Source organism: Phacochoerus africanus, chromosome 7 (genome assembly GCF_016906955.1).
Source record: "Phacochoerus africanus isolate WHEZ1 chromosome 7, ROS_Pafr_v1, whole genome shotgun sequence".
NCBI lineage: Eukaryota > Metazoa > Chordata > Mammalia > Artiodactyla > Suidae > Phacochoerus > Phacochoerus africanus.
In genome coordinates this window covers 84,099,162-84,157,112 of record NC_062550.1, presented here as the reverse complement: position 1 = coordinate 84,157,112, position 57,951 = coordinate 84,099,162, and the positions used below count along the sequence as shown (strand labels likewise).

At 42.0% G+C, this 57,951-nt stretch overlaps 1 protein-coding gene across 6 annotated transcripts; it reads right to left on the bottom strand.

Moving 5' to 3' along the window:
* Positions 1 to 13,396: 13,396 nt before the first annotated feature.
* Positions 13,397 to 33,305, bottom strand: NFYB (nuclear transcription factor Y subunit beta). Of its 6 annotated transcripts, none has more exons than XM_047788131.1 (8): positions 33,155 to 33,305; positions 30,535 to 30,620; positions 23,602 to 23,695; positions 21,615 to 21,745; positions 18,465 to 18,662; positions 17,202 to 17,283; positions 15,827 to 15,906; positions 13,397 to 15,231 (listed from the first exon to the last, which is right to left on the bottom strand). In XM_047788131.1, exons 2-8 carry the CDS (start codon positions 30,538 to 30,540, stop codon positions 15,199 to 15,201), a joined length of 624 nt encoding a protein of 207 aa, XP_047644087.1. In that variant the 5' UTR covers positions 30,541 to 30,620; positions 33,155 to 33,305; the 3' UTR covers positions 13,397 to 15,198. The 6 variants fall into 6 exon arrangements, with proteins under 6 accessions (XP_047644087.1, XP_047644091.1, XP_047644088.1 ...); XM_047788135.1 differs by lacking the exon at positions 33,155 to 33,305 and adding an exon at positions 32,041 to 32,577; XM_047788132.1 differs by lacking the exon at positions 33,155 to 33,305 and adding an exon at positions 32,315 to 32,547.
* Positions 33,306 to 57,951: the final 24,646 nt, after the last annotated feature.

Sequence of the window (57,951 nt, the reverse complement as noted above, 5' to 3'; positions counted from 1 at the left end):
AGTACGATATGCTGAAAAGAACTGATAGTGAACATCCTAGTCTCAGCCCAGATTTAAAGGGAATGCTTTCAGTATTTCACCTGAAGTTCTTCCCCCACAAGTGGCCTTTGTCAGGTTAAAGAGACTGTCTTCTATTTCTGGTTTGCTAATAGTTTTATATGAATGGTTGTTGAATTTTACTGAATGGTTTGTTTGTTTTTTTCCAGTCTATTTATTTGTTTGTTTGTTTGTTTTTTGCCTTTTCTAGGGCCACGCCTATGGCATATGGAGGTTCCCAGGCTGGAGTCGAATCGGAGCTGTAGCTGCCAGCCTACGCCAGAGCCACAGCAACTCGGGATCTGAGCTGCGTCTGCGACCCACACCACAGCTCACGGCAACGCCGGATCCTTGACCCACTGAGCAAGGGCAGGGACCGAACGCGCAACCTCATGGTTCCTAGTCAGATTTGTTAACCACTGCGCCACGATGGGAACTCCTTTCTAGGCTATTTAAATGGTTGAATTATTTTCTTTTAATGTTAATGTATTAAATTATGATAGTCGACTTTTTAATATTGAACCAATCTTTAATTCCTAAGATAAACCCAGTTTTGGTCATGGTGTGTGTGTGAGTGTGTGTGCACGTGTATGCTTTAATACACTGCTGGACTCAATTTGCAAATATTTTCTTTAGGATTTTTTGCTTTTACATTAATGAGTGAAATCAGCTTATAATTCTTTTATGTCCTGTCATTTTCTAGTTTTGGTTTCAAGGTTATGCTAGTCTTCTTAAATGAGTTTTCAATTCTGTGGAAGAGTTTGATTGGAACTAGGTTTTTTTTACTTTTTTTATTATTCAAATGAATTTATTACATCTGTAGTTGTATAATGATCATAACAATCTGATTTCACAGGATTTCCATCCCACAGCCCAAGCACATCCCCCCACTCCCCCAAACTGTCCTCTGGAGACCATAAGTTTTTCATGTCTGTGAGTCAGCATCTGTTCTGCAAAGAAGTTCAGTCTCTCCTTTTTGCAGATTCCACATGTCAGTGAAAGCATTTGATGTTGGTGTCTCATTGTATGGCTGACTTCACTTAGCATGATAGTTTTCTAGGTCCATCCATGTTGCTAAGAATGCTGGTATTTCTTTCTTTTTAATGGCTGAGTAATATTCCATTGTGTATATGTACCACATCTTCTGGATCCACTCCTCTGTCGATGGACATTTAGGTTGTTTCCATGTCTTGGCTATTGTAAACAGTGCTGCAATGAACATTGGAGTACATGTGTCTTTGCGAGTCATGGTTTTTCTCTGGATAGATGCCCAGGAGTGGGATTGCTGGATCAAATGGTAGTTTTATGTTTAGTTTTCTGAGGAATCTCCATACTGCTTTCCACAGTGGTTGCACCAATTTACAGTCCCACCAACAGTGTACTAGGGTTCCTTTTTTTCCCACACCCCTCTCCAGCGCTTATTGTTTGTAAACTTTGGATGATGGCCATTCTGGCTGGTGTAAGGTGGTACCTCAGAGTGGTTTTGATTTGCATCTCTCTAATGATGAGTGACGTTGAACATCTTTTCATGTGTTTCTCGGCCATCTGTATGTCTTCTTTGGAGAACTGTCTGTTTAGATCTTCTGCCCATTTTTTGATGGGGTTGTTTGTTTTTTTGGTATGGAGCTGCAGAAGATGTTTACAAATTTTGGAGATCAATCCCTTGTCAGTTGATTCACTTGCAAAGATTTTCTCCCATTCTGTGGGTTGTCTTTTCATTTTGTTTCGAGTTTCCTTTGCTGTGCAGAAACTTTTCAGTTTGATTAGATCCCATTTGTTTATTTTCTTTTTATTGTCAATACTCTAAGAGGTGGATCTGAGAAGATGTTGCTGTCGTTTATGTCAGAGAGTGTTTGGCCTATGTTTTCCTCTAGGAGTTTGATAGTGTCTGGTCTTATAGCTAGGTCTTTCATCCATTTGGAGTTGATTTTTGTGTATGGTGTTAGGGAGTGTTGTAATTTCATTCTTTTCCATGTGGCTGTCCAGTTTTCCCAGCACCACTTATTGAACAAGCTGTCCTTTCTCCATTGTATATCCTTGCCTCCTTTGTCATAGATTAGTTGGCTTTAGGTTTAATTCTGGGCTTTCTATCCTGTTCCACTGATCTCTATTTCTGTCTTTGTGCCAGTACCATATGGTTTTGATGATTGTTGCTTTGTAGTATAGTCTGAAGTCCGGGAGCCTGATTCCTCCAGCTCCATGTTTCTTTTTCAGGATGTCTTTGGCTATTCTGGGTCTGTTGTGCTTCCAAACAAACTTTAAAATATTTTGTTCAAGTTCTGTGAAAAATGTCCTTGGTAATTTGATAGGGATTGCATTGAATCTGTAGATTGCCTTAGGTAGTATAGTCATTTTGATAATATTAACTCTTCCAATCCACAAGCATGGTATATCTTCCCATCTATTTGTGTCATCTTTGATTTCTTTCATCAGTGGCTTATAGTTTTCAGAGTATAGGTCTTTTGTCTCTTTAGGTAGGTTTATTCCTAAGTATTTTATTCTTTTTGGTGCAATGGTGAATGGAATTGTTTCCCTAATTCTCTTTCTGGTCTTTCATTATTAGTATATAGAAATGCCATTGATTTCTGTGTATTAATTTTGTATCCTATTTGAATTTTGCCAAGTTCGTGGATGAGCTCTAACAGTTTTCTGGTAGAGTCTTTAGGATTCTTTAGGTATAGTATCATGTCATCTGCAAATAGTGATAGTTTTACGTCTTCCTTTCCAATTTGGATTCCTTTTATTTCTTTTACTTCTCTGATTGCCATGGCTAGGACTTCCAGAACTATGTTGAAGAGTAGCGGCCAGAGGGGACATCCTTGTCTTGTTCCTAATCTCAGCGGGAATTCTTTCAGTTTTTCACCATTGAGAAGGATGTTCTCTGTGGGTTTGTCATACATGGCCTTTATCATGTTGAGGTAGGTTCCCATTATGCTCACTTTCTGAAGGGTTTTTATCAGAAATGGGTGTTGGATTTTGTCAAAGGCTTTTTTTCTGAGTCTATTGAGAGGATCATATGGTTTTTATTCTTCAGTTTGTTAATGTGGTGTATCACACTGATGGATTTGCAGATATTGGAGAACGCTTGCATCCCTGGGATAAATCCCACTTGATCATGATGTACAATCCTTTCAATGTATTGTTGGATGCGGTTTGGTAGAATTTTTTTGAGGATTTGTGCATCAATGTTCATCAGTGAAATTGGCCTGTAGTTTTCTTTTTTGTGGTATCTTTGTCTGGCTTTGATATCAGGGTGATGGTGCCTCATAAAATGAGTTTGGGAGTATTCCTTCCTCTGCAATTTTTTGAAATAGTTTCAGAAGGATAGGTGTTAACTCTTCTCTAAATGTTTGATAGAATTCGCCTGTGAAGCCATCTGGTCTTGGACTTTTGTTTGTTGTAATTTTTTAAATCACAGTTTCAATTTCAGTTCTTGTGATTGGTCCATTCATCTTTTCTGTTTCATCTTGGTTTAGTCTTGGAAGATTGTACTTTTCTAAGAATTTGTCCATTTCTTCTAGGTTTTCTGTTTTATTGGCATATAGTTGCATAGAGTTGTCTCTTAAGATCCTTTGTATTTCTGTGATGTCCGTTGTTACTTCTCCTTTTTCATTTCTAATTTTATTGATTTGAGTCCTCTCTTATTTTTTCTTGATAAGTCTGGCTAGGGGTTTATCAATTTTGTTGATCTTTTCAAAGAACCAGCTTTTCGTTTCATTGATCTTTTCTATGGTTTTCTTTGTTTCTATTTCATTGATTTCTGCTCTGATCTTTATGATTTCTTTCTTTCTACTAACTTTAGGTCAAGTCTTTTCTCTCTCTAGTCGATCTAGATGTAAAGTTAGCTTGTTTATTTGAGGTTTTTCTTGTTTCCTGAGGTGGCCTTGTATTGCTATAAACTTTCCTCTTAGAACTGCTTTTGCTGCATCCCATAGGTTTTGGAGTGTCATATCTTCGTTGTCATTTGCTGCTAGGTATTTTTTAATTTCCTCTTTGATTTCTTCAGTGATCCATTGGTTGTTTAGTAGCATGTTGTTTAGTCTCCACATGTTTGTGTTTTTTGCAGTTTTTTCCTTGTTGTTGATTTCCAGTTGTATAGTGTTGAGGTCGGAAAAGATGCTTGATATGATTTCAATTTTCTTAAAAGTTACCGAGGTTGGATTTGTAGCCCAAGATGTGATCAATCGTAGAGACTGTTCCATGTGCACTTGAGAAGAATGTGTATTCTATTGCTTTTGGGTGGAATGTCCTATAAATATCTACTAAGTCCATCTGGTTTAATCCATCATTCAGGGCTTGTGTTTCCTTATTGATTTTCTGTCTGGTTGATCTGTCATTGCTGTAAGTGGGGTGTTAAAGTCCCCCACTATTATTGTGTTATTGTTGATTTGTCCTTTTAAGGTTGTTAGCAGTTGCCTTATATATTGTGGTGAACCTGTGTTTGGTGCGTAGATATTTAAAATTGTTGTATCTTCTTGGATTGATCCTTTGATCATTATGTAATGTCCTGCCTTGTCTCTTAAAATATTCTTCATTTTAAAGTCTATTTTGTCTAATAGGAGTATTGCTACTCCAGCTTTCTTTTCATCCCCGTTTGCATGAAATATTTTCTCCCATCCTCTCATTTTCAATTTGTATGTGTCCCTAGAAGTGAAGTGGGTCTCTTGAAGACAGCATATATATGGGTCTTGTTTTTGTATCCATTCAGCCAGTCTGTGTCTTTGGTTGGGGCATTTAGTCCATGAACATTTAAGGTAATTATTGATATGTATGTTCTTATTGCCATTTTATTAATTGCTTTGGATTTGCTTTTGCTGCTCTTTTTTCTTTCCTCCTTCTCTTGTTCTTTTCTGCCTATAGAAGTTCCTTTAGTATCTGTTGTAAGGCTGGTTTAGCATTGCTGAATTCTCTCTGCTCTTGCTTATCTGTGAAGGTTTTGATTTCTCCAAATCTGAATGAGAGCCTTGCTGGGTAATGTAATCTTGGTTGGAGGTTTTTCCCTTTCATCACGTTAAGTATATCATGCCACTCCCTTCTGGCCTGCAGAGTTTCTGTTGAAAAATCTGCTGATAACCTTATTGGGGTTCCCTTGTATGTTATTTGTTTCCTTTTCCTAGCTGCTTTCAAGATTTTCTCTTTAATTTTGGTCAGTTTGATTAATATGTGTCTCGGGGTGTTCCTCCGTAGGTTTATTTTGTATGGTACTCGTTGTGCTTCCTGGATTTGAGTGAGTGATTTCTTCCCCATGTTAGGGAAGTTTTTGGCTATTATCTCTTCAAATATTTTTTCTGTCTTCTCTCTCTCTTGTCCTTCTGGCACCCCTATAATACGGATGTTGGTGCATTTAACGTTGTCCCAGAGTTCTCTGAGACTCTCTTCATTTCTTTTCAGTCTTTTTTCTCTTTTCTGTTCCACATCCGTAATTTCCACTAATCTGTCCTCCACCTCGCTTATTCGTTCTTCTGCCTCCTGTATTCTGCTGTTAGCTGCCTCTAGTGAAATTTTTATTTCAGTTATTGTATTTTTCATCTCTTCTTATTTAAGTTTTATATCTTTTTTTTTTTGTCTGTTGTTGTTGTTGTTGTTGTTCTTGTTGCTATTTCTTGGGCCTCTCCCGCGGCATATGGAGGTTCCCAGGCTAGGGGTTGAATCGGAGCTGTAGCCACCGGCCTACACCAGAGCCACAGCAACGCGGGATCCGAGCCGTGTCTGCAACCTACACCACAGCTCACGGCAATGCCGGATCGTTAACCCACTGAGCAAGGGCAGGGACCAAACCCGCAACCTCATGGTTCCTAGTCGGATTCGTTAACCACTGCGCCACGACGGGAACTCCAAGTTATATATCTTGTATCTCTTTGCTCAGTGTTTCCTGTAAGTTATCCATCTTTGCCTCCAGTTTATTTCCAATGTCTTGCATCATCTTCAGCATCAACAGTCTAAAGTCTTTTTTCTGGAGGCTGAGAATCTCCTCTTCACTTAGCTGATTTTCTGGGGTTTTTCCTTTCTCCCTCGTCTGAGTTATAGTTCTCTGTCTTTTCACTTTTATAGGTTTTTGGTGTGGTGACCTTTTTACAGAAAATAGAGTTGTAGCCTCTCTTACTTCTGATGTCTGCCCCCCTGTGGCTGAAGTCGGTATGGGGGGCTTGCTGTAGGCTTCCAGATGGGAGGGGCTGATGCCTGCCCACTGGTAGGTGGAGCTGATTCTAATCCCTCTGGTGGGCGGGGCTTAGTCTCTGGATGGGATTAGAGGCATCTGTGTGCCTGAGGGGTCTTTAGGTAGACTGTTTACTGAGGGGTGGGAAGGGCTGTGATCCCACTTGGGTTGTTGTTTGCCCTGGGGCTTCTCAGCAGCTGACTGAAGGGTGGGGCCAGATTTTCCCAAAATGGCCCCCTCCAAAGAAAGGCACGGTTGCTGAATGTTCTGAGAGCTTTGCTTTCAATGTCCTTCCCTCACAAGCCATGTTCACCCCTGTTTTCCCAGGATGTCCTCCAAGTACTGCAGTGAGGTTCGACTTAGATTCACATGAAGACTTTGCTTTGCCCTGGGACCCAGTGCACAAGAAAGTCTGTGTGCGCCTTTTAAGAATGGGGTCTCTGTTTCCCCCAGTCCCGTGGAGCTCCTGTGCACAAGCCCCACTTGGTTTCAATGCCAGATGCTCCAGGGGCTGTTTCTCCCCGTGCCAGATCCCCACACGTGAGAGTTTGATGTGTGGCTCAGAACTCTCACGCCTGTAGGTGAGTCTCTGTGAACCAGTTAGTTTCCAGTCTGTGGAGCTTCCCACCCAGGAGGTATGGGGTTGTTTATATCGCGAAATCGCCCCTCCTACCTCTTGATGTGGCCTCCTCTTTTTCTTCTGGAGTAAGGTATCTTTTTTAAGGTTTCCAGTCCATTTGGATGACGAGTGCTCAGTCTTTAGTTGTGAATTTTGTTGTTTTTAGGAGAGAAGTTGAGCTCCAGTCCTTCTATTCTGCCATCTTAATCCCGTCCTTATTGGAACTAGTTTTTTTTTTTTGTCTTTTTGCCATTTCTTGGGCCGCTCCTGCGGCATATGGAGGTTCCCAGGCTAGGGGTCGAATCGGAGCTGTAGCTGCCAGCCTACGCCAGAGCCACAGCAACGCAGGATCCGAGCCGCGTCTGTGACCTACACCACAGCTCACGGCAACACCGGATCGATAACCCACTGAGCAGGGGCAGGGACTGAACCTGCAACCTCATGGTTCCTAGTCAGATTCGTTAACCACTGCGCCACGACAGGAACTCCGGAACTAGTTTTTAAAGCTATTTGGTCATTAAGAGATTTTAAACGATTGATTCATTTCCTTAAGAGTTATATCATTAGGATTTTTATTCTTCTTGAAGCACTTTTGTTAAATATAATAAATTCTTCTAGGGATTTATCCATCTATTTTAGTTAAAACTTTTTGATACTGTTATCCATATTATCTTTATATCATTTTAGTTTCCACAGCACCTGTAATTATGACTCTTTTCCATTCCTGTTAGTTCATTTGTGCCTTCTCTTTTTTTCATCATTAATCCTTCCAGAGTTTTGCCTGTTTAATCCATTAGTCATTTTTAAAAGTATATTTCCAAATACTGGGTTATAGTTGTCTTAATCTTTATTTCTAATGTCATTTTGCCAGAGAATATGAGCTGTAAGATTTTAATTATCTGATATTAAAATATGATTTACCTTATGATCTGTTTTTATACATGCTTCATGTGTACTTGATGAAAGTGTATATTCCCCAGCTGTTTTTTTGGAGGAGAGTGGGTGCTGCATCCGAGGCATATGGAAGTTCCCAGGCTAAAGGCTGACTCTGAGCTACAGCTGCCGGCCTGCGCCACAGCCACAGCCACACCAGATCAGAGCTGCGTCTGTGACCTACACCATAGCTCACAGCAATGCCAGATCCTTAACCCACTGAGCGGGGCCAGAGATCAAACCTGCATCCTCATGGATACTAGTGGGGTTTGTTACCATTGAGCCACAATGGGAACTCCCGCAGTTGTCGAGTAGGGTGTCCATTAGATCAAATTTGTTAGTGTACTGTGCTGACATTCTCCTTACTGATTTACCTGATAACTTGATTTCTTATTTACTCCAGTCTCAAGACCTCAGACTTGGTTTTTATTTTGACTTTATTGTTAGATGTATACCAATTTAGACTTTTTCTATTTCACCAGTGAATCTTTTATAATTATATATTGACTCTATAAAACGCTGTTACTTTCATCTCTTTGTTGTTGTTTTTACCTCCCATGTTCTTCTGAATATCTTAGATCTTTCTTTGGCCTCACATTTTGAGACACACTTAAAAGATAAGCTGACAGGAAAATATGGATGATTTAGTACCTTTACATATATTGTGATTACAAATAAAATTTGGATTTCTAGGTCCTCATGTCATCCCTTTTTAAATTTTTGTCCACTCTCCTCTTGCCTTTTTTTTTTCCCATTGTATTCTTTTTTTTTTTTTTTGTCTTTTTAGGACCACATCCTCGGCATATGGAGGTTCCCAGGTTAGGGGTCAAATCAGAGCTGTAGCCATTGGCCTACACCACAGCCACAGCAACGCCAGATCCAAGCCGTGTCTGTGACCTACACCACAGCTCATGGCAACATTGGATCCTTAACACACTGAGTGAGGCCAGGGATCGAACCTACGTCCTCATGGATGCTAGTCAGATTCGTTTCTGCTGAGCCACGACGGGAACTCTTCCATTTTATTCTTTTTAAACCTCCTGTGTTTTTTGGGTTTTCTTCCCCAATTATATTATTTTCTTGTGAGTTCCATTTGGTTTACAAATATACTTGTTTGCTCTGTGTAATCTTTTGCTCCTTTTTCATATTTTCCATACTGTCCCTTTATACATCATTAACTTTTGTTGAGTTGATACTGCTGTGGGTGAGTCTGTTGTATGAATTGTATTGTTTTCCATTTATAGTGCCATTTCCCTTTGTTTTGTGATATCTGAAACTTACTTTCCTTGGAAAAATAGGCCTTACTTGAAGTACGGACTGAAATTGAGATCCCTAAGAAAATTTGTTTGCTCTACCAAACACCCAGGGGCTGGCTACCTGAGAGCACTTTGTATTTCAGCTCGAAGGTTCTGTGAGTTCAGGTTACAGACCATGCAGGCTAGCCAGTGATGATTAATTTGAGGGTGGTGGTGATTTAGCCCCCTCCACCTAGCACCCAAACTGAGACAGCCAAGTGTCCTTGCTGCTCTCTTCTCTGTGGTGGCCCAGCTAGACTCCAGGCTTCATGAACCTCAGGTTTTACGCCTAGCACCCTCCTACTGATACCTCTTCGTCTCAAGTTTAACAGAACTCTCAGGGCAAAAGCAGCCTTTAGTGCTGGCTTACTTCACAGGTTTCCTGTTTCAACTTCATTTTTGGAGTTTTGCAGATGCCATATTTTCATGTCAACTCAGTGATACATTTAAAAAGACATTTTATATTAATATTATTTTCCATAGTATCTTACATTTTGTTCAGTAATTAGTTTATTTTAAAATAGCAAATGTATTTATTTTATTTATTGTCTTTTTAGGGCTGCACACACAGCATATGGATGTTCCCAGGCTAGGGGGTCAAATTGGAGTCATAGCTGCTGGCTGCGCCGGCCACACGGGATCCAGGCTGTGTCTGCGACCCTACAACACTGCTCATGGCAATGCTGGATCCTTAACGCACTGAGCAAGGTCAGGGATCGAACCTGCATCTTCATGGATACTAGTCAGATTCATTTCCATTGAGCCACATGGGAACTCCTTTATTTAATTTTTTTAATTAAAACAAATTTTTTATGATTTTTTTCCATTATAGTTGATCTACAGTGTACTGTCATTTTCTACTGTAGAGCAAAAGTAACTAGTTCTTTAAACCAGGAGTAATTGGGGGTTATCTAGACTGCCTTACTCTTAGGTGTGAAATCTAAATTAAAATTTGCTTTACTTTGCTCTTGATGTGAGCAGGAAACATAAGTTTGTAGTCTGTGCAGAATTACAGGATGCTTCATTCTCTCCTTTGTACTGTCCTGTAGGATGCTACTTTTATGGCATAGGGACTGCTACTTGCAAAGCTGGGAATGTATAGAAAACCATTATTTATTTATTTATTTATTTTTTGTCTTTTTGCTATTTCTTTGGGCCGCTCCCACGGCATATGGAGGTTCCCAGGCTAGGGGTCTAATCGGAGCTGTAGCCACTGGCCTATGCCAGGGGCACAGCAATGCAGGAATCCAAGAGCTGTAGCTGCCAGCCTACGCCAGCGGCACAGCAACATGGGATCCGAGCTGCGTCTGCAACCTACACCACAGGTCACAGCAACGCCGGATCGTTAACCCACTGAGCAGGGGCAGGGACCGAACCTGCAACCTCATGGTTCCTAGTCAGATTCGTTAACCACTGCGCCACGACGGGAACTCCTAGAAAACCATTTTTTACAAGTAACACTCTTCCTCCACAATTAGGGATGGGCTCTGCCATTTCCTTAAATGGCTGTTGGCCCAAAATATTACTTGTGTTCTTTGATTAATGATTGCTTTAGTTTGAAAGAAAGATTTGATTTCTTTAAACCTAATATTGGTCATTACATATGCATGAATGAGCCTTCTTGGCATTCCTGTCCTGGCTGAAGGGCACTGTTATGACTTGTCTTTGCCTAGCAACTTGTTTTCAACCAATTATCCAGTGTTTAAAGTTCAAAAATATCAGAGTTCCCGTCATGGCTTAGAGGAAACAAATCTGACTGGCATCCATGAGGACGTAGGTCCAACCCCTGACCTCACTCGGTGGGTTAAGGATCCAGTGTCGCCATGAGCTGTGGTGTAGGTCGCAGATGCGGCTCATATCTGATGTTGCTGTGGCTGTGGTGTAGGCCAGCGGCTACAGCTCCGATCTGACCCCTAGCCTGGGAACCTCCATATGCCATGCGTGCAGCCCTAAAAGGACAAAAAATTTTAGTTCAGAAATGCCTTTCATTCAGATGTACTCTGGAATTGAGCCCTGGAAAAGAGGTGAAAAAGTAAGACACGAAACTGTTAGTGTTTGCACTTAGAGGACACGCAAGGAAAACCTAAATTGTACTTTTTAAAAAGAGGCAAAAGTTTATGCTTGTAGTGTTATAATTTTTAAATCTTAAGTATTTTTATGGAAGATGCAGGAATTATTTATCAGTTTGCAATTTCTGCCCCTAAAACCAATACATGGCCACTAGGTTTCTAGAGACAGAGCCAGCACATTATTTTACTTTACTTGGCATGCTCGCTGGCATTAACCTTGGCAAAGGAATTCTTTTAATACACTGCCTCGCACAGACGTCTATTTAATATGCAGTGCCAAAGAAACTGTCTCTGGAGCGAGATCAGGGAAAGCTGTAACTGTATTATTAGGCGTCTTGAAAGGTAATGCCCAGAAGCCAGAGACAGGAATCCATGTCAGCCCATGATTTGAAAGGATTCTGTCTTACGGTTTTAAAATCCTTAAAATAGGTATAAACATAGTCTTGAAAAAAATATCCAAGGAGCTAGAGTAGCCAGCATAAAGGCTGTTACAAACCTACTCCATTTGGGCTGGTGCTGTTTTCTCTCTTTGGTGATTAGTACAAAGTTTTTACAAAAGTTTTAAAGGCTTTTCTGATGAAGTTTAAGCTGAGACCTGAAGAATGAGTGGGACCTAGCCAGGCAGAGGAAGAGAAGAAATGTTCTTGGCAGTGAGAAGCACATGTTTCAAGCCATGGAAGGGGCAGGAAGAGGCAAAGAACATGACACGAGGAGCCAAGAGACTGGGGTGGCTGGAGCAGAGTAAGCAGGAGGAAGCTACACTTGGTGAAATTAAGCAAAGTAACATTTCCAGCTCTAAAAGAAACCATAAATTAAAACTGAGTATTTTGTAGACAGAGTACAGCTCCTTGAAAAAGAGTTAGTAGGGTTGCACTCTTTACTCATGAACACACTATATGACTTAATGTAAGTTTAGTGTCAATATATGAAAATTATTACATAAGCTAATATATAAATTGTCTAATTTCGGGAGCTCAGTATATCTCACTTAAAATAGACTAGCTTTTGGTATAGATTTTACATATCACTTGTCTGACTCAAAAGTGTATTTTATCACATAAAGCAATAAGTACTGTCTTGTTTTGGACTGCAGATAAAATAACTCTCCCTAAGAGAAAGTGCATTTTCCAGAAAAAGCTTGCACTATAAGATTTCATTCTTGGCAAGTGGTAGAAACTGTTTTTTGGTTTTTTTTTTTCCCCATTTCTCATGCCTAATTGATACTGTGGTGGAATCCTTTGAATTGGGCACTCATAACTATGTTCAGTTAGCATTATTAAAGGTAACTTAATAAAGATAACCCCTCGGGGCTCAGTGGTAAACCCGACTAGTATCCATGAGGATGACACAGGTTCGATTCCTGCCCTTGCCCAGTGGGTTGGTTAATAAGCATCCAGTGTTGCTGTGAGATGTGGTGTAGGTCGCAGAGGCAACTCCAATTCAACCCTTAGCCTGGGAACTTAACATACACCACGGGTGTGGCCCTAAAAAGACCAAAAAAAAAAAAAAAAAGGAACCAGTACTCCTGTAACGCAGTAAGGCAATCCAGAAAGCAGGCAACAAGGCATGTTTCTGAAGAAGGGAAAATACCGTATAGATATTACACTGAAAGAGGAAAAGAAATAAAAATAACTTAAAACATCATCATACCCAAGTATATGACATTAAGAAGGCGGCATTAAAAAAACTTCTCTCCCAAGTAAAGCATCTCCTTTATAATGAGGTGGTGAGGGGATAGAAGCTACTTAACTCCCTTCTTCTATGACTTAAGTCACTGAAACCCAGTTCTCACTTAGATACTTCAACAGTTATGTACAAAATTATTTTTTAAAAAACACACTTGTAGATTAATGTAGGAACCTATGTACTTCAGTTCCAGGGAGGAAGAAAACATGACATTCAATTACACACAGCATGGGTCAGGTAAGAAGCCAGCACTCCCACTCGTGTGCATTACCAGGGCATCATGGACAGTGTTCTTTCAGAGTATGAGGCCTGAATAACCCAAAGTGGACCCATTTTTACCTAAAGTTTTAGTACTACCAGTGCACTATTAAATTTTGAAAACTTATTTTTGGTAGATAGTGATATAAATGTTAAAGCTGTGTAATTCCATTTTTATCTTGATTCTGAAACATAGCCCTACCTTTAAACGTTAGGGAATCTGATAACCAAAGACCAAGTGCTTTTTATCAGTTATATAATGGCACACCACCTCTATCAAATGGAAGATATTTCAAAAATACATGTATGTATTTGTCAGAAGCCTTAAAATTTTGCATATCTGTTAAACCCAGACTTTAAAAAATTTATTTGAAGAAAACAGTCATGGATGTACACAAGATTCAGTGAAGTGTTGTTTATAACTGTGAAAGATGTATATAGTTAAAATGTTCAATAAAGGATTAAATAAATTATGTTTCAGCCATACAACAGAATAAGAAACAAAAGTAGAAGACTATATAATGTCCTGGGAAAGATGGTCACAATATATTGTTAAGTGAAAAAAGCAGATTACAAAACAGTATGCAAGTATGAACCCATTTTTATAAAAATATACATATTTAGCAAAGTAAAAGGACAAACAATAATTACCAAAATATTAACACTGCTTATTTTAACATATTAGGATGATGGTTGCTTAACCACCCTTTTTTGCCTATTCGAATTTTCTGTAATGAATTATTTTTTAAATGGGAAGGTAGTGAGGGAGTGATTAACTTCAGATGATCCCAGCTGTGCCCCCAATAGCTCCTTCCAGCGGAGTAAATGTTTCTGTCTAGCCTGTATCTGGGAAATTGCTTCTCCCTTATAAATCTGAGTGTCCTTCCAAGATGACATTCACTCAAAGTGCCTGTTAGGCAAACTACAAGAGCAACTGATTTAACAAAAAACACATAGACGTTAATTATCACCGAAAAGAATAGGTGGGAAAATACAAATCCTCACTTTAAAAAGGAACAACCCAAGTATATACTAGTAAATTATACAAAATTACATTATCTAAGTTTAGTTTATTGCAAAGATCAAGACAGCACACGAGAAGTTGGTGACTTCTCTTTCACGCCATTCACAGCACTCACTCTGCTCTGCATTTCATTCACTCAACCCAGGCAGAAAAGGTCTGTACACACACAATGTCGTCTGACGTTTCTTGGTTCCCACAGCATCAGAGGAAACTCGACATTTCAGTTAAACAGGTAAAACGAGGACATTCACTATCAGACTACGCAGTCCCTCTTCTGGAAGAGGATACTATATAGCATTGGAAGATAGGCGTTGGAAAAATCATATTCGAAATGAAAGGGGCACCATTTCAAGAGCACTAGGACTACATTAAACTTAAACGGATTCCAACACATACGAGTAGAACTCAAAAACAAATCTAGTCTTAACAAAAGCGCCAATAAACAAACTATCTTAACAGGCACAAGGGACAGTGTAAACACTGTTAACGGGCACCAAGTTGAATCGGGCAGACAATGTTTTCTTCTGCATTCACACTTAATTTTTCAGTTACATTTTTTAAAAAAGGGTGCTGTTTAAACTATGAATGTTTTACAAAAAATTAATTTTAATAAATATGGTAAATGCTAAAAATCTAGCTAGGTTATCATGCAAGATATTATGTAACTAAGACAAACTCAAATTTATAATAAAGGCAACTTGCATTCAAAATGAACTCTACCCTTATATTTTATTAAAAGGGCAAACATGAATTAACCCAGCTGCTTACTTGAATTACAAAAGTAACATGATTCAATATGAAAATAAGAAACTGTCTACAAATCTCTGACAGTAATAAATTGCAATATACAATGCATACAGGAGTCATACAGAGCAACAAACTCTCGTACAAAACAAAAATATTTTAATACCTTTAAAATTCAAATTTTTCTTTAAAATCATTCATGAAAAAGATTCTCAAGTCAGAATTAACACCTCAATTAGTCAAGCATTGGGAAGCTACATTACAGCTATTTAATATACAAAGAGACATCTTTTCACCAGTCATGTCCTTCTAATGTCTCTGTTCCAGAATCATACACCTTCACTTTTCTACATTCTCCACTCCGTCATTTCTTCAGATCATGAAAACTGAATTTGCTGAACACCAGAGATCTAAGATTTGAAAATTTAAATTGAGTAAAATTAAAGACAAAAATAGTTGAAAAGTAACACAGGTATATTACAAACATTCAAAAAATAAAAACAGTAGACAAAAAAAAGGCTAGTTTCCACTCCAATCTCCATTCTCTCTACGTAAGGGAGCCACTTTAATGATTTCCCATGTATCTTTCTGTAAATCTATCCTTAATACCCACACAGGATTGGTTCTAGAATGCTCCTGCGGACATCAAGTGTACAGACTCTCAAGTCCCTTAAACGTTAGCCCTCAGTATCCATAGGTTAGCATCCACAAATTCCACATCCAAGGACTCAACCAACCACAGATCATGAGCATACCACATGAGCAGGGCTGTTGGAATCCACAGGTGTGGAACCCGTGGATGTGGAGGGCGGACTCTATGAGCATCTGCGTACGTACCTGTAACCGTAAGAGAACACTACAAACACACAGTTATATACTCTGAGAAAACAATTTTTAGCAACCTTCTTTATCAGGTTCCTAGTATTCTGTTGAAGTTAACCAGTTTTTTTTAAAAAATCAATGAGTATAATTTTTAAAACTTAAAATGCAAAGGAAATACTGTACCTGTTGATATGACGTTGTGTAAACCATGACATTTTGTTGCTGCCCATCTGCGGTTATTAAGCCAGCTGGCAACTGGTTCGCTAAAGGACAAAAAAAAAAAAAGTTAAAGCAGGAGAAGAACTGCATCTCTTTTCTTGGCCTGTCTCTAAAAAGCACATTTTTTCCTATAGCATTTTTTGATTTTTCAAATCTTCATTTCTCTAAAGTATACTTTAGCTAATCACCCATGTGCAGAAAAGACTAGATGGAATTTCTGATTCCTAAGGAGACCTACACTGTGAAGCCTGGCCAGGAGCAACACTTACATAACTAAGCAGCGTACAACTTAAATATGAGAAATATAAAAAATATATATAGGAAGTTCCCGTCGTGGCACAGCGGAAATCCGACTAGGAACCCTGAGGTTGCGGGTCTGATCCGGGGCCTCGCTCACTGGGTTAAGGATCTGGCATTGCTGTGAGCTGTGGTGTAGGTCACAGACATGGCTCGGATCCTGCGTTGCTGTGGTGTAGGCCGGCAGCTGTAGCTCCAATTAGACCCCTAGGCTGGGAACCTCCACAGCCGTGGGCACCCCTAAAAAGACCAAAAGATATATTTATTTATATTTATCAATATAAATATAAAAAATATATTTCTATATATACACACACATATATATAACATATAAATTTTATATAATATAATCCCAAAAGACCTTTTATTTCACCAGTAGACAATTTTTAAGAAACCTTCACTTCAAATTTATTTAAATCACAAGATTTTATATTACAATCAATAATTCTCAATAGGCCTATCTCATGTGAATCTAAGCCAAAAGCTAGGGACTACAGAAATCAGAACTATCAGTGAATAATTATAGTCTCTGCAGAATTAAAATTTCCATGCATATGCCTCACCGACTTCAAATGTAAGGACAAGAACTAGCAAGAACAATTCAAAATAGTGTTATGTCAAAACATTCAGTGCTGGAGTTCCCGTTGTGGTGCAGTGGTTAATGAATCCAAGTAGGAACCATGAGGTTGCGGGTTCGGTCCCTGCCCTTGCTCAGTGGGTTAATGATCCGGCGTTGCCGTGAGCTGTGGTGTAGGTCACAGACGCGGCTCGGATCCTGCATTGCTGTGGCTCTGGCGTAGGACAGTGGCTGCAGCTCCGATTGGACCCCTAGCCTGGGAACCTCCATATGCCGTGGGAGTGGCCCAAGAAATAGCAAAAAGACAAAAAACAAACAAACAAACAAACAAAAAAAAACATTCAGTGCTAATATTCCAAAAGTTCCACTAGATACATGTATATAGTATTGATCACTGCGAACAATCTACCTGACTTGCAATACAGAACAAATTTAGTTGCATAAATGTAACATAACACTGCTTACTAAATGCCTCTTCTGTAAGCTCTTCACTTAGTCCATCTGTAGCTGTGACTGCTCCACCAATTCCCTTCTCTCCTTTCATAGCCTGAGGAAGGAAAATCAAAAAAGTAATCACTGGTATTCAAAACAACAATAACAAAACCTGTTTCCTAAATGAGATGCTTGCTTACTTCCTAAAATTAAGACCTGCTCTTACTACAAAATACAGAGTATTTATTAACACTTCTGGTTAACAACATATGAAGAGGCCCTTCAAAATGCTAACTTTTTACATAAGCAGTAATAATCATAAGACTGTGTTGATAATAACTTAGAAAATCTAAAAACACTTATGAGTAAAAGTAAATTATTCTAATTCCACACTGCATCAAAAGGAAAACAGAAGTCTACTTACAGACGAAGTAGTCTACAAAATACTATAAATATTCAATTTATAAATCTACTACAAATGATCCAAGTTATGATTTAACTATATATACAGCTCTTGGCCAACTGGGCAGTACTGTAGCAACCAATTTGGAGTTTAAAGTTCCTAAATCAAAATTACAGTTTGGATCAAAGACCTCTAAGTTTCTGTCCACTCCAAGGTGCTAATGATGCTGAAAATTTAGAAAATTTCTGAGAGAATTTACACGTGCTCCTCCTACTTTAATCATTCATTCTGTGCAGATTATCACTAATTTAATGGGATTCTAACACTAAAGATATTGAGGAAATAGTTTGAAAGCAGTGTGAATCTGACACCTAAGTTGGAGTGTGGAAATAAATATGCTGATGTCAATTCATTTTCACAAAATTCAGACCACAGGCAAAGAAAAACCAAAGAGGAAATGCAGAAGAATTCAATCAACAATAAGAAAAAGACATAGCTTCAATTCCTTTTTTATCTAAAAAGGCCCAAGCTTTGAGATGCTACCTCTTGTGAATTCACAACCAAAACGGCACATGCTAACATTACTGATCACTCACTACATGCAAAGCTAGGTGCTGTACATGGGTTATTTATTTTACTTAGTCCTCTCAGTACCTCTGCTAAGTAGAGTGTTATTAGCCTCACCAGGAAACCAAGGTCTAAGATACTTAAGCAGCCTGCCTAGGGTCACGGGGTTTAGCACTCAGTACTCTGAAGCCAGAGTCCATGGTCTTAATCATTTAACTATGCTGTCATTAGTGATAAACAAAGAGAAATGAACATTACATTTAAAAAGCTAAAGTGGATAGTGTATCTTATTTTCTAAAAAGCATAATGGAAGACACTTTACTGACCTCTCTGAACTTCTGAAGGTACAACTTCAGAGGTTCGACATAACTGTCAAAGCCCAGAGTAGACATGGCGAAGAGAATATCTTCCCCGTTGATTGTCTTCCGTTTCTCTTGATGGCATCTCTCACTTGCTTCAGATGTGATAAAGCTGATGAACTCACTCACACACTCTTGAACACATTCTTTGGCATCTTTTGCAATCTGAAGGGAAAAAAATCATAGGCATGTTTGCAGGGAATATAACCATCACCTTCCTAATAACTTGCAAAAGTAACGAGCTATTCAGAAGAAGAGAAATTTCAGTTTATGACTATTAACTTATTTTAATCTTTAAAATATATGCTAATAACATTGACACGGTGTGTGCTATCACAATTCCAAGCCTCAGAGTGAGACTAAAAGCTCAAATAGAAATGAGAAGCCTTGACAACTATCCACAGAAAACAGACAAAATTTAGGTATAAAAGCAACCACTGGATGGTCTTACCACCCCTTAAAGATGAAAATTCTTAATAACCAAGTGCCCCAAGCAAAGCAGTCCTGTCATGTCTGGAGTATACTGTGGGCTAGACTTCTCGGCCCTGGGATTTCCACCAATGAAGACACTGGAAAAATTTTTAAAACAAACTAAACACTGAATTCATGTAAGGCTTCCAAGGGAGTGAAATAATGACATCTGGTGACATTTTTATTAATGAAGATACAAAGTGTCAAGTATAGGTTTTGAGTTTATGAAAAAGCCCACCAAAAAAGCACACCCCTGCCATTTCATTACAAAAATAACTCTTCTCTTGGGGGTTTGGGGTTTGAAACTGAAACGCTAACAGGTTAAATCATGCAATTCCACAGCCACTTCTAACGACAACAACATCCTTGCTGAAAGAGACTGTCTACAGTACCTGTTTACATCCTAGAGAAAAGCAACAAGAGTTGCCTAAATGAAGTCAAGTACCATAATATAATGGGAGCTGTATACATAACATTAGATTTTCTAGCAGCTACATTAAGAAAAAAGAAACACATGAAATAAATTTTAGTAATATACTTTAACTTAATAAATCCAAAATATTATCATTTAAACAGAGAATCAATTTTAAAACAGATTTTATATATATTGTAAATCAACTACACTTCAATAAGATCAAACATTTAAAAATTGAGATATTTTCATTCTTTTTTTCATACTAGGCCTTCAAAATCTGGGGGTTTTGAGGGTTTGGCTTTGGGTTTTTTTTTTTTTTTTGGCTTTTGAGGGTCATACCCGTGGCATATGAAAGTTCCCAGGGTAGGGGTTGACTCAGCTACAGCTGCCAGCCTACACCACAGCCATAGGAATGTGGGATCCAAGACACATCTGCAACCTATACCACAGCTCTTGGCAATGCCAGATCCTTAACCCACCGAGTGAGGCCAGGGATTAAAGCGAGGCCAGGGATTGAACCCACATCCTCAGGGATACTAGTAGGGCTCACTACCGCTGAGCTACCATAGGAACTTAATGGCGTTTTATATTTACAGCACATCTCAATTCAAATTGGCCAGTATTTCAAGAGCTCAGTAACCACATATGGCTAGCAGCCACTGTACTGGGCAGTGCAGGCCTAGCCTAATAAGCAATATCGGCAATTGCACTTCCCCCCCTCTTAAAACATAGGGAAGGGAGTTCCCATTGTGGCTCAGTGAGTTAAGAACCTGACTAGTACCCATGAAGATGCGTGTTTGATCCCTGGCCTCGCTCAGTGGGTTAAGGATCCGGTACTGCTGCAGGCTCAAAGGTGCGGCTCGGATGTGGCATTGGTGCGACTGGTGAGGGTTGGCAGCTGCAACTCTGACTTGACCCCTAGCCTGGCAACTTCCATATGCTGCAGGTGCAGCCCTAAAAACAAACAAAGAAACACAGGGAGAAAGTCAAATTGGAACTTGTAGGCTTAGTGATGTATTTTAGTAATGTATTTCTTTGTAAGTTTTAATAATTTCATAAGTATTTTCTAAGCTACCATGAGAGAAAAGCTTATTATTGCAATATAAAACAATATAAAAAGTGTGGATTTTAGTTCAGACCAAGGGATAAGTAGAGTGACAATGAGTTTTTAAAAACTATCAGAAGTAACTGTTTATACAGCGGCTTGTTTCACAAAACTACTTTAAAAAAAAATCTTGCCATCAGAGTGGTACAATGGAATCGGCAGCATCTCTGCCGATTGGCAGGTTTGAACCCACAATTGGCACAGTGGGTTAAAGGGATCGGCATTGTCACAGCTGTAGCATAAGTCACAACTGCAGCTTGGATCTGACCCCTGACTCGGGAACTCCATATGCCACAGGGCAGCCAAAAAAGAAAAAAGAAAAAGAAAAAGAAAAACAAAACATGCCTGTTGAATTTAAATATACGTTAATATTGGAGTTCTCCTGGTACAGCAGATTAAGGATCTAGTGTTGTCACTGCAAGTGCTCAGGTCACTGCTGTGGTGTGGGTTCAGTCCTTGGTCTAGGAACTTCCACTTGCCACAGGTGTGGCAAAAAAATATATATATATATGTGTGTGTGTGCATATATATATATATGTATATATAACATTTATAAATATATACAAAGTCTCCAAATATAAGAATTTGGGGAGAAATCTTAACTGCATCCATATCAATCCAATATGACCCAATTTTGCTGCAATGCTATGGAAAACCTGTCCAAACCTGATGGTTCTGACAATGCACCTATTTTTAAGTTGATTCTTAATTCTGTTCAAAATGCTTCCTTGGATAAGCAATGAAGTCCTACTATACAACACAGGGCACTACATCCAGTCTCTTGGGATGAACATGATGGAATATGAGGAAGGGAATGTAGATATATGTATAACTGAATCACTCTGCTATATAGCAGAAATTGGCACATTGTAAATCAAGTATAATTTTAAAAATTAAAAAAAAAATGCTTCCCGCACTTGAGGACTTGAGAGAACTGCAACTGGAGCACCACTTAGTAACTAACCAAACTGAACTAGAACGGAAATAGGTGTTTTGCTGAAAGGCTGAATGACTGACATCAAGAGCTCACTATATTCATGAACCACATGTTCATGCAGTTTTACCCCTCCCCTCCCCGCCCCACCCCTGAGAAAAACAACCTAGTGAAATTTCTCCTCGGCATTACCTTTCCTGTTTGAGGTATGGCATTTTTCATTATCCTTGCAACATTTGCAATTGGAAGATATATATCTTGTTCTCTAAAACTTTCTTTTGAACCATTTGTGTCTTCATGATCATTCATGCTGTCCTCAGTATCTAAATAAAAATAACAGGTTTAAAAGCTTCTCATACTTTTTACTTCAAGATAGAGAAGACTACCTGAAACAACCTAAATTAAGAAACATTCTGGTTCACTTCCTCCTCATTCTTAGGGATTCGGATAGCAGTTCCTTCCAGTTTTCTCAAGGCCGTAAGTGAACCTCCTCATTAATTTCAAACCCACCGCCTAGAATACTTTTATCCGCAACTCTGCCCACTAAATCCTGCCTACCCCTTCTCCGTAAAGCTCAACTACATCTCCACAGCACCTTCAGAAGTGATCTCTCCTTTCGCAAGATACCCCAAGCACTTCCTTGTGTCTTTTGTTTCTGACACATTTTATAATTTGTCAGATGTGTTCAGCACCTTCAACAGAGGAGATGTTCATAAATATCTGTCACATGACTCAGATGTAGAGACCATGACCGACGGCTCTGTATATGTTGCTAAATTAAGAGGTTATACATGTTTATCCAAAGCTAAGTTTATACAGAATGGAAAAACTAGACTTAAATATTACTGACCCAACTACATTATTACTAACGTAGTAACAGCTTTGGGTTTTTTTTTTTTTTTATCTTTTAGGGCTGTGCCGGCGGCACGTGGAGGTTCCCAGGCTAGGGGTCTAATTGGAGCTGCAGCCATCGGCCTACACCAGAGCCACAGCAACATGGGATCCGAGCCACATCTGCGACCTACACCACAGCTCACGGCAATGCTGGATCCCTAACCCACTGAGCGAGGCCAGGGATTGAACCCGCAACCTCATGGTTCCTAGTCGGATTTGTTAACCACTGCGCCACGATGGGAACTCCTACAGTTTTTGAATGAAGTTATAGCAGTATTCCAATGTTCTTACAAAAAGTGATATAAATTTAGATATAACTGGCTTTCATAGTATCAATAACATCCTTTTATGACTAAATGCAGTATCTTATAAGTAAACTCTCCACTCTTTATTAGGTATTCAATAAGAAAGGTACTTAAGCTGATTCAATTTACATTTTTATATGTTTAAAATGCTATCAAAATTATCTTGTCTGAGTATGTTTTAGGATGAAGTAAATAATCACCCACCCCTAATGTCCTTCCACAAAAATATATCTTAGGTTTTTTTTTTTTTTTCCTTTCTAGGGCCGCACCTGCGACATAAGGAGGTTCTCAGGCTAGAGGTCTAATCAGAGCTACAGCCGCTGGCCTATGCCAGAGCCAGAGCAACGCGGGATCTGAGCCGCATCTTCGACCTAAACCATAGCTCACAGCAACGCTAGATCCTTAATCTACTGAGCAAGGCCAGGGATTGAACCCACAACCTCATGGTTCCTAGTCGGATTCATTAGCCACTGAGCCACGGCGGGAACCCCTATCTTAGAGTTTTTTAATCTTACACATCAGAATGGCACAAAAGCAAATTATTTCTGATAGGCCAACATAACACTGCCATTCTAATACTTCACATGATTCAAACTTAATAAAAACCCAAAATAAGTCTGTTTATAAGTGCTAGAACTACAATAGCCAGCAACCCACCCTCTAAAGAACTACTCAACTTACTATATCAATTGATTTAAGAATCTGCCATAATTAACTGCTAGATAGGAAATCAGTAATAAACTTTTCAAGAAATTATACCAGCTTTAAAAAGGCATACTTTTATAGAAGTCTTCTCTAGAACCCATCATTCTTTTAAAGACAACTTCTAACAAAAATAGCAAAGTATATTTTTTACTGTGATACAAGATTATTACTTTCCCTATAAAGACAAAAGCAACCTAGAACATCACATGAATAAAATGTCCACTTGGTCTAATTTGTTCCTACTTGTGAATCTGTTTTAATTGTGGCTGTCTTACCATCATGAGGCTGTATGACATAATGACTTCCTCCAATATAGTCTGCAGAAATTCCGAGTTGAGAAGCATCTGTTGTAGAACTGTCACCGTCCATCTATGAGGGAAAAAAAAAAGGCTTTTCAATATTCGTCAATAAAACTTGTCTAAAAATTACATAATAGAGTCAATGCTCATAAACTGTCATAGGACGGATCAATTACGGTTTTCACAGCCTTCAGCTTACTAAAAGAAAACATTTACATTTCTTGATTTGAAAACTTTTTGATAATTTGCCAATGATTCAAGATTCCTCTATCCACCCTCTAGAAGTCATAAGCCTTAAGACCAACAGGAAACGAATCTAAAACACACACCTTTCTTTTCAATTGCGTCATCCTCAAATACATATAGGCAACACTGACTTACAACCTACCCTGGAATGACAAGCAAAGGCAAATCAGCTCAGCAGTTAGCCACGCGGAAGCCACCTCTATCCATCACTTTCAGATCTCTTGCTAAAGCCTGATGTTCCCATGCAAATTCTTTTGCTCCTGCTGCAAACTTTCTTTGCTGCCTCAGAGACGTTCCACAATAAACAATGTCCTGGTTCAAACTCTTGTTTGGCAGAAGAAGCATATGGATTCCTGGCACAGTTTTGTACCCACGCAACCCAAAAGCATAACCACACTTTGAACAAGTTCATCACCTCTAAGTCTAGTCAGAGGTTAATTTTCTCTTCCCATCACCCCCAGACTTTTGGTTCCTTTAGGGAAAAAAGAAAATGAGGGATCAGGGAGATTGGAGATCTGCATATAAGATAGGAAAATGATAATCACAGACAAACAAATGTTAAAATGACTAAAAGAATGTGGTGTAGGAACTTCTGTGTGCCACAGGTATGGCCAAAAGAATTAAAAAAAAAAAACCCTAAATTAAAACAACACTGCTTGACTTGATCTTGCTCAGAGGTAAATGAATTCTAAGAGAGAAAATCTGGAAAAAACTGTGAACTGTAAGTCCTGAACTATCTCTATTCCATTTCACTGACATGGAAAATCCTGGAAGTCTTTCTGCTTTGCATTCGAATCAATAAACTTCAAGTAAGGAACCCACCAATATTTGTGGGTGGAAAAAATTTTGAGGCATTATCTGAATGAAAAGCATAGCAAAATTAAGTGTTATACATGCTTTCTGGTCAAATCATGAAAAGATACTGGATTCTCAATGTTTGTTAAGGTCTAGGGCCCAGCACAAACTTCATGTTAACCGCAATATTTGAGTCCTTATGTAGCATGTCTTCACTTCCATCTCTGATGGATTTTTATCTAATACTAAAATACCAGTCTAGCTCCCAAGTCTTCAATAACATGGCATTTCTTTGATGCATCTGTTGACTATAGTGTCTAATTCAACTGTAAATACAGATACATTCCCATAATTTATGTAACTGTTTTAAGGAGGTAAAGAATAGAATTCACCTATTTTAAATAATTTGTGAAAGTATAGGCACCTATTTATTAATGCTTCTTAGTGCCCTCTATGAGGAGCTAAACTATATACAAGGAGCTCTGATTTTGAACCCTCCTATTGATCCCTGAAAACAAGCATCCCTCCTGGTTAAATATGTTTGTACATAAAATGGAAACAACAATTTTGCCTTCCCCATCTGAAACAGCTAATATAAATAAGGATGAAACACTGCCCAAATATAAGATACTATTTTGGTCCTAAAATGCTAAAAAGATAGTAGGAGCATGGTCTTTAATAGACATGATGATGGCTTTATTAGCCATGAAAGACACTCAATTAGGACAGCTATGAATTGACCAGTTTTTACAATGTCCAAGGGGAGATTACGGTACAGGAGACAGGGCCAAAGGCTGTGTAAGAGCCTACCATTGGAAACAAATCTGGTTTATTTTTTTGGTTGGGGAGTGGGGGCAACAACAGAAATTTTTGCTAAACCAATGTCCACAGGGTAGACCGAGTCTTTTAAAATTCTGATGAACAGAACATTGTTCAAATCTGAGAGATTAATTTATAAACATATTTTTAAAAGTATTCATAAGTATTAAAAGGGAGTTCCTCATTGCTCAGCAGGTTAAGGATCTGGCACTGTCCCTGCTGTGGCTCTAATTACACCTATGGCATTCAAGGCTAAAAAACAGCATTAAAAACAAAAAAGATTAAATCATACTATCGTCTCATGTACTGCAATTAGCAGCAAGATTATCATTGGGATTAACAGCCTCTAAACCTCAGTTTTCTAAAAAATACTTCTGAAAGTATTTCATAAAGTTGTCGGAATTAAATAAAGGACAGAAACCAAAGAATAAATATATATATATAGCTGAATCACTCTGCTGTATCCCAAAACTAATGCAACACTCTAAGTCAACTATACTCCAAAAAAAGAAAAGAAAAAAAAGACTAGAAACCTGCTAAGAACGGTGATTGGCACACAGTATCCCCAGGAGATGCCAGAGCGCCCCCACCTCCTCTGAAGAAAAGCTGCACATCACCTACTTAGCTCTGTGTGCCTTTGGTTCAGCAAGTTTTAGCTTCTGTCCTCTCACCACACTGTCTGTCTTCCTCTCTACCATTAAAATCCTGCCTCATCTTTAAACCTCAATGTTCCCCCGTCCTCCTGAGATCTTTCTGACTTTGCTCTGCAAGCGAAATATTAGTATTTCCATCCTCAAACCCTTAAGACTCTTAGAAACTTCCATTCAACAAATTAGCCTCATCTTTGATGCTTACGATATACTAGCCACTCTCCTATATATTTAAGAAATGGGGGGGGGGGGTGAATTTGCTGGATACATCCCAAAGGTTTTTTTCTAAGTCTAAAACTTCCTATAAAAAATTATGAAATAGATTGTAGATTGTAAGTAAACCAGTCAACAAATACTGAGTAAGCACTTCCTATTTATTAGGTTTGTGCTATGTGCTAACATCACAGGTCAACAGCAAAGACAAGGTCTCTGTCCTCCAACTTGCAGAGAAGACGAATGTTACATACACTGGAGGGTGGGGGAGGGAGGGGTACAGAGTGCAGCCTATTCTTATTTCCAAGGCATAGGTTCTGGAATCAGATCACCTGCTACTTACTGGTAAGATGGGTGAGAAGAGGACTTAGATGTAAAGACCTAGCATGATACAATAGCATTGTTATATACAGCAAATGTTACATACAGCTATTAAATAATTACAAATAATTAACTAATGACTAGTGCCAACTGCTAAGGAAAACAAAGATGTTTTGTTATATGCTTTGGGAATTTATTCCATAAGGAACCTCACTAAAGAGTCCAGGAAGGCTGTCTGAAGGAAATCACTGTAAACTGAAAATGAAAGATGAATAGCAATCAGGCAAAGAAAGAAGGGAAAAGAATGTTCCAGACAAAGGAAACGGAGAAAGAGTGCTAGTGGACTGGAATGAGGGAAGTAGAGGCTGGGTCAAGCAGTGCCTGGTAGACAAAAGTAAATCAAAGAAGGGTTTTAGTGGAAGAGTGCAAATCAGATTTCTTTTTTAAAAGATCACTCTGGCTAGACTCCAGTGTGACAAATGACCTGGAGGAGAGCAAGACTGGGAGCAAAAGACCAGTGAGGACCATGATGCTCTGCGTAGGGCAGGAGCTCACACAAGATGATGAACACTCCCAGTATCTGGTCCAGGACAAGAGCACTGGAGACCAGGAAAAGCAGAGACTACAGAGACTTTTCACTGGTTCAGTCCACAGACTTGGGGACTGACTGAATTCAGAGAGCTGGGGGAAGAACCAAGGATACTGCTGGGATTCTTACAGCTGGGCAGACAGATGGCTCTCCACAGAGAGTGCAAAAGGAAGGGAACAGGAGTGCTGGGTGCTGCAAAGAGCCTAGCTGAGGCTGGTGACCAGGAATGTTTAGTGGAACCAATATGTCCAGTTGTGATACTTACAGGTCTGGTTTAAGAACAGAGAAGCTAAAGTGTTGGACTCCATCCAGACAACAAAGAGGGAAGCGCATGTAGGATAATGATGAGAATGGGTAAAATGATGAATCATTAGCTCCAAGGACAGGGTAGTTAAATCCCATTAAATTAATTTTATTGGCTATTCTAAAAAGTTAGTTGAACTGATAATACTGTCCTCTAAAATATTATGTGGAATAAATGGCCAGCTGGCTAATATATTTTATTCTATAATTTTTGATGCAGCACTATTATAACTGTATGAATAATCTGTTGCACAAATGCAATAAACAGTACCCTCTTTAATATGTTTAACATTTTCTGGACACTTCCTAATTGTCATGCAATGTTCATGACCCCATGAAGCAGGTGGGAAAAGTGAGGTTATATCAGGCTAATGACTTGCCAAAGGTCACACCCCAGATGGGACTGAAGTCCAGAGTCTCAGATGCCAAGTACTTGGTAGTATTTGTTCCTGGTAGTTTTTCAAAGAGTCCTTAAGCCAAAATCCTTTTTATTTATTTATCTATTTATTTTAAGGGCCGTGCTCGTGGCATATGGAGGTTCCCAGGCCAGGGGTCCAATCAGAGCTACAGCTTCTGGCCTAGCCACAGCCACAGTAATGCAGGATCCTAGCCACGCCTGCGACCTACACCACAGCTCACAGCAATGCTGGATCCTTAACCCACCAAGCGAGGCCAGGGATCGAACCCGAAACCCCATGGTTCCTAGCTGGATTCCTTTCCACTGTGCCATGATGGGCACTACCTAAGCCTAAATCTTTAATTTGTCACCTCTAAATTCTTAGTCTAGTGCTTATATATTGAAAACACTTAAAGATGCCTTGTCAAGCAAGGACAATATTTGTGAAATGGTAAGAAACACACCTGGTTTCAGGTCAGCCTGAGGCAGTGACTAGGAGCACTTGCTCTTAGGACAGACTGGGATCTGAAACTAGGCTCTCCACTGCGTGTCTTCACTTAGGGTCCTTTTTGTGTTTCCTCTTCCCCATTTTTAAAATGAAGTTGCTAGGAGAAGTGAAGTTGCTGTAGTCACCTGTTCTCTGGCTCAATCCCTTATCTCTTTGAGGGCATGAAAGGATACAAAGCTTCCTCACCTCTAATACCAGCTTCTTCAATCCTCCTCAAACATGCTTAGTCTCCCTCAGGGTACACACAGGAGTATATATAGACCCTATACTTAAGGGGTCGAGTATACATACGCCTTCGTTTCGCTCCACACCCTGTCGTGCTGTCGTTCTCACCCTGACCATGCTCACACACCTCTTCATTCCGGCTTAAAACCATGACACACGGTTTTCCACCCCAACATGATGGTGAAATTGCTCTCAAAAGTTGCCAGTGATCTTGCCTTCATCCCGCTTGACTGTTCTGTGTAGTGCTGGCCATTGCTGACCCCTCATTTATGCTTGGAATTCTCCCTTGATTTCCAAAGCAATATTCTTGTCTAGTTTATTCTTTCCTTTTTATCTCCAATCGTTTTATCCAATGATCATTTTCTCTTTTTTCCCCTTTTTTTTAATTTGCATCTATTTAATTTTCATATAATGATTTTTATTTTTTTCATTATAGCTGGTTTACAGTGTTCTGTCAATTTTCTACCGTACAGCATGGTGACCCAGTTACACATACATGTATGGATATTTTCTCACATTATCGTGCTCCATCGTAAGTGACTAGATACAGTTCCCAGTGCTACACAGCAGGGACCTCTTCCCTTACTTTCTTAATAAACTCATTAAATATCACTTCTATGCTCATAAAACCTACTTCCACAACCATACTGTGACTGCCACTCAAGCAAGCCATGCCTGCCTGATATCTCATTACTGCAAACTTAAGATATTGGAAAATAAATTCACCTTCTCCATCACCTGCAAGGAGGCAATGGATGAGAGCTCCTTTTCAACTACTGCAATTTTATTAAGAATAATGCCATCTCTCCACTCATCCGGGCTAATTATACCAGTGACAACTTGGGTTCTTCCATTTCTTCCAAGCTCTACCTAATCTGTGCCTCTTTTAAAATGTTTTCTGGATATGCCCTTCCTTTCCTTTTTCCACTGGATTACGACCCAACCTACCTGAGTACATACTATTTTAAAACTAATCTCATTGAAATATTGCTTCCATAGCTTTTGAACCCAAAATGGTTCTAAAAGTCTTCCGCATCAAATCCAAACCTAGTTTTCATGGCTTTAATGAGTGATCCCCCTATTTCACCTAACTAAATTACTTTGCAACTCAATCTTCAGAGTTGATAAAAATCTTTGTGCTAGAATGTGCTTTATTTAGGGATCACTAGGTACAGTTCTTTTATTTTAGGAGTAAGGCAATCATGGCTCAAGGAAGTTGTGACATGCCTCATATCACAGATGTGGTAGCACATCCAGAACTAGGTATCCAGACAGGCCAAGTGGTAGCTCTTCACTAGATTATCTTGTTAAATCCCCACCTGGACCATGCAGATCTATTTCCCAATCACTAAACCTAAAGCACTCACCCCTGCGTTCAGGCTTTTGCTTTTGGTGATGCCCTTACCTGTCCATTCCTACTCAGGCGTCAAGGCTCAGTTCAAGCCCTAAAGGCTCCCTCCATGACATTCCCAACTACCCAGGCCTACCACACCTCTCTTATTTTCATTTGTGCTACCCTTAGAGCTAGCATTTCCTACTCCACACATGACTCTCCTCTAAGTATTCAATTTGACTAAAGCCCTCCCGGTTAAACAGACAGCCTCTCGAGCGCTGGGACAGCCTTTCACCCTGTAGCCTCGACAACACTTAGAGGCCCAAAGGAAACACTTAATACATGCAAGTCACTTAAAAAAAGGAAGCAAAATGAATGAGGAGAGCTACTGTCTGGCCTTGCAAGGCATTCATCCTATCAGGAATCTCTGATCTAAATCAGGTCTAATTTTGTTTCCAGCTAATTACTATTCAAATCTAATTAATAACCAGAATAGTAAAACATACTTACTGTCATGAAATACTGGGTGAACCGTGTTGTCAGTGCTACTCCAGAACACCTGTCTAAAAAGGTGTCTGATCTTTGCCAATTTCAACCTAGAAGACAAACAGCTATCAGTAGTGTAAAACTATAGCCCAAAGGCATTCTTCCTAGTAAAATTTAAAAAGGCATGTATAATTTTACCTACTATTCTTATTTAATGAACTGCATGGCTCTAAAATGGTTCAAAAAGCAAGCACCCAATAAATGTTTGTTAAATTGGGAGACGTATTTTGGAGGACTTATAAAAGTTCATGCTATTGGGGGGAGGTACGGCTTTTCCAACAAAGCCCTATATTTAGTCATGTTCATCATAAATATTCATCACAACACACCAAATTATATAATACGCAAGAGGCCAAAAATTACATATCAACACCCAAGACACAAATATCCCACTTATCAACTTAATTTTTACTGATGGCTTTCCTTATGTTTTAGAGTGAGATTTAGGGTCCAAAAGCTCAAAAGGGAAGACAAGTTTATCTCAGGATATAATGCTTTCCAATTAAATATCTCAGATTATAGCAGGAAGAAGATACATGTTGCCCAGAGAACATCCAGAGAAAGAGAATAGTCAATTAAGACCTGTATTATTTTAAAGCATCACCATTTGGGACTAAAATTGCATCTCAATAGCACTTCATTCTCACTGTAAGGCAAAATAGTTGAATAAATTGGCATTAATTACGATGTTAAAATTTCCATTCTCATGTGCTCTTTCCCTTTTTTCAAGGGAAAAAAGGGGGTGGGGGAGACAAAGACATATCCTTTCTGTGCTAATTTTTAAAAGGAGACAAAATACTGATATGCATTCAAGCATGAAATCTAGCAAACAAAAAACTCTAACCACCAAATTGAATTTTAAATGTCACTACAAGGGTCCACGCAGCAAAGACTGGCTGACATTGTCTACTGTTCTGTAATCCTAAAAGCAATTTCTAATTTCTTTCCAAATATCATCTTCACTCTAACCCCAAAGCTGCCCAGAAAATTCCTTCCTGGTAGCTAGAAGTGTCATTTTTTAAAGGTGCCGTGGGGGGAGGAGGGAGATCCTCAGAACACTTAAAATACAGGAGCTGTCTATATTTATGTATTTTTGCTGGGGGTTGCGGTGGTGCCACACCTCACCACAATCACTCACCCAAATAGTTGAGTCAGTATATGTTTAGATTCAATATATTAAAGAGAAACACTATCACCTCACACGGTATATATTTTCTTACAGGCAGGTTATGATATATGTGAAAGCTCAAGGCAATGCATACATATGTTTAATGTTTAAAGAAATCTGTATCCAAGAAAAGCATCAGACCCTTCCTCCACCCTCCATTCTTGGGCATCAACAACCAGAGTTTTGCACCAATATAAGCCTTAAATTGAACTACGGGAGCAGAGTGAGAACGGAATAATTGCCTCTTAAGGAATTTGGGTTAAACTTTACTAATAAAACCCCTATTTGTTAATGCCACTTACATTGATCAGTTCACCTCATCACTTTTTATTTCTGACTTGTCTCCATACAAGAGAGCCGAAACCACCCCAGTGATTCGTGGCACGGAACCGTGCAGTCCATGCAGGCTGGGATGCTATTTTTTAAAAGGTCATATGCTACTTAACCTTGCTTAAACCATCTTTTAGAGTACTCTGGGCGAGATTTCGTCTTGTAGGTGCTCTTCTAATTCTTTGTTCTCCAAGACTACTCCTGAGGCCCGGTATATCCTCCCCGCCTCCCACCGAAGATTAAAACCTTAGTCCAATCCGGAAGGCTTCCTTCCCACCTTCGGGGCAAGTCCAGGGACCGCAAGCCGCCAGATGGCTGCATTCTATACGCGTAAACCAGACTGCGGGGAAACCAAATCCACTCCTTCCTCCCGGGGACCTCGCTTCCTCCCCACGAAGGTGCGCGGGCTGGCCCGGGTCCCACCGCCCGCCCGGCCGACCTGTCGGTCCCGCCTGGGCGGCGCAGACACCCCGGGAGCGCATCCCCCCTACTCGGCCGGCTCAGGCCCGGGGCCCGCGCCTAACGCCTGCCCGCCGCGCGGCGCCCGGGGTGCCGGGGCAGACAAAGCGGCTCGGCCCTGCCATGCCCCCGCGGACTGGCGGGCGGAAGAGGGGCGCTCCCCGGGAGCCCCCGCGCGGCGGAGGAGGATCGGGGCCGGGGGTCCAGGCTGCATTCTCCCGCCCCCAGCCGGCTCGCCACACAAAATGGAGCCGGCCCGGAGGCCGCCGAGAGCGGGGCCCGACGGTGCCCCGGCGCCCCCTCCTCGGCCTCGGGCCCGGAGGTCGGCGGCGGCGAGCAGGAGGCGGCCTGGCCCGCGTCCCGCCGCTCCTCGGCCGGGCGCACAAAGAGCCGCGCCGCGGCCCAGCGCCCGCTTCCCGGCCGGGCCCGCAGCGGGGGAGGCCTCGCAGGCGCCGGCCCGGCCCCGGCCCCGGCCCGGGCGGGAGGGCGGGCAGGCGGGAGTGAGCCAAGTGCCCCCGGCCGCGGCGGCGTTGGCGGCGGGGACGGCGCCGGGAGGAGACGGACATTTCATTCGAGCTAAAGTGGAGTCGGTTTAGGAGCGATCATTGGCCGAAGCGAGACACAAACCTCCAATGCAGCCCTGGTTGGCTCCCGTCTCCAATCGGCTGTTTGGTTGGACAGAAAATGGCTGCGAAGGAACCAGTCCCAGCGCGGAGCTCCGCTTCCAGGACTCGGCCTTCCCTCCCTCCGCCGCGGGCCGCTTCCCTCGGCGCGACACCCTCCCTCCGCAGCTCCCGCGCGCCCCGCCCGGCGCGGCCCCGCCCCGGCACGGCCCCGCCCCCAGCCCCGCCCCGTGCGCTGAGCAGCCCGCAGAGCCCGCTGCGGACCGCAGCGAGTCGGTCCTGCGGCGCGAGCGGAGCCCGCGGGTGGCTTTCTTCCTCGGCAGGGACTAGGGCTGGGGCTCGGTGCTAAGGTCAGTGCGGGCTTTCCGCGGTATTTTCCCCACGCCTTGCGCATGATTTCTCAGCTCTCTCTCTCTTTTCCATCCCCTCCCTGGCGCACGTGGAAGTGTCTCACCCGCCAAAGTGCAGCCTGCCTGCGCCTCGAGTTTTAAGAAGGGGAAACCAAGGGCAAAAGCTGCCGGCCAGGGCGACACTCGAGCTACAGGGTGGATCTGAACGGCGATTACCTCCTGGTATGCTTTCAGCGCCAGCTGTTCGCCTTGTGCCCCTGTTAAGTTTGCCACATGCACAACGCTCCCTCTCGGTCACCGAGCTCCCCGTTCGTTTTTTCAGATTTCACCTAAAGATACAATCCTCTGCTTTAGGTTTAACAACCTGCTCAGTCCAGCCAGCCTTCACCCCAGCTTAAAATGTTGCATATGCCCCACCCGCACAGTATTTGCGACATGCCATGTGGCTTTTCCCAACCAGATGATATTTGAGCTGCCAGAATCCATGGCCCCTTCTTGCCTCCGCGCAACCAGGCTCTCTGCCTGTCTTTCCCTGACTGCGTCTGTGTAGGACTTCCCTCGGCTGTGACTCTCACAGATGGGCGGTGAGCCAGACACCACACACTACAAAGGGGGCAGGATTTTTTGCAACCAGAGCCGGGAATCGTTTCCTTTACTTCCACTAAACAAGTGGCCCGGTGCCACATTAAACTTTCCAGCTTTAATCTTTTAAAAATATATAGCCATGTTTTATTTATAAAGCTCCTACTGTTTCTCCGCATATTTTCACATTTCCCGAGCAAATAAGGAAGCAAAGACAAATGAAAGCCTCCAGATATTCCAAGAGAAATAAATAGCAATGCCACAATGGGATCAGACAACCTGATTTGAATTCCAGCTCCCCCACTTACTGGCTTCAGTGCCCCTGGCCAAATTCACCTCTCTGTGATCGTTTCCTTACCTTTATAATGAGAGTAGTACCAGCTCCTTCTTAGGATGGTTCAGAAGTCATTTAAAGTAAATGCACATAGAAAGCCCTAAAAAAGTTGGCCCATTAAGATCTTTTTATCACATGAATTTCGATCGTTATCAAACTTTTAAAAAACTCTTTTTATGCTAAAAAAAAAAAAAAAAGGAGTAAGCTGGCCTGTGTTTAACTCCTCCCTTTCTTTATGATTACCCATAAAGTGGAGTTTGGGGAGTGAAATGATGCTGTCAAAGGCAGAAAAGAGCCTTTGAGAAGTCATAGAACAGGGAGAAGTATGACTAATCCACACACTGGATGATGAACCAAAAAATGCAAAGATATGGTGTTCCCCGTCGTGGCTCAGTGGTTAAAGAATCTGACTAGGAACTACGAGGTTGCGGGTTCGATCCCTGGCCTCGCTCAGTGGGTTAAGGATCCGGTGTCGCCATGAACTGTGGTGTAGGCTGGCAGCTACAGCTCCCAATAGACCTCTAGCCTGGGAACCTCCATATGCCGCGGATGCGGCCTTAGAAAAGACAAACAAACAAAAAACACAAAGATAGCCGGCTTTTCCTGAGTTAATATGGTATTATTTCAATTCCATGGGTCTAGTCTATGTGCTTAATTTAGATCCAACAGAAAGAACTGTTCAGCCCCTCTAGTGTCTACCAAGCACTGTGCTAGGAGCCCCAGGGCTACAAAGGTAAATAAAGCACTCTCTTTACCCCAGGAGGTAACTCAGGAGACTGGAAACCCAGTCCACACACCCTCTGCTGTTGATCCCAGGTGAACCTGCCCCAGCAACATGTGTTCATGAAGCCAGTAAGTGTTCCCATTTTTCATGACCCCATGGTGAAACTGAGAGATGTGGATCACAATTTAATGTCTTGGAAGAGACATTATCTAGACTAACCTAGACTTTGTATTAAAAGTCAGAAGACAATTGATTGTCTTTTTTCCTTCCCTAATCTGTATATTGCAACTGCCCCTTATACCACCATATACAGGAGTCATAATTCAGCAACATTATTTTTTTTTAGGGCCACACCCATGGTATATGGAGGTTCCAGGCCAAGAGTCAGATTGGAGCTGTAGCTGCTGGCCTACGCCACAGCCACAGCAAGGCCAGATCTGAGCTCACGGCAACCCCAGATCCTTAACCCACTGAGCAAGGCCAGGGATCGAACCTACGTCCTCATGGATACTAGTCAGATTCGTTTCCCCTGAGCCATGACGGGAACTCCTGAATTCAGCAACATTAAAACAGAATCCCTGGCACAAAGAAGATTTCTCAGTTGGATTTTACTGTATTCCTTTAATGAGGCCTCATAATTCCCGTGATGACAGTGTCTATTATAGTATTGTCTCGTTCCAGCTTCCTCATCTGCTCGCACCCCGTCCTCTCCATCCATTCTCTGCCCTGAAGGGGCTGGAAGGATCAGCTTTGCTACACACACACACACACACACACACACACACACACCCACCCATACACACCAGGCACTTGCCTTAAGTTTTTCACTGGCTCTTTTTCATCTTTGAGGCCTCATCTCTTTGAGGAGACTTTCCGTGACCCCTGACCCCTGACCCCAGGCCCCTGATACTTCCTAAAGCCCCACCCAGTTACTCTCTATAATGTCAGCCAGTCAGAGCATCATTATAAATGCTACTATGTTCACTCCAGTACACTTAGCCTCATTGTATGATCTTGGTTATTTGCTGTCTATCAACATAGCCAAATGGGAACCCTTCTCATTCCCTCTCCTCTCACCAGAATGATGGCAGTAACCTCCTAACTTGTCCCGCAGCCTACACAGGAGCCACAGTGATTTCCTGAAAATGTAGGTCAAATCCAGTAACCCCTCTGCTCAAAAATCCTCCGGTACCTCCCCATTTTCCTCTGAGTAAAAGACAAAAGACTTTACAGTGGCCTTGGCAAGCCGAGGGTGACAAGTGTGTTCATTCCAAGCTGAACAAAGGAGAAGACTCTAATTGTTCTTTGGCCATAAAACAAGTAACCACCAGAATCTCTTTTAATCAATCAGCGACCACTTCCCAATCAGTGACGGCCCCTTGCTTGGGAAAGTCAGCTAATCAGCAACAGCCACACTCCAGTGATCCTGCTTCCTGGGCTAAAGGTCAGTTCATCTCTTAAACAGTCCAGCTTCTAAAAGCACCAGTCTCTGAACCTCACACTTCCCGAAACCCAATGTAAAACCACAGATTTCTCTGTTCAGAGATGCCCTGCCTTGCAATCCAGCTGTCCTTTGCTTAGCAAGAAATCCATTCAGCACTTCGTATTTGTTTCTCTCAGATATGAAGACTGGAGAAGGCCAGGTGGCATCGACAATCTACCTCCTCTCCACGCCCCCCTCTATCTTCAGCTCACACTTCCTCTTGTCCTTATTTAATGCTCCTGCCTCAGGGCCTTTGCATTTGCTCTTCCATCTGCCTAGCACATTCTCGCCTCAGATACCCACAGAACTCACCCTCTTCCCTCCTTCCATTTCTTTTTTTTTTTTTGTCTTTTTTTTTTATATTCTTGGGCCGCTCCCGTGGCATATGGAGGTTCCCAGGCTAGGGGTCCAATCGGAACTGTAGCCACCGGCCTACGCCAGAGCCACAGCAACTTAGGATCCGAGCCGCGTCTGCAACCTACACCACAGCTCACGGCAACGCCGGATCGTTAACCCACTGAGCAAGGGCAGGGACCGAACCCGCAACCTCATGGTTCTTAGTCGGATTCATTAACCACTGCGCCACGACGAGAACTCCTCCTTCCATTTCTTAATGACAGCAAACATGACCACTGTTCTAAAAATTGCAAGTCCAGTTCCTACCCCCCACTCTCCCTTAATGGCTTTCTTTCTTTTTTTTTTTTCCCAGTAACACTTATCACCTTCTATTTATTATTATCGCCTTCTTACTTATTTTGTTTATGGTTTGTCTGTCTCTTTCCACTAGAATGTAAGCTCTGCGAGGACAGGTTTTGCTTGCTTTGGTCACTGAAGCATCCCAAGCACATAGTAGGTATTAAAAAAAAAATGTATTGAACGAATGGACTTACAATATAAATTCCTGGAGTGCAAAGGCCTTGTGTTCACTGCTGTATAGTCAGAGCCTGGACCAGTGCCTGGCACATAGCGGGAGTTCCATGGATGTGTATGGAATGATACAGATGGTCCCGGACCTACGACGCTTCAACTTAGGATTTTTCAAATGTGAAAGCAATACACAGTCCGTAGAAATTGTACTTCCAGTTTTGACATTTGATCATTTCCCAGGCTCATGGTATTAGGTACAATACTCGCAGGAGGCTGGGCAGTGGCTGTGACCCTCTGCTCCCCATCAGCCACAAAATCATGAGGGTAAAAACTGGTACACTTACAACCTTTCTGTCCCTACACAGCCGTTCTGTTTTTCACTCTCAGTGCAGTATTCAATAAACTACGCCATTCAACACTTTATCATTAAACAAGATTTGTGTTTGATGATTTTACCCAACTGTAGGCTAATGTTAAGTGTTCTGAGCATGTCTAAAGTAGGTGAGGCTAAGCTATAATGTTTGGTAGTTTAGGTGTATTAAAGGCATTTAAACTTACGATATTTTCAAGATACGATGAATTTATCAGGAGGTAAACCCATCATAAGGCAAAGAAGATCTGTATTTTAGTTGATAATATAAGTGACCCTGAAATTACTGAAACCTTTTGTGTCATCTTTCTCTAGAGAAACAGAGTTAATAAACATATTTATGGGGGGAGGGAAGAATTGGGAGGGTGGGCCTAACAGATACACACTATTGTATAAAATAGATGATTAATGAGAACATACTGTATATCACAGGAAAATCTACTTAGTGCTTTGTAATAATCTATATGGGAAAAAAGAATGAATATATTTATATGTATAACTGATTCACATTGTCTATACCTGAAACTAATACAACATTGTAAGTCAACTATATGCCAATAAAATTAAACAAAAAAAAGAAAGATTTACCTCCAAAATAAACATATTTAAAATTCCTCGTTACCATAAAACTTTAATCAAAATATTCAGAATATATTAATCACTAGTTCCCCATGGATTCGATGAGTTAATATATGAAGATGATGAAAACAGCCTTGATCAACCTGAAAAGGCAACAAGATCACTCTCCTTTCTAGGGCTGCCCAGGCCATGGACTGGTGGAAAAAGTTGTTTTTAATAGGAAGGAAGGCCAGAAAACATCTTTTTCTCATTTTGTTTGCTTTTACTTAAACTGCTGACTTCTCTGAACCGAAGCCCCCGTCTGCAGTCTCTCTTTGATCTGTTTACTATGAAGTGTCCAGCTTAATCTTCCTGAAACACAGCTTGGTTCATGTTATTACCTTTTACACATCGTGAAAACAGCTTCCATTTACTGCATGTTTATCGTGTATCAAGTCCTCTAATAAATGCTCCACATTCATTTTCTCATTTTAGCCACACAGTGACTTTATGAAGTAGGTCTTATTATCCCCATTTAAAAGAATTGAAAAAAGACGCAGAGTTTAAGAAACGAGAGATCACCCAGCTAGAAGGTGGGGGAGCTAAATCTAGGACTCCCTCTTACTCTCACCCCACTGCAGGGTCATTCTGGCCCCCATCTCTCTTATAAAATCCTACCTATTTACAAGATCCAAATAGAATTTTCTCTAGGAAGACAGACAGATGACCAATAAGCACATGAAAAGATGCTCAATATCATTAATCGTAAGGAAAATGCAAATGAAAAGCACAATGAGATACAACTTCACATCCATTAGTTTGGCTATAATTTAAATAAAGGGAGCTGAGAAGCTCCTGATGTGGCATAATGGGATCGGTGGCATCTTGGGAGTGCTGGGCCTTGGGTTCAATCCCCTGCCCAGCACAGTGGGTTAGGGATCCAGTGTGGCCACAACTGGGGCTTAGGTTGAGACTGTGGCTCGGATCCGATCCCTGGCCCAGAAGCTCCATATGCCACCGCTGCCAAAAATGGGGGGAAAGGGGTGGGGGGACTGATAACAAATGTCTCAGATGATGTGAGAAAATCAGAACCCTCATACACGGCTGGTGCAAACGTAAAATGGTGCTGCCGCTGTGGAAAACAGTTTGTCGTTCCTCAAACTGTGAAGCACAGAGTTCACATTTGATCTAATAATTCCATTACTAGGGATATACCTAAGAAAAATGAAGGAAAAAAATACCCACACAAAAACTCGTAGTTGAAGCTTCATGGCAGTGCTACTCATATGGCAAATAAGTGGAAAGAACTCAAGAGTCCATCAACTGATGAATGGATAAACAAATATGGTATATCCACACAGAGGAATATTATTTACCCATAAAAAGGAATGAAGTTCTGATACAGGCAATAGGTGAAACTTGAAAACATCTAAGTGAAAGAAGATAGAGCCAAAAGTTCCTGCATCTATGTGAGAGTTCCTGTTGTGGCTCAATGGAAATGAACCCGACTAGTATCCATGAGGATGAGGGTCAGTCCCTGGCCTTGTTCAGTGGGTTAAGGATCCAGCATTGCCATGAGCTATGGTGGAGTTTGCAGACTCTGCTCAGATACCATGTTGCTGTGGTTGTGGCTGGCAGCTGAAGCTCCAATTTGACCCTTAGCCTGGGAACTTCCATATGCTGCATGTGCAGCCCTAAAAAGCGCACACACATGGACACACACACAAGGGAGACCCAAAAGACCACGGAGTATGTGATTTCATTTGTATTAAATATACAGAGTAGGCAAATCCATAGATACAGAAAATCAACTGGTTGCTTAGGACTCCAGGAGGGGATGGGAGAGAAATGGATGAGAGTTACAGGGCACAGAGTTTCTTTTTGAGGTGATGAAAATGTTCTAAAATGGACTGTGGTGATGGTTGCACATATCTATCAATATACTAAAACACACTGAATTGTACACTTTTTTTTTTGACCACACCCTGGGCGTATGGCTCCCAGGCCAGGAACTAAATCCATACCACAGCAGTGACCCAAGCCACTGCAATGACAGTGACAGATCCTTAACCCACTGTGCCACAAGAGAACTCTATGAACTGTGCACTTTAAATGGTTGAATGGTATGGTATGTAAATGCTATCTCAATAAAATTCTTATTTTAAAAATCCTACCCATTGGTAATATCTTTCTGTGTGAAGCACATACAAATTGATAAAAAACACACACATTCACAACTCCAATAGAAAAATGAGCAAAAAGACAAATGCCATATGATATTACTTATATCTGGAATCTGATATACAGCACAAATGAACCTTTCCACAGAAAAGAAAATCATGGACTTGGAGAACAGACTTGTGGTTGCCAAGGGGGAGGGGGACAGAGTGGGATGGACTGGGAGTTTGGGGTTAATAGATACAAACTATTGCCTTTGGAATGGATAAGCGATGAGATCCTGCTGTGTAGTGCTGGAAACTATGGCTGGTCACTTGTGATGGAGCATGAGAATGGGAGAAAAAAGAATGTATACATGTATGTGTAGCTGGGTCACCTTGCTGTGCAGTAGAAAATTGACAGGACACTGTAAACCAGCTATAATGGAAAAAATAAAAATCATTATAAAAAAAAAGAAAAATGGGCAAAGGACATACAATAGAAAACTCATAAAAGAAAAAATATGAATGGCTAATAAACACATGCAGGGGTAGGGGGAAGGTTTATCCTCAAATCAAAATAAGGAGAAACGTATCACATAAGCTAAGAATTTTACAGCAAAGATGTAGATGAAGATGTGGTGAGATGGATATTCCCATACACTGCTGCTGGGAAGCCTTCTAGAAACCAATTAGTCCGTGTGCATTAGCAGCCTTTAAGATGTTCTTACTCTTCTAGCCAATAAATATATCATAAAAATACTTTATAGTGCAGGTAATAATATACTTGGGCAATAAACAATCCAGAAGAGCTCTGTTAGTGGAAGAAATGGAAGGAGGGGAGCAACTATGTGGTAGCAAACTCTAGAATGGTCCCCATCCTACTGTATAGCACAGGGAACTATACTTAATATCTTGTAATAAACTATAATGGAAAGTAATTTTAAAAATTAAAGATGAAATGGTTCCCAGTGATCCCCACCTCTTGATATTCGCCCATTTGTGTAAATTCCCCTCTCCCCCGGATTGTGGGCTGGACTTATTGACTCATGCCTAATGGCTAGAGTATAGCAGGCAAAATTAGATTACAAAAAGATTGAATTCAGAATGTCTGCTGTGGCTCAGTGAGTTAGGAATCCAACTGCAGAGGTTCAGGTTGCTTCGGAGGCATGGGTTCAATCCCTGGCCACAGATAAGTCCCAGCTGTGTCTTGGATTCGATCCCTGGCCTGGGAACTTCCATAAGCCATAAAAAAAAAAAAAAAAAAAGATTGAATTCCATCTTGGGTGCCCTTTCTCTCTCTCTCTTTAAATAGTTAGCTATAGAGATATGCATATGGACATAAACAGATAGCTCTAGATAGGTTTGCATGTAGATATCTACAGTTATACTGATCCATCTCTCCAGAGGGAGAGGGAGAGAGCGAGAGAGAGAGAGGACTGATATCTGCAGCCAACAGCCAGCAAGAAACTGAATTCTACCAACCGCCATGCAAGCCTGGGAGTGGGTCCTCCCCTAGTTGACTTGATATGACTTCAGCCCACCCAATACCTTGGTTGCTACCTTGAGAAGCCTGAGCCAAAGCCACTCCCAGATTCCTGCCACACAGAAGCTGTGAGATAATTAATGTTTGTTGTTTTATGCCATTGAGTGGGGTAACTTGTTACACAACAATAGATTACTAATAAAACCTAATTGTATAACAACTTGAAAATAGTTAAAATAGATTATGAAATAGAATATTACACTGCTGCTAACTTTTTTAAAGAATTTTTAATAACAAGGGAAAATATTCAGAATACAACATTGAGACTCCAAGACTTCTGATCGTGGCTCAGCAGGTTAAGAACCCGACTAGTATCCATGAGGATGGGGGTTGGATCCCTGGCATTGCTCAGTGGGTTAAGGATCCGGCGTTGCCATAAACTGTGGTGTAGGTTGCCGATGCGGCTCGAATCCTTCATTGCTGTGGCTGTGGTGTAGGCCAGCAGCTACAGCTTCGATTCAACCCCTAGCCGAACTTCCATATGCCCCAGGTGTCGCCCTAAAAAGAAAAAGAAAGAAAAAACTCCAAAAAGATATACAATACGATACCAAATTTGGAAGTCTACATTTACATGAATGCTTACAGAGAACACCTGCAGTTAAGCATGTTAAGAGTCAACAGTTCTTCTCTGAGAAACAGAATAAGTGTTCAGTGTATGCTTACTGCTTTCCATTAGGACATGCTTTATTCAGTCTATTAGTGTTAAATATCTGCAGTGTGTCAGCCAGCCTTGGGGAGACAGCAGGGAACAAGACGAGGTCGCTGCTTTAGTGAAACCTTCTTATGTAGACAGCGAGGTAGAGAGTAGTGGATAGAACATTTTGGTGCCAAAAAGGGACAGTGGAGAAATAAGGTTTTCTCTTGGGTGGTTGGCTTGGGTAGCTTTAGCAGAGGGCTCCAGAGCTAGACGACTTGGTATAAAATCGTGGTATAATCAACCACCAGCTGAGGGACTGTGGGTGCACAGGTTGCATAATCTCTGTGCACCCCAGTCTCCTTATCTGCAGAGTGATGCCTTTCCTCAACCATTTGGAAATAATAACCTGACACTTAAGGTTGTTGGGAGGCATGAGTTAGTATGAAAAGCTTAGATGAGAGCCTGACAAGTTGAAGAATGGTGGCAATTGTTAGCCATTACTGCTGTTGTCGTAAGTATTGTGATGGGGATGACTGAAAAAGGACTCAAAATTAAGAATGACGAGGAGTGGAGTTCCCGTCGTGGCTCAGTGGTTAACGAATCCGACTAGGAACCATGAGGTTGTGGGTTCGATCCCTGGCCTTGCTCAGTGGGTTAAGGATCCAGCGTTGCCTTGAGCTGTGGGGTAGGTTGCAGATGTGGCTTGGATCCCAAGATGCTGTGGCTCTGGCGTAGGCCGGTGGGCTACAGTTCCGGTTGGACCCCTAGCCTGGGAACCTCCATATGCCACGGTAGTGGCCCAAGAAATGGCAAAAAGACAAAAAAAAAAAAAAAAGAATGACTAGGAGCACTTAGTAATTGATGATTATTAATGTTTCTTTATTACAGTGGAATCATTCCATCTTGAAAGATTATCCAGGAGTTCCCGTCGTGGCGCAGTGGAAACAAATCTGACTAGGAACCATGAGGTGGTGGATTCGATCCCTGGCCTTGCGCAGTGGGTTAAGGATCCAGTGTTGCTTTGAGCTGTGGTGTAGGTGCGGCTCAGATCTGGTGTTACTGTGGCTGTGGCAAAGGCCGGCGGCTACAGCTCCGATTCGACCCCTAACCTGGGAACCTACATATGCCGAAAGTGTGGCCTTAAAAAGACCAAAAAAGAAAAAAAAAAAAAAAAAGAGGTTATCTAGTTTACCAGTTATGGGAGTAATTTATGTACTATGTGATCATCGACACCCATGTCACTGTGGATTAGATGTGCCTTGGGGGAGGAATGATAGTGCAGTGAATATTAATAGGGGTGCTAGGGAGCAGTCCTACAAGAGGGGCGGGGCCTGCTGGGGAAGGTGCCTGGAGGGCAGGAAATGGGAGGCCACAGACCTCCCGCCCACCTCTTGGTCCAGGACAGCTCCTGAGAATTTTCAGTGGCCCTAAGCCCTGAAAAGAGATTATAAGGCCACGTCTCCCACATCTAAGTCAAAACAAAAAGACTTCACCGCATAATACATGGATGGAAGTCCCACAGTTTTCAAAGTCAAATTCAAAGTCAAAAAAAGTTTCCCCTCATTTCTGATGGACTTGCTTTGCTCGTCCCTAAGTACATTCTCGATTTGGATAATAGTTAATTCCACCTGGAAAGTCTGGGCCACTGACCTTTCATCCATTGCCATTTGCCTGGTTGATGTTTGTGTATCCTCCAGAATCTAGTTGAGAGATCACCCCCTCCAGGAAGACTTCCGGGTCCTCCAAGTCCAATCCTTAGACAAGCCATCTTGTTCACTAGTGCACATCATCTTCTGAAATGCAGATTGCGTGAGAGCCAGACCATGTCCATCCTGTTCATCAGTGCACCCTCAAAGATGAATGAAAGTTTAACAAATAAGCAAATGGTTGAATGAGTGACTCCCCTCCCATCCCGCCCCCGCAACTCCCTCAGCTCCAGCAAAGTGCATGGACAAAGCTAATGGGTCAGCTTATAGAGGTTACTATGACCTGAATCCAGGGCTCTTGAATGTCCCCTGCCTCAGAATTAGAGACCCTCCCAAGTCAGAATTTGACTTGATCCTGACGAGTCCAGTGAGGACCAAATCCAATCAAGGTGATAGGGACAGAGCTGGATAGTTACACAAGTAGTTGTAAAGTCCCAGTAGGGACCATAGGTGGAGACGGGAACCTAGAGAACTTTGGGAGATTATTATAAATGAGTAATGGCTCAAGAAAGCCATCGGAACATCGTTGTGGAACACGGCAGGTTTGCTCAACTGTAAAACCATAAATAAAAGCACGAGATATGCCTCAGGTCATTAAGTGAAAAATAAAATGAAGCCAGGATTCAAGTCCAACAAGACAATGATCCTTAGGACCAAGGACAGAAATTTAAGGGAAAGATGACATTCCAGAGTTGGAGACCCTCATTATATGGAAGCCTGAGATGATTCAGCATATCTTTGCATATGTTACCACCTTCTGCTGATTTGAATAAGCACCTTGACAGTCCTAGGTTTGACCTCACAGGGTCAAATCCTCTTACCCAATACAAAGGAGGAGCTAGTGATGTAAGCCTGACATCTATCAAAGAATGAGAAAGAAGGCGGTCTTTTCCCACCTCCCACTTTCCTTGGATTATAAAAATGTAGCCCATCCAATCCTTGGGACAGAACCTACTCGCTTGCCCGCTTGGATCCCTCACAAGCATCCTATTTTAATCAATCTATTTCTTGCCTATCACTTTGCCTCTTGCTGAATTCCTTGTCCACTGAGATACAAAGAACCTGAGCCACCTAAGCCCACACCAGGGGAGTGATTCTAATTAAGAAACCATGACTTCAAGTCCCAGTCTGGGTTTAAGCTGGGTTTGAGTCAGAGGTGTTTCAGTTTCAAAGGGATACAAAATTATAAGCATAGATGAAATTTGTCCAACTGAAAATTCTACAGTTTTTTTCAAAAGGCTTTTATGATCTCACTCTGGAACATCACTGAGTTTTATGAAATGTAAAGAGAAGGATGCTTTGCAACTTCTCCCAACTTGGCACATCCCCCACCTTAATTATCCTTCTGGGAAATAGGTTTTCCTGGCTGGAAAGACTCCACTCACTTGTAATCAAAGTCATAGATTCATTTGCAGAATTGCTAAGAAATTCTTGAGGCTTTCCAGCTCAAAGGTTACCAGTTCCTACCCAGCCAGTGTGGGCTTTGAGGGCAGCACACGTGTTTCTTCACGTATGCAAGGGTTGGGCAGTGGTTTCTTCCACTTATCCCAAGCCTCACCAATCCCTGGATTCTCACATTCACGTGACCTGCCTGACCGCCGAGCACAGATCTGAATTTTTGCACCTGATGCTAGTGCAACCTCTAAACTATCCCAAGTAAGAACACTTACCCAAGGCTGTAAACTTGACACCAAGGAGAGCGAGGAGAGCCTCCATCGGTGTCAAATCTGGGAGGAGCTGGCCTGGCGCTGCTGGCTGCCCAAACCCAGCCTAACGGAGAAAGCCAGCACACACACACACACACACACACAACACACACACACACACACACACACACACACACACACACACACACACACACACAGCAGGGCAAGGTCTCTGCAGAGTTCTAATTTCTGGTTCTCCACGTTGTCTTAACATTTTGTCAACTTAGTACTAATTATCAGCTTTGTACGAGTTGGGTTTTTTCCCTTGAAGTTAAGTCCTGAGTCACACATCTTTGTGTCTAGTGTGGTTCCAGATGTAATAACCACAAGGGGGAGGTTACTTTTGTTCATCGCGATACTGTTTGCCATCTCTCACCTGAGTTAACACACACACCCCACCTCGGCCACCCCAGGTGATATGCGATGCGAGAGAAGTCAGGACACAGCTTCTAATCAGGGAGATACAGGATCCAAGAGAGAGCCAGGGGAGAGGAGGGGCACAGAGAGGAAAACACAACCAGAGGAGTCCAAAAAGGCAGACACTGTGAGCCGAACTTTCATTTTTTTTTAAATTTTTTATCTTTTTGTCTTTTTAGGGCCAACCCCCTCGGCATGTGGAGGTTCCCAGGCTAGGGGTCTAATCGGAGCTATAGCCACCAGCCTACACCACAGCCACAGCAACACCAGCTCTGAGCCGCGTCTGCAACCCACACCACAGCTCACAGCAACGCCGGATCCTTAACCCACTAAGCAAGGCCAGGGATCGAACATGCAACCTCATGTTCCTAGTCGGATTCATTGACCACTGAGCCACGACGGGAACTCCCGAACTTTCATTTTTTACATTTTCAACTGAAAACATTTTTATTTTTTTTAAATGGCATTAGAATTGAACTTTAGTGGGTCTGGCCTCATCATTTGGGAAACCATTAGATAGAATGGCTACCTTGTACTTGACACCAAGTAGATTCCTGGTGTGTTACTATGGCCCCATCCTCTGATTACTACCTCCCTGTCCCCAGTCACAGGGCGGGAATCATGTGTCCTGCAGATGGCTGCCGCAATCATGGCAGACACTTAGGAAAACTGCTGTGTCAACACAGTTGAGCGCAGATATCGCCTGTGAACATAGCACGAATAACCGAACCCTAACCCTAACCCTAGCTCTCTACCCAACATGCCTTTCCATCCTTCTTCAGGTAACATCACCCTCCTTCTTTGGGGGCTAGGGCTCCCCCCACCCACTGTGGTCCAAGTGGGTGCAGCCAATCAGGCAACGTGGGTGATTGACACAAGCCGGGCAGGTCATGGTGCCTCACTCACGTCCATAGCCATGGCAACTACCTCGAGGAATGGACACATGACCCGAATCAGGACACTCAGGACCCCTTTACCGGGGTTTTAAAATATAATTCTAAGGGGAAGAAGCAAGAACTTCCTGTCCTCCTTAAGTGGTGTAGCCACGATGTGATGGAGAGTTCTCAACAGGCACCTACCTCTCTGTGAATATAGAAAGTACTCACGCACACAGGAAAAGAAAGGGGGGGGGGGGTTAGGGGGTTTTAAAATATAATTCTAGGGGAAGAAGCAAAGAACTTTCCTGTCCTCTTAAGTGGTGTAGCCACGATGTGATGGAGAGTTCTCAACAGGCACCTCTCTTGAAATATAGAAAGTACTCACGCACACAGGAAAAGAAAGGGGGGGGGGGTTAGGCGGGGAGAGAGAGCGAGCGAGCATCAGTTCAGTTTCCGAAAGGCCTGCTTTCCTGAAGCTGAACTGTTATGCTTCAATTCTGAGAAGTACTCCAGTATCTCATAAATCACCCCCCCCTTTCTTTTTCCCCTTACATTAGTTTGAATTAGTTTCTCTTGCTTGCAAACAATGAGTCCCCATCAATATATAAATTGTCTGCGATCTATTTTGGATTTTCCCGAAGAGCATTTAGAGAACTCAAATGAAAAGCCTGCAGACTGGGAACAAATTTTAAGAGTGAATGGTTATCAAGAGGGCAGTAGAGAAGAACAAGAGAGAAAAAGACTCTAAATAGGAACATATTTGGTAACTCCTTATAATAGTACTAGCTACCATTACCTGCAAGGTAAGCAATAGCTCCATTCTACAGATGAGAAAACTCGTTCGACAGAGTCAAACAGCAAGTAAATGACTGGCTTTGAACTCCAAAGTTTCCAAGTTTAATCTTCATTTCACCAGACTAGAGTATGTTCCCAGTATAAAAAGCAAAGCTTCCTTTAACCTTAACATATTTTCCAGAAAATATTTGAAATGAAGATAAGGAGCTGGATATCCCTGCCCCCTACCCCCTGTTAGGGATTAGTCAGCCATGCGTGCTTTCTTTCCTGGACATCTACAGGAATTAAAGCAGAATCTGCTGACTCATTCATTCCTGGTACTCTGAAAGAAATCCAGATTGTTTATCTGACAGAGAAGCCAGAACTGGGGAATGGCCATTCCAACAGATACATCAAAAATCTATCTAGATGGAATTAGAGACTCTCATACTAAGTGAAGTGAGTCAGAAAGAGGACAAACACCAAATGATATCACTTAAATGTGGTGTCTAAAATACGGCACAAATGACCTATCTACAGAACAGAAACAGATCATGGACACGGAGGGCAGACCTGTGTTTGCTGGGGTTGGGGCGAGGGCTGACAGGCAGTTTCGGGTTGGTAGATGCAGACTGTTACATATAAAACAGATGGGTGATGGGGTCCTGCTGTATATCACAGGGAACTGTATCCAGCCTCTTGGGTAAGAACCTGATGGAAACTGAAAAAAAAAAAAAAAAAAAAGGGTGTCTATGGGTGGCTGAGCCACTTTGCTGTACAGAGGAAATTGAAGGAACATTGCAAATCAACTATAACATAAAAACATCTATCCAGGAGTTTCCTTTGTGGTTCAATGGGTTAAGGATCTGGTGCTGCTGCATCTGTGGTGTACGTTGGCCTGGGAACTTCCATTTGCCTCAGGTGTGGCTGTAAAAAGGAAAAAAAAAAGTTCGAGAGTAAAATGATGAAAATATTCTTAGTTGTCTAGGACAGGGGTTGATAAAACCATGGCCTTTAGACCTGCTTGCCTGTGTTTACAAATAAAATTGCACTGGAACACAGTCTCATTTCTGTATTGTCTGTGGCTGCTTTTCCCACTACAATGGCAGTTGAGTAGCTGGGATGTAAAATTTAAAATACTCTCTGTCCCTTGAAGGAAAAAAAGTCTGCGTTTTAGGGTCCCACCCTGGGCATATGGAAGTTCCCAAACTAGGGGTCGAATTGGAGCTGTAGCTGCCAGCCTACACCACAGCCACAGCAACTCGGGGATCCAAGCCTCGTCTTCAACCTACACCACAGCTCCAGATCCCTGGCCCACTGAGCGAGGCCAGGGATCAAACCTGCATCCTCATGGATCCTAATCGGATACATTTCCCCTGAGCCACAACGGGAACTCTGAGAAAAACTCTTCTAAGCCTCCTAAAAGGATATAACATTAAAAGCATTAGAGGCAAAAGAAAAAAATTAGAGGCAAAAAAAAAAGAAAGAAAGAAAAGAAACTGTACTTTATAAAAATGAAAAATCAAGCCAGATTCCCACCCTTTGGCACATCCAGTGAAAGGGCAAACAGCAAGTCTGAGTTCTAAATTTTAATTAATCAGTGTTTTATACTTTTTATACTTTTAAAGGCTGTTTTTAATAAACTTGATTCAATCTTATATGGAAAAAAAAAAAGACATATAGATCAACAGTCCAATGTTTGTCCTGTTTTTAGTCTTTTTAGGGCTGCACCCACGGCACATGGAGGTTCCCAGGCTAGGGGTCATATCGGAGCTGTAGCCACTGGCCTACCCCAGAGCCACAGCAACGCAGGATCCGAGCCGCATCTGCAAACTAGACCGCAGCTCACGGCAATGCCAGATCCTTCACCCACTGAGTGAGGCCAGGGATAGAACCTGAAACCTCATGGTTCCTAGTCAGATTTGTTTCTGCTGCACCATGATGAGAACTTCTGTCTTTAGATCTGAATTTAAGATATGATGAAACCACCCCTTGCTTTTCGTGCAGTTCAACAGACATTTGCTGAGTGCCTACCAGGTGCCAGGCATCTAGGATTCCAAATATGAATGAAATAGACAGGGTTTCCCGCCTTCCAAAGTGGTCCAGCAAGGGATAGAGCGCCTAATTCTTACAGTTTCTGAATGGTAAGTGCAGTGAAGGCACTGTGTTTAGGAGAGAGATGCAACGTAGAAGATGATGCCGATAACTCTTTGCAGGGTGGGGTGCACTGTTAGGAAAGCTTCCGGGAGGATGGGGACAGTGAAAGAGATGATGAAAATTAAAGAAGCCATTGCTCACTGCGTAGACAAACGGGGAAAGGCCACTTGTCTGTTTGCCACGACGTTACTCAGCTGGGCTAGTGAGAGGGCAGCTCCCTCACTCTCCTAGACCCCCAAGACACAGGTGGTGGACTGCACGCGTCAGGGAGGGGCTGTCACTGAGACCGTAATGAGCAGCGACCCCAGTGGTTGAGCAACGTGGTGGCTAAGCCCATACCACACACCTTGCTCTCCATTCCGACTCATCCCCACCAGCCCCCACTACCAGAAAACCCCTGCCTCGTACAATCCCGGACTGTTTCACAGCACAACAACGGCAGAAAACTTCATTTGTGTCCAATGCTCTTTTAATTGGAATGATGCCCATAGCGACGGAAACACTCACGAGATGAAACAGGATATGGGTCCCATCTTTCTCTTGTTATCTTCTTGGTGATATCTGGCTGTGTTGCCGGCTCTGAGTCTTACTGGCCTTGGGCCATTTTCAAGTTACTCGAACTACATAAGGATCAAGCATGCCAGTTCTTGAATTCCAGAGACTTCCAAGTATAAGGACCCACAGAGGCAATTCGACAAGTGGCACTTCATTCACTAAGGAAGGATGGAACCAATGCTGGCATGGCTCAGCCTTTGGAGCGGCTATCTGCTTATATATGAGACCACAAAACCAAAATCCTTCGGGTTTGCTGCCCGTAAAGGTTTTTAAACATATGCTTTGGAGGAGAAAATGATTTGGAAGTTCAAAGTTCTTCTGCCCTTTTGATTTTTGAGTCCGTCTATGCTTATCTTTAATTTATTGGTATATTACAGAATTCTATCATGCTTGGAATTCATGCTTATCCTGTGTTCAGAGTTATCTTTGGGGAGGGTTCGGAGCTGGTAGCCCTCCAGCAGGTGAGGCCCAGGGCCAATGACACTCTTTCCCTTCCTCTCAGCTCAAAACATTCAGGGTAGATTGAGTGACATTAAAATTAAGGCAAAGAACAGATTCCAGGGGAAAATAAGACACACATCAAGATGACCGAGGAACATAAGGGATCCCAGGGTCCTGGAACCAGTATTGGAGCGTCCAGCATTGGAGGAATGTATGGGCCATGTGCAGGTCTTTTTATTCTATCTATTGTCCACTAGCTAAACTCTTTTCACACTCAATTGGTCATTACACAGAAGCTAGATTCAGGAATCCGACTGGATAACTTTTTTTTTTTTTTTTGGTCTTTTTGCTATTTCTTGGGCCGCTCCCATGGCATATGGAGGTTCCCAGGCTAGGGGTCGAATCGGAGCTGTAGCCACCGGCCTACACCAGAGACACAGCAACGCCGGATCCGAGCCACGTCTGCAACCTACACCACAGCTCACGGCAACGCCGGATCCTTAACCCACTGAGCAAGGGCAGGGACCGAACCCGCAACCTCATGGTTCCTAGTCGGATTCGTTAACCACTGCGCCACGACGGGAACTCCCGACTGGATAACTTTTAAAGTCCTCGGGCATGGACTAATGGAAAATGAGAAGAAAGTCTGAGGCTACGTGCCCTGCCTATCTCATTGCATTTCTTTGGTCCAGATCCTGTGAATTTTGACCCAAAAGTGGCCAGCCAACTGAGTGAGCTGGGAAGAACTGGAAAAGCCAAAACACATTCCCAGGGTGAAAACTGATACTAGCTGCTCAAGGTATAATCAAGGACTGGGTCACTTTGATGAACAGCAGAAATTGACAGAACATTGTAAATCAACTATAATAAAAAAAATTTTTAAGAAAAGGTTAGAATCAAGGATCAAAATACACTGGGATCCACAGAAGGAACTCTGAATTGTGGATAATCTTTTTTTTTTTTTTTTTTTTTGCTTTTTAGGATCAAACCTGTGGCACATGGAGGTACCCAGTTCCCAGGCTAGGGGTTAAATTGGGGCTGCAGCTGCCAGCCTACACCACAGCCACAGCCAGGCCAGATCTAAGCTTCATCCTCTACCTACACCATAGCTCATAGCGTCACTGGATCCTTAACCCACTAAGTGTGGCCAGGGATTGAACCCTTGTCCTCATGGATACTTGTGGGATTCCTTACCACTGAGCCACAGAGTTGTGGATATTCTAACACAGGTAAATAAAGACAATCAGAAAGGATGTTTAAAGTTGACAAAACAAGGAAAAAGGAACTAGGCTTAAGTAACACCTAAGGATTCATCAATTTTCTGTCCTAGATCTCAGGTTGTTTTATACACTGGGCAGGAGAGGCCCCTGGCAGAGGGCCTGTGAGGTATGAAAATATTTGGAATTTACGAAAAACTATTGCTCTAAAATACAAAGAGAAAAATCTCAAAGTGTAAGTTAATGAGTGCTAATTAAATGTCTACAAAGCATCCTTGTGTCAGTTTCATTGTTTAACCTAGTAGCTGTAAAAATGTCCTTATATTGGAAAATAACTTGCAGACTAATATAGTAGTTAAAAGCATAGACTGTGAAGCCAAATTGTCTGTGACCGTATCCTCACTCCTCATTTATTATGTGACTTGTGGCAAGTTATACAATCTCCTGGAGCTTCCATTTCCTCATCCTCTATAAACCCATATACAAGGTGAGGATAATTATACCACGAATGTCAAAGATAGTTGAAAAGATTAAATGAGTAAAACACTTAGAAGAGAGCTTGTCACACTCAAAGGATGGTACTAACTGTTGTCCTTATAGCATCATTTTCTTATTTGGAAAGAATTCCAAAATATGAACTGATTCCTAAGAAATCACAGCCAAATTAAATAAGTGACTCATACTCAATTAATTTCAAAAGCAAAATTATAAGAACTCTTTGAAAGAATTTCTTAAAACATTTTATCAATGAAATTTTCAAGCAAATACAAATGTTGAGAAAATAGTATAATGAACCCCGTGAACTTTTCACTCTGCTCCAATGATGATCAGCTTACGGCCAGTCTTGTTTCCCAAGCTAGGATTATTTTGAAAAAAACAAAGAAACAAACAAACAAAACCAGCCCCTTATTTTATTTGTAATATTTCAACATGTCTTTATATTTGATTTACAGGGTTGTGTCAATTTCTGGTGTACACAAAAGTGACCTAGTCATACATATATACACATTCCTTTTCTCATATTTTCTCCCATCATGTTCTATCCCAAGAGATTGGATATAGTTCCCTGTGTTATACCATAGGACCTCATTGCTTTTCCATTCTAAATGTAAATAGTTTCCATCAACCAACCCCAAACTTCCCATCCATCCCACTTCCTTTTCCTTACCCCCGGGCAACCACAAGTCTGTTCTCCCTGTTCATGGTCTGTTTCTGTTTTGTAGAAAGATTCATTTGTGCCATGTTTTAGAGTCCACATATAAGTAATATCATATGGTGTTTGTCTTTCTCTTTCTGACTTACTTCACTCAGTATGAGAGTCTCTAGTTCCATCCATGTTGCTGCAAATGGCATTATTTCGTTCTTTTTTATGGTTGAGTAGTATTCCATTGTGTATACATACCACATCTTCCTAATCCAATCGTCTGGTGATGGACATTTGGGTTGTTTCTATGTCTTGGCTATTGAGCAACAACAGATCCTTTTAACCCACTGTGCCAGCCTGGGGATCAAATCTGGGTACTGGCATTATACAGACACTGCTAATCCTGTTGCGCCACAGCAGGAACTCCTAGAATTGATTTTTTTTTTTAAAAATTTGATTCAAAATCCAAATAAAGTCCATTCATTGCAAATGAATGATGTCTCAAATGTGGTTTTTTCTATAGGGTTTCTCCTCCATCTCTTTGTCTTCTTACTGACATTTTTTCTTGTTGAATAAACCAGGTTGTTTGTCCCATGGAGTTTGCCATGGTCTGGATTTTGCTATTTTGCACCTTAAGTGTCACTTCACATCTTCTTTCCCTGGTATTTCCTCTGACTTGGTAGTCAGATCGTGTTACTTGATTAGATTCTGATGCAATTTTTTTTGAAGCCTCCTTCAGAGGTACCTCTATCAGGAAACACACAGTGTCTTCTTTTCTTTCTTTCAAGTTTTATTGAAGCACAGTTGAGTTACAAGGTTGCGATAATCTCTTCTGTACAACAAAGTGATTCAGTGATACATATACACATATCCATTCTTTTTCAGATTCTTTTCCCACATAGGTTATCACATAATATTGGGTAAAGTTCTCTGTGCTACACAGCATGTCTCTGTTGGCCTGTATTTCTTTCTGAGATATTGCATCCATTGATTCAAAGGTGTGAAATGGTGATATACTAACTTTATTATTCCTTCTTTCAATAGATGAAATATTATAAAAAGAAATGCCCGCCATCAATTAACTGATTACCCTGAAACATAGTTTGTATAAAAAAGGCAAAATAAATACTTGATTCTTTCTTTTTACTTACTGCTGGTTCTCTATCATCCTCCAGTGGTACCCAGAGAGTTTGTTACTTTGGTCTCAGTTTTTCATAAAGTGCTTACACTAACAACTGGATATATGGTTAACTTCTTTTTCTTTTTTTCGTTTTGCTTTCAATATTGAATATTGCTTTTTTTTTTTTGTCTTTTTGCCATTTCTTGGGCCACTCCCGCGGCATATGGACCTTCCCAGGCTAGGGGTCGAATCGGAGCTGTAGCCTCCGATCTACGCCGGAGCCACAGCAACTCGGGATCTGAGCCGCGTCTGTGACCTACACCACAGCTCACGGCAACGCCGGATCGTTAACCCACTGAGCAAGGGCAGGGACCGAACCCGCAACCTCATGGTTCCTAGTTGGATTCGTTAACCACTGCGCCACGACGGGAACTCCTGAATATTGCTTTTTGTCATTTAATTTTTATAATTATATAAATTATCACAGGGTTCCTTGAAGCTATAAAACCAAAATCCAGCTTTTATTGCCATTCTTTCCAGTCAGTTTCTCCCCCCTCTCCATAACTGTTCACTTTACCGGTATAGTTTTCCATTGTCCTTTTCTCTGCTAAATAAGTAAATGTACATACATATGTGCATCTCCCTCTTTTTATATAAACTTGGCATATATATTATACCCAATTTTCTCCAACTTGATTAAAAAAGTATATTTAATGTATGATGTGGCGGGGTGCTACTTTACTGTTTGCTACAAGAGACAGGTCTACAAAAGCTCAAAGAAAGCCAAGCCAGCCGCTTTTATCTTCCCACCCAGAAAGAACCCATCTCTAAGCCAGGTCAGTTCGAAGTTAGTCAAGCAATTGAAATCAGCTGGCTGAGTGTGGGACGCGCCCTGGAAAGGCAAGAAAACGCGCAGTTCTCGCTAGAAGTAGTTCCTGGGAGGATCCGAGGGCAGAGTTCTAATTCTCAACATCAGACCTTTATGATGGGCTTGGGAACTGAGGACTCACCTCTCAGAAGGTAAGGTGGAGGATCTCAGGTGAACCACACTGGTTGTTTGGCTCCACCTAACAATAACAGCACCTTGGAATGAACACTTTCTATTCCCTTTTGGTTTGTTCTTTACAGACTCAGAACTAGGGGAAAGGTGGATGGCCAGAACCAGAAGTCAGCTTTCCCTGCATGGACTAGGGGCTGGAGGCGCGGCCGGCGGCAGGTGGAGCGAGTGTGTGGGTCTGGCTGGGCAGAGCCTGGCGGGACAGGGGGCGGGGTCAGGCACCTGCCCAGAGACAGAATTGGAGGTTCGCCAGGCTGAGTTGGGCAGTCGGCAGGTTTCATCCCGCTTCAGTTTGCGTAGCCAAGCCTCTTCCTGAAGGATAGTGCGTTGCCTGAGCCCGTTCACCCTCCACCTCCCTAGCCAGCCCTAGAACCTGGCACACCAGATGATGGAGGAAGAGACGAGGCAGGTAGAGTGCAGGAGCTAGGAGGCACCTGGAATAGTCTAGAATACTCCTCCCTCTTCCTCATGTGGTCTCAGGCTGCATTTCTGCCCCCAGGCCTCGCTGAGGGGGTCTCATCCTCTACAAAACATCTGCCCTCTTGTTCCTAAGTCGGACATTTGCTTGAACTGCCCTTAGGGTTCACTTAAAAGTAAATTTCCTCCTGTGTTAAAAGTGGCCCCATTCCTGGGATGGAAAGAGGAAGAACCTAGTAATTTGACCTCCAGGAAAGGCTTTGCCGGTGGCTCACAAGTCTTTTGATTCAGAAAAACGGCGCAGCATGAGTGGTTATGGATAGAAACACAGTGATGGGGGTACATTCACATACAGAATTCTGTGTGGCTGGAGCGCCCGCATGGTGGCTCAGCTGGAACGAATCTGACTAGTAACCATGAGAACACAGGTTTGAGCCCTAAGTGGGTTAAGAATGCTGTGTTGTGGTGTATGTCACTGGCGTGGCTAGGATCTGTGGTTTGTAGTGGCTGTGTCATAGGCCAGCAACTACAGCTCCAATTCGACCCTTAACCTGGGAACCTCCATACGCTGTGGGTGAGGCCCTAAAAAGACAAACAAAGAATTCTATATGGCTGTGAAAAAGAGCGAGGTAGATCTACAGGTACTGATGAGGAAGGAGGTACATATTGATGACAACAAAATAAACAAGTTGCAAAATTATATATATGCATATATATGCAAATGTACTGGAAAAGTCTATGGTAAAATGTTATCAGAGTTTCTTCTAAGAACTGGGGTTGGAGAATAATTGTAATCTTGACAGAGCTTTCTGTTGCAAGTAAAGAAAACCTCCACTCAGTGATTCACACAAGAAGGAAATTTATTGCCTTCAAAATGAGAAGTCCATGGGAAGAGGGACCCTAGACTTGATTAACTCAGCAGCTCAGAGCCTCACTGCAGACCCACTGTTCTCAGGCAGCTCCCCTCATGGGGAACAGGTGTGTTAGCTTCAGGAGAAACAGCCAAACTTAACATCTTTAGCAGAGAAAGCCAATGCACCTGGCCAAAGTCACCTGTCAGAGGAATCCCGCACCTCCCAGGAACAAATCTGTCTTAAGAGCCCTGTCACACTCCATCACTGGCTGGAGGCAGCCTGGGGAAGCATGGCCTCAGGTGCTCAGAGGCTGCGGGCTGTGTCCCTGCAGCGGAAAAGCTGAGATGACATTCTCATGACAATCACAGGCATTCTCTCTTTTTAGAAACAAATGCCTGAGGAGTTCCCATTGTGGCGCAGCAGAAACGAATCCGACTAGGAACCATGAGGTTGTGGGTTCCATCCCTGGCCTTGCTCAGTGGGTTAAGGATCCGGCATTGCCGTGAGCTGTGGTGTAGGTTGCAGACACAGCTCGGATCCTGCATTGCTGTGGCTGTGGGGTAGGCCGGTGGCTACAGCTCCGATTAGACCCCTAGCCTGGGAACCTCCATATGCCATGGGTGCGGCCCTAAAAAAAGGACAAAAGACAAAAAAAAAAAAAGAAAGAAAGAACAAATGTCCGGGCAGACTTCTGCTATGTGTCACATGGATCACACGTCCTTGTGTAAACCAGCCGAGACCAATATGATTG

Bases quoted from the DNA above. Each gene is read 5' to 3' on its own strand.
- NFYB (XM_047788131.1), bottom strand. The intron at 18,663-21,614 runs GTAATGCCGAGG...TTTTCCCTTCAG, and splicing joins CCATACCTCAAACAGGAAAG to ATTGCAAAAGATGCCAAAGA. The intron at 15,232-15,826 runs GTACAGTATTTC...TTCAAATCTTAG, and splicing joins ACACAACGTCATATCAACAG to ATCTCTGGTGTTCAGCAAAT.